Source organism: Phaethon aethereus (assembly GCF_964289735.1).
Source record: "Phaethon aethereus genome assembly, chromosome: W".
Classification (NCBI taxonomy): domain Eukaryota; kingdom Metazoa; phylum Chordata; class Aves; order Phaethontiformes; family Phaethontidae; genus Phaethon; species Phaethon aethereus.
The window spans coordinates 7,526,113-7,598,201 of NC_138581.1; positions in this window are offsets into that span (position 1 = coordinate 7,526,113).

The window sequence follows — 72,089 nt, forward strand, 5'->3', positions numbered from 1 at the left end:
GGGTATTTTGCCCTTCAAGGACTGAAATTGGAACTTTACATTTGTTAAGTATTCTGATTAATTGTGAGGTTTTGCTGGGCTGGCAAACAAAGTTGTATATACAAGTTCCTGTCTCACAAGACCCTCCCAAGGCTAACAGGCTGATACATTAGCCCACATATTATACTGCATAAATTACATGGTTTTATTCAGAGTTGGTAGTGGTGATTGCTCTGTACTAATTACCACTTAAGAAACCTACATTTTACTTAGAATAGGGTTACAAATAGATACCTGCATCTGGAAAGCAAAAAGTAGAACAAAAGGAGGTGAATAAAAGACAAAGAATAGCAGCTACAAATTCCAGCACTACTGGAAATGTAATTGAATATTCTACACATGAGTGAAGAAGTGTAAGCTACCTCTTAGAAAGAACTAAAGAAATTTGAAGACTTTTTTGATCTTGGAAAGAATGTAACTTCTGAAAGATATTGGTTTCAAAGAAGAATTTTAAAACTTTGGAGAGAAACTTTGGATCCCTTGTAACAGAGCTGAGGCAAAAATGCATGAGTGGTTGGAATAATTTCAGAGTTCAATGAATCTCCGATGAGAGATCAGTTACAATAGAAATCAAAGACTGGAAAGTGTGACAGGAGTCCTAGAGCACTCTGACCTAAACTTAGAAAAAGCCATTAAAATTTATTAAGTTAAAGAGAATAGCAAGACAAAAATTTAAGTTTTAGCAACAAGAAAATAACATAAACTGATACCAATATATGAAATACATGAACAGAAAAGAGTGAAAAATCTGCATAAGAGTCTGAAAAAATGTGACGTGACTTTGTAAGGAGCATCATGAAGGACTGCAGAGACCATGGAAACAAAATTATATGAGTTCAGCCTTTTGGAAGTAGATATTTTATTTATAAAGATCAAAAATATTTTGCCTAAGTTCTCAGAGAAAGACTGAAAATACCAGAAAGGAAGGCAGTGTGTCTGTTGTGTGAAGAACTCTTGGGAATGCAGGGCTTTGAACAGAAAATGAACTGTTCTTGTTTATACGAATTGCAGGTTAATAGTGCTAGTGAAGTTGTGGCAAAGGATTTTCTAAGAAAATTGGTCACATTGAGTATGGAAAAGTAGAATTTACATTTACTCTGGAGAACTGTGTCCTCTGGGGTGATGGTAAGTGAACTAGATGTGAAAGTTTTGCAATATTTCAGAAAGAGAAACATTTTTATTGTCTTTGGAAATAAGATAGATGGGAAGCACTGCATAGGCAGGTATGAAGAAGGTATTTGGGAGATGGAAAAGTAGCAAAGGAGGCATTTGGCCTGGGAGTGTAGAGAATGCAACAGCAGTCATACATACTTGTGACTTGAGAATGTCTCCACTGCAGTTCAAAATGTGACTGCGGTTTGAACAGGTATTCTGTAGCAGACTGTAGCCGAAAACAACCTAATGGTCCAAGGGCTTATGCAAATTCCCAGCCATGTTTTGCAACCTGTATAAAAACCTACTGACATAACCAATTAAGGTTATTCACAGCCCCTAAGGGGTGTCCATGTGAGCTCCAGACACACTGCTGGCCATCATGTGCCGATATCTCACACTATCCTCTAAGGCTGTTACCTTATCCGGTTCAAACTCATGCTTTGAGCTTTGGAAGCTTGCTGTAAGAAAGCTTCCTAGTTTTGCCCTTCCAAAAAGAAACTCACAGTTAAATAATTAAGTGCAAAAAGGTAGGTAGATTGGATACTGACTTCCCAGAGACACAGAACAACTTTGGAATACAGATGTGATATTCTACTTTATCTTTACTTATCCAGTTCACTTTTATTAGTGTTGATTAAATTTTGATTAAATGTGAGTGCTGTATGTCTTCTCTATATTGTTGCATTAACACATGGACTGACAATTGTATCTTACTTTGACATGTACCTTAAAAATCAATTAAAGCACAAAAAAGAAAAGGCATTATATACTATTACATGGACTGAAAAGTTGCCAAGATTAAGGAATGATGAATTTTAAAGTCATCCTGAATTTGGTCATTGGCTTCAAACAGAAAAAGAATATGGCTTTTGTGTTTTCATACCACATCTCCTTAGGACTTCTTACATTAATCTTTATGGTACATAGATGCAACTTCTATTACCTATCTCATTATCTAACTGTCTTCTCCAAATATGATTTTTCCAAGATGCTGAGACATCACTCAGTGATTGCTTACATTACAGTGATTTAATTTGGAGAGTGTCTGAGAACTTCCTCATTTCCATAACCCAACCTATTCCCAACACCTGCTGAGCTCAGTGATGTTCCCAGCAGACCTGGTACTCTGATTATGCAGGTCAAGAACTGGGATAAATCATTCTGCAGCTTATTTCCATCTTTCTACCTGGCTTTTCTTTTATGGGGGATTGGAAGAAAGCGAAGGGTGTCAAGGTATGGCTGGGATTTACCCCAAGCTATAGAAGAAAACACTTGTGTTTTTTACTCATCCTGGCTTGTCTTCTATAGGTAACATCTTCTAACCTACTTTAAAAAAAAAAGACATACAATGCCAATGACTGCTGAAAAATTACAAGGGGCAGATTTCAGCATGTCTATTGAGGTTGACATAGTGTTTTATGATACACATTTATACTCCCTGTGGACTAGACCCAAAACAATTATTTATTTTGTGTAAACCACTCTTCTAACATCGCAAGACACCAGAAAATCACTTCTTCCCTATTTTCAGTTTTAACAAGTGAATACTGGCTTTTGTTTTACAGGCAGTCATCAGTTCTAGTAGCTATGATCCTTTTCATTTGCCCATGCATAGTTCAGACATGGTTTTGACATAGCACTAAAACCATGACGCAGGCTCTGCACACAGCTGTAAGGTCACAGGCAGCTCTGCTGTGTATGGAAGGAGCCAAGGTGCCAAAGCCACTGTCGGTAAGCAGACGATGGGGTTTATTATGGGCCATACATCTACATTGTTAAACATGTCCCGTACATCTACATTGTGAATCATGCCCCTGCTTAAAGAATTAAAAGTGAAGTTCTCCGATTTGTTTTAAAGTGAATATCTATTTTTTCTTACTTGGATTCCATGATTAAATATGCTGTTTTACATACAGAAAGGTCCAAAAAGATACACATACACTTACATAAAATGTATAAGTGTATATATTAGTAATATGCTTTATTTTCCTGTTAATCAACGCTGGAGGAACTGGAGAACGCTGGAGAAGAGTTATTTACAAAGTTAGATACTTATTAAACTTCAGCTTGCTGGAAATTATCCTCAAAGCGTGACTAAAATTCTTGTGAGATAAGAGTTATTTGTGATTCTGTGTTCCTGGGTTCTTTCTGGAAGATGAGGAAACAGTTTTGGTTATTTGGGGGGTGCGGGAGGAGGGCTGAGGTGTCCAGACCTGTTTGTTTCTGATTAATGAAGAACTAAAACCTAAAAGAATAATTTTCTCATACCATTTTTGGCACTTCTGTTACCAGAGCTTCCATCTGAATTCTACTTAAATACTTTTACATCACCTTGGTACCATACACAGAGCACTAAAGTATGTGGAAGAAGCAACCAGAGAACATTTCATGATTATGGAGTTTCCATGATCATTGCAAACTACAAAACATTTACAGGCTGCCTTCGGTTAACCTGCATCAGGAGAAGGTAAGGGAACATGCCAGAAGTTGATCAGACAGCAGAGACCTAGGATAATTCTAATTTCTCAGGACTCATGTGGAATGAAAGAGAATAGCCCTAAGATCTAATGTTTGCCTGCAATTGGGAAATCCATACAGATAAACCAATATGAATTCAGTCCCCACAACCCTCATTTGGTTTTGCCCAGTGTTCAGAAATTAAGCGACACAACTAAAAATTAGATCTCTCCTCTTTTTGTAAAGAAAAGTGAAGTCTTGGTCTCTATTCTGTTAAAAATGTAAAAAATGAAATGTTATTTCCTAGTGGTATGACTGCATAAGCAGAGCTACAGGGATGCACATTGTAATGGAAGAGCTTCTTTCCCCTTCCTCTGTGATCATAAGAGTCTGTAAAATAATACATGTGAAAGTGTGCTTGTTTTCTTTCAAGACACAGAGGAAGGAAGTGGGGGAAGGAGTCCTGCAGCAAATCATAGGCCCAAGGGGTAAAGCAGGAAACCAAACACAGAGCAAGATCAAAGGATACCATGGAAGGACCAACACAGCCTGCACTCCGAGGAGTCAAGAAATTCAAGCTGACACAAAGTCAGTTAAAGAAAGTGCGGAGCTCATCTGCTGTCGGCAGCAAAGGGTAGTCACTGTGGTATTTCCACTTGTAAATAAATCTGTGTGTGTAACACAGAAACAGGAAAAAAAAGCCCAGAGAGTATCCTGCCACTATAAATAAAGCTCACTGCTTCACACAAGGGGCTCTGTGTGTATCATGGAAACTCCCAGGTCAGCTTCAGCCGATGCACCAGTGTAGTATTATAAAAAATAGCAGAAAAAGGAGCGTATTAACATGGAAGAGAAGGTACATGTTCTGTTGCTGGCAAAAATATCTCCAACAAATTTAAATAAAACTCTTCTTTATTTCTCCACTTTGTCAATTTTTCCTAAGGAGCCCACTCTAGTGGAGGTTATCAGGAGCTATGGGAAAGGGGATGTTAATCAATGTTTTTATATTTTAGAGCTCTGCCTTGTCTTGATAATACATTGCAGCTCACATCTGTACTTCTCACTATATATGTGCAAGGTGCGAGGAAGGGAAGAATCTCTATCCTATTGAAAACTTGTCTTTTGGGGAGAAAGAATCCAGGTTTAACTAGAAAAGAACGTGAACAACAAATTGCAAGGTGGCTGGGGCCACACATTGGAAGTGTGAAAATGCATAGATTCCAGTCTTTTCTTCAAGCTTTTTTTAGCATTAATTAATTGCTGTTGAAAACACAAAAGTTCTTGGAGTCGTTAATGCTGGAAATCACATCCATCCCACCTAAATTTTCCATCTGCTTTGTATCAAGAAGCCAGCGTTGTGATTCTAAAAATTAAAATACTTTTTTTCAGTTACCCAGTTCTGTAAGGAGAAGATCCATCTCACTTAATGTCGATTCTTTATGCATGACATGGAGATTTAGTAAATGCAGCTGGTAGAGATTACAATACAGGCCAGGTGACAAAATTCCAGTTTCCAGTTTAAGATTGAAATGAAGAACTCCGCAAACTACATATCAAGTGTGTTGGTTAACCCCTTGCTGAATATAAAAAGAACCTACAGGGACTTCATCAGATATAGGCACATATACTTGAGAAACTAATATTTAATGAGGTTAAAGCTCTGCTTTAACCTCACTAGCTGCTTACTCAGAGCTAGCTAGTGAGGCTCCTTCTGTATAGAGGTAGAGTCACCGTCTGGAGGTGATTTGGTCCATTTCTGCTGACTATAAAACAGCCTCAGTGGCATTTAAGGCTTGGCGCCTATGTCTCAGTATCCTAAATTTATGTGAGGTGAAAAACCTCCTTGTTAAACCAGGTTATTTGACTCAAGCCCGAGTGGCAAAGAGCGAAAGAAAAGAATTTCAACAAAGTTTTCCTCTAGCTTCATGCAAGGTTGAGCTCAACTTGGACTTAGTCTTTGAGAGAGAATAGAGTTAGGTCATTTACAGACTATTTAAACCGGACATACTACTCAGGTTATCTGGAATGAAATCATTGATCATGGGCACAGATACAGGTGTGGTGCCTCCAAAGCAATGTGACATGGCTGAACCATCAACATTCATGTCAATCTAACATGGTGGCTATGCCAAGACAAGTTTGTTTTGTGTTTTTGTTTGTTTGCTTTGCTTCTTTTCCTGCTTCCATAAAGAAAGCAAAGAGTTTTGGGGGTAAACAGACTTCTTTGCCTGGCTGCAGACCGAAAGAGAGTATACATAACAGGGCTTACAGGCTATTAAGATGATAATTGCTTATAGAACTGCTAGAGCATGGCATCATTTCAGACTAGTCCACCTGAGAAATTCAACTTCAGTAAGCCCAAAGAGTGACTGAAATAAATTAGGAGATCTGAAAGATTCAGAATTGCATCAAGCCTAGATGAGCAAGAGGAAGTGAATCAGATAAATACATTAATACACACATAGTGATGGATGAGGCAGATGACATTTTATGCTCCTTTAAACTGACTGATGAAGATCAGACAAATTAGAAATAGCTGTGGACAAGTTCAAGAACGTCTTCTAGTGTGCACTGAAAGAGAATCTTAAGGAGAGGATATCAAGCATATGCATGGAAAGGAGAAAAGTGTCTCTGCAAGAAAATACTGTGGTGCCTTTGAAAGGTTTAGTGGGACACATGAGGCTCTGCAAGGTGAAGTGAGACACAGTAATAACATGGAAACTCTAACAAGAATAAAGATAAGGACTTTTCAGCAAAGGGAATTAAATTTACACTTTAACATGAAAATGCTTTGTAAAAAATAGTCTGTGAGAAGTCGTCAGAGAATAGCAAGCTGTGTTAGAAAATGGCAAGACAGTTCAACTAAAGTACCTGGTCCAGTCAGTGCCTCTACAAAAGAAAGCTGGATCATGAAAGGAAGTATGACATTATTTGTCCTAGCATCTAATAGAGGTTTAGAAGTATGACACAGAAAAAATAAAAGACCTTATTGGAAGGACATTTCTATTACCATTGGCTAGCTTTATAGACGGACACAGAGTCACGGAGTGTTCTAGTGACTTTTGTCCATCAGCCTGACTGTAGAATCCAGATGGCATTTCATTCATAATCAAGTTGTGGCATTTTGGCTCTATTCCTGGATTATCTGAAGTTATGACTTTCTGCTGCACATTAGCTAGGAAGAAAAATATACACTCAAGAAGGAGAACAAATATTTAAGGAAGATAACATTTACTTTATTTGAAATGTTTGCCGCACTGGAATTTATTTTTAAAGAATGTACAGGAATTGCGCTTATATCTACCACTGTGTTAAATTAAGTATAGTGGCCGTCAATCCAATAAGCTTTGAATAGTTTCTCTAATATTTTCCACCTGAAGCCGTTGGATTCTTTCTAAGAAAACTCTGATATTATTTTTCTTTGACTTTTCCGTGAACAGCTTAATGGCTTGGTTACTGTACATTTGGAATATAGGCATTCAGGTGAATCAGTACCTTTCTGTGTCTGGAGAAGTGGATTAATAGAATTCAGTGCTGCCCACAGAGATTAAACCAGATCATGTGTAGTGGCAGAAAATAAATACCATATAACAGCAGTTGCAGTAGATGAGACATGGCCTATCTGTCTAGTCAAGCAGCAGAAAAGACGCTGTAGCATCATGTCAAGGAAGTAAACTCAAGGCATCAATTTAGGAAAAAAACCCAGCAACTGGTGGCTACTTTTTGAAGTATTGTGTCATTTTTTATTTCTTTTGCTTCTTGAATTAAGATGCTCTTATTCTAGAGACTCCCCTACTAGGATGAGTTCTAGAAACAACCTGCCCTACAGCCAGAGTTCTCTATTCTGCAGAGCACAAATTGTTTGGTTGTGGTTTTTTTTTTTATATTAATTGTATAGGTTTCCCTGATTAGTATCCAAAGAATGACAGTGAAACAAACCTTCACCTGCATTTTACAAAACCATGACAGCTTGATATTACTGCAGTGGGACATTTCCCGGGGTACTGTGGGGGCACTGTTTTTACCACTGGCACATAATTCTGTAACGGTGCTAGCTAGACAGATCATCAGATTCAGGTAATTATCACTGCCACATGCTTTCCTGAAAATAAAAATATTAAACAGCAGCATTTAAAATGCTGGCATGCTTCCGAATATGTCCTTTTAAAACAGCATCTGATTTTCAGATAAATTGCATGAGAATTATGAGAGTAGGGAAAATTTCAGTTGCTGTGTAAGCTAAAAAAAAATAGAGGAAAATATATATTATGAGTAGAGAAATACATCATATTTTATTGAAAAAAAAAAGAAAGATCACTCATTCCTCCCAACTGTATGGTCTGTAAGAGCATTTGTTATGGTAAAACATAATTTTTACTTGATGTCTTTTTACTTCAACTTAATAGTGGGTCAGTGGTGAATTTCAAAAACCATTTAAAAAGGAAAAAGTGAACTTTGTCAAATGGTTTAACCTTTGTAGTACTTTATTTTCTGCTCTCTCTTTGGGCTGATGTTCTTCCCCAAATTTGTCTTGATTTTGTAAATAACTTCAGACTTCATAAAACTGTATTTTTTGAGAATTTGTTATTAACCAGAAATAAAAACAAACACTACCCTATCCATAAATTTTGCAGAGAAGATTGGGGAAATGGTGTACTCAGAACTCTTGAAAAGCAGACATATTTTACCTATTTAAATACTAATTTAGATGTCCAAATTTATGCATGAATACATGAAAATCTTGAACATAATCTTCTAAAGTTTTAGTTTGCTAATATTTAAATCCAGATTAAGGAAATTCACTGGTCTAAATATAACTGGGGTTGCCATGTGTCATGTAATGTATGTGTATTTCATACTTTGTTTAACCTAGACATTAAATTTTGAAGTTATTCTAGATACAGAGGGGATCTCTGGTTAAAGTGAGGCTGACAATAACACTTACTGTAAAGTTCCCACATGATTTTAATATTAATGTTGACAACTTGTATGATCAAGTTGAATTTTTCTATGCCATGTGGTTGTTCATAGGTGGTTTTGCATGTCTATTTATGTGCATAGGTACGCATGTTGTTATTATGAAATATCTCTGTGACTGATTATGTGTCTTTCCAAAATGAAATTATTTGCTTAACAAAGAAGATATCTTAGAATTTAGCAGTTGCAATAAACAAATATTTCACCTTGATCCAAAACGCTTAAGTAAGCTCTGATCTGGATTCAAAGAAAAAAAGCTCACCAAAAGGCCGAAAAAATGTTTGGTTAACATGAGCAGTCAACTGATCTGGGGCTGGAGGGGTAGGAAGAAAGCAATTTATCCGGGGTTTGGTGTGATAGAGAATTGCAATGTATTGGAACACAAAGCCATCCTGGAGGATATCCTGAGTACGAAGAGGGTGCTGTGACTCGGTGTGACATCTGGGTTTAAACGCAAGAGGCTGAGACGGGTGTCTGGGATAGACACATTGTAAGTGATAGGGAAGGGGAACAGAAGGACCAAGCTGAAATTCATTGCAGAAATGGTGTCTGAAAAGCAGAAAGGGATGGGAAGAATGGTTCACAACTTGGTATTGGGGCCCTGTAGACACTGATAGGCTTTCATGGCCCTGACCAGCCTCAATCAGGATCCCCACCCAACCCCAGCCCATGACCCAGGAGCCCCATTTCAGCTCATCCCTGGTCCCCAGTGACTGTGCTGGTTTACCCTCGGCCCCTGGCTCATCCCCCTTCTTGGGGCAGCCCCTGACCAATCGAGCAGCAGAGGTGGAGGCTGTGTAACAAGGTCTCAGAAATTATTATGACTATGTCAAAAGAACTAAGAGGAAAGACTGGGTCATATTACTCTTAGAGTTCTAGATTAGGTATTAGGAAAAAAATCTTTACAGAGAGAGTGCTCAAGCATTGGCACAGGCTGCCCAGGGAGGTGGTGGAGTCACCATCACTGGAACTGTTCAAAAAACATGTAGACGTGATGCTTCGGGACATGGTTTAGTGGGCATTCTGGTGTTGGGTTGATGGTTGGGCTTGATGATCTTAAAGATCTTTTCCAACCTTAATGATTCTGTGATTCTGTGATTCAGTCATTCTGTGATTCTTATATAAAAACACACCCTCAAAATTAGGTAGCATTTTTCAGTTTATAACTTTGTGCCTCAATATCCCCATCTAGGCAGCACGTTGTTGGTCTTGCTGTGAAGATAAATATATTCATGCCTACAAAGAAGACAGATGGCATATTGATGAGAAGTGCTGAAAAGCTTGGGAAGAAATAAATGATTCTGTCTTCAAAATAAAAGTTGAATAATATGTAGTAAACATATCATGAGACTGTACTTTGCTTTATGAAGAAAAAAGAAAGCATTTAATAAGTGCTCACTAAGCAGGTACTTTCCTCTTGGCAATGACGAATGCACTGGTGAATAATTAATAACATACTAAAATGGACAGAATTAAAGAAATGTCCTGTCTTAATTCTTTTGCTTGTGTGTATGACATATATTTACAAGCAAATTGACATAACAGCTTACGTTTTTATTCATACCTTCATGCCTAAAATATGGGTATGTAGATGTTTGTATATCATCGCCTATTTACAGGAGTGGAGTATGACACTGTGTAATTTGGCAGGTGTGAAATTCTGTGATCTACCGAATGCAGCGGGAACTGTGTCTCTCCCAGGATGAGAACATTACTTCTTAGAGGAACCCCAAACCCCTGTTACTACACAAAAACCTTATTCCTTGTATAAGAAAATAATATTTTAATGAGCAGCACAGTATTTTGTTGAGTTGATTAAAAAGGAAAATGCCTTATCCTTGGTCACAGTTTCATGGTCTCATTAGACCCATTCGAGCAACCCTGTAGCTTTGAAGAAACTTGTTCCTCGGCTTTATGAGTTACATGTTAGTTAGCTCTGGACTTGTATGACAGACCTGCATCAGGATTTGAGCCGGCCAGCAGATCATTTGGGCAGCCCTAAGAATTGCTTATGTAGAAAATTATTCTCACCTTAGTCTGACGCAGAAGGGAACACAATGAATTGCTTGCCTTAACTCGCTTCAGCTCATAGTTAAGAAATCTGTTTTTCCTCAGGAGTCTTCTGACCTTCACCGAAATGTCTGAAATTACTCAGGTATTTTGTGCTTCATACATTAGCTCTTCTAGGTTGTTCAGTACATATTCTGGTCTAAGAAAGTAGCAACTGAGTCACACAAAGACCAAATTATCCCTAGGGCTAATTTTATATACCACAAACACTCAGTCTAATCATTACTTAGATATTTTGAATATGATATATACCTGCTCATATATGGCTAAAATTGACTGTTGTAATTGCTGTGACTGTTCATTTCACTATGAGGAATGGAACTGAGAGTAAAGGCTCTTTGTTTCTCTATGCATGGTTTCAAATTATTGCCAAGTTGCATTAAATCCTAAATTTGATAAACAATTGTGATTTATCTCAAATGAAAGTAAGCGAACAGGGAAAGCAGCAGAACTTTTTATTTCCCACCCCTCTCCTTTGAGGTGCTTGACATCTTGCCTGCTCTTCATTTCTGAACGGCTTCTGTTGACACACAGCCACCGCCTTTTCCTGTTTGTGTCTTTGGGTGTTTGTTTTATTTTTTAGTTTTGTTTTTCCTCCTTGAAATTAAACTGTTTGTCAAATGTGATAATGGGTAGAGTCATGATGTAAATAGTTAATGATGCTGTTGTCTTCAGAGGATTTCTCTGGGTGTAATATCCCCAATCTTTATGCAACCATACACTTGACTTGCACATTTCAAAGCCCTTCACAAAGGGCAATGCTGCTGCTTGTCTAAATAGTACATGATTACCTCGGTTAGTTTTGTGGCTGTGGTAATGTTCATTTTATGAGCTCAATCTGGTTCTGAGCCATCTGAACTTGAAATTCCAGATGCCTTACCCCTAGTAGTACCAGCTCATATACTGTGTACACATGTGAACAATGCAGGCTGCATTGGAAAGGCTCAGGTTTGTTCTCAAAGTCACACTGTGCTTTCCTTCAAACCATATTCGCAAACCTTACAGGAAAAGGTGTATGCACGGGGAGTAAAGGGGGCTGTTGTTAGGAGCCCTACATATTCAATGATACTTCCTTTATTATAACAGGAAACCACGTCGTGTCAACCATTCCTTTGTTCACTACTGAAAAAGAGACTTCTTACATTATTGTCACATTGCCACGTGACACACAGAAAACAACAAAGATAATGGGACGTGGAACTAAAGCTGCCTTGAACTATTGCCTGTTTACCCAGTAGAACAAAGGAGTAGGCGTTAGAGTTCCTTCATTTACCATAAGTGTGTCTTTGAGCTAGTCAGCTCTACCTGCCTGCTAACTTGGGGATAATAAAATACATACCGACCTCACAGGGATGCTGGGATGCTTAATGAACTAATTAGTACTGTTCAGTGGTCTGATGGAGGTGTTACCTGTACTTTTGTTTAGACCACGTGTAGCTAGTACTTTATCTATTGCCTGAGAAAAGAAAGAGAATTTTCTTCTCATTCAGGAGTTTTTCCATTACTTACTTATATCAATATAAATGCTCTCAAGCCAAGCATCGAAGTGATCACAGTAAGAGTCAGTGACTATAAAGGGGAATAGAATTTGCCTGAAGAGCGTGTGAGTAAGCATACATTTCCATGGATGTGTTTTTGTATGCATTTAGCCATATATCAAAGTGTTGTCACCCAGTCTTGAAAAGTTACTGCTTTCTATACAGCACACAAGAACTGCTTTTTCAATGGATATTGCTAGTTCTTAGTTGTGGAGGATGGGAAAAGATACAGGAGGTCTGTACTGGAAGCTGCAAGAGGAATTTAAGTAACTAGATGATAATTCCCCTTGTCATGTGGCAAAGACCCTGAGGTCAACCCTTACTTCTTATAAAATGATAAGAGGTCTGTAATGGCAAGGAAAGGTCTCATATTTATCCCTCATACAAAACACAATGACTCCAGTGGCACGTAATATCCAGGCACAATCTGGAAGATTCATTCAGCATTCAGCTACCTACTGAATCATCAGGACCATTATAAATCTCTTCAACTCCTTTGCATTTCTCTCACAGAGTACTTTATTATTGTTGTTGTGGTTATTATTGTTATTGCTATTGTTATTACTGGGATAACTATTATGCTAGTAGCAAGTTTTTGATAAATTCACTTGACTTTAGGTTTCTAATCTAAGCCATGGGCAGTAAAGAACTAGTCAGTACAGAGAATGGAGTTTAGGGCATTATTCAGTCCTCCAAATGCAAGTGTCTATTTTAAGGTGAAATGAGTGGTGTTCTAGACTTTATTGACTGTTTTGACTAGTATTCTATTGATAATACAGCAAATCCCTATCACTTGCTTAAATGTAGATTTGTAAAATAGATATCTAAAGTCTTGTTCCAAAACTGGCTTTCTTCCAGATGGGAGCATATTGCAATAAGTATTAGATGAACATTTTTTTCAGCGTAGCCTGATGAATTTGAAATCTGAAGATGATAACACCAGAGGTGTTAAATGTAAGATTGATTGTCTTTCTATGGACTTGTGTAGCCCATAGATAAAGAGGCAAAACCCGGTGGTAGAAAATCCCTTCTGAAGAGAAAATGCAGTCTAACAAGTAATGTGTTTAGGTAGATATGGTTCACATCTTCTGTACTCTACATGCTCTGTGGCACATTGAGTTTAGCTTCAAGTCCTTAGAATAATTTATCCACTTAACTTTCATTAAATCCTATGTGAACTGTGGAAATACAATTGAAGACTTGTCCCTTCACTTCCTCTATCGGTCAGACCATAATTAGTAAGATAACAGCTGAAGCGGTGGTATTGTCTCAGTTCTTATGTCATACATTTACATCGATGTTTGAACTCAAATGGTGTTGCAGTGGGGCAGATGAATGCACCTATTCCTCAGGGGGATCTCCTTTTTTAAAGCATAGAAACTAGAAAGCTTGAAACTGGGACAAGACTGGCCTAGAAGTTTAATCTCTAGAGCACAAATCTACTTAATAATCACAAAATCGTTATCCTTTTTGGAAAGATACGTAAGCCCTGACACATCTAGTATAACCGTTGGTATGTAGCTGGGACAGGTCACTCGAGACCCTTCTACAACCCTCGGGGAGAGCAAGGCACTGCCAGCAGAGGTAGAGTTGACCCAATGTTTGCAGCAGCCACTAGAAGGGGGTGGATATTTTTCTCCACTGACTGCAGAGGAAACCAAGGAAACTATGGACCTGACTCACTTCAATGTCCAGAACCAGGTGGGTTGAATACAAAATCAGTGACTCATGTAACTCGTATAACTAATAGCCACACAAGTTTATTCTGTAGCACACGGATCACTTCATATAAGAGCATGGCAGAGGATGACAAGGTATGACTAAGGCCCCCTTAAAGACTCTCTTGCATATTTTGGCCTGGAGAGAGAACTGACAGAAAGCCTTTTGAGTGGGTCTGAGCAGAGTTAATCTCCTGCACCTCTCAGATATTCTGGGGTATGATTGAAAGCACTTTTATAGACATGGGCATGTACAGATAAGGAAATGTATTGATTCCTGTGCCTTCTCCACGGCATGGTAGGCTTCTTACCTGAGACCATTATCCAAAGTACTGTCTGCAATTAATCTTCTCGGCAGTGTGTAATCACCCAAGGTGTAACGGGGCTGAGTTTCCACTAGATAATGATACAGAAGGGGGGCGTGGCGGGTGAAGAGAGAGGAACACCAACTTACCATTTGTTTGCTATGCCTATCAGGAAAGAAGCACGGGCGAAGATTGTTTGGTGTCCAGGAGGTCAGAGTTTCAGACAGGGTAAAGGACAAAATAGAAGACCTCTGGACTAAGTATTAAAAATGAATGTATGTCTTTTCAATGTATTTGTAGAGGAGGGGAAAAAAAAAGGTGAAACATTCCAGATGCTTGCCTGCAGTAAAGCATTTCTGGCTGTTAGTTCCAGTAGGTCATTACTGCATTAATTTGGTGTTTAATTAAATGCCTGTGCAACAGACCATTTATTTGTTATCTAATATTAGCTTTAGTTCTTATCAATTAAATGCTAGCTGAGGGCTTGATTCACTTACGTTTTATGTCCCCTTACACTCTATTTTTTATAAACAAAAAACAAGGACTCTGTGCAGAGGGAAGATTTACATCCCCAAATTTCTTCGTGTGCAAAATGCAATACGCTGAAATGCTTAGGCAGAAGGTGCTGAAACAAAAGGAGATTATTTTTTAAGAAGAAGTAACTTAGGCATTTTCTTTTCAAATAACAAGTGAGAAACTGAGTTACACAAAAAATACTTTTAGGGTGTGTTTCCAATGATTGTCCAAGCTGGATCATGTGCACATCTGATTTTCTTTGTGATTTTTTTATTCTAGAAAGTCTTACTCAGAACAGTGTGACTTTCCACTGGTACTTCTTTCAGGATACCCAGTCTGTCCTCAAAGCAGAGGAGGCTCTGCTCTTTCTTCAGAAGCTGGGCTCCAGCACAGCCTCAACTTCTGCCTTTCATGGGTACTTATTTTCTTGCAGAACTTAAAAAAATTCTTAATGTTGAAAAGTCACTCATGTTGGAGTCTTTTGTGTTACTTATTGTTCGTAATAGTCACACAAACATTGTGTCAAATCGAAGTACTGACCAGATTATAAGAAATGGTTGGCTGTTGACTCTCTCATCTGTGCACATCTTTCTAGCCAACAGTGTATGTACAGTCACACCAGATTGTCTTTGCATACAATGTCTCCAAGCAGCCCTGATCGGTTTGGTAAGGAGGTTTGGTTCATCTCATACTGCATCTGGATTTTAGGGTCAAGAGACTGGGTAGCACAAGTGCCATGATAGTAAATGTACAGAGGACTACTGATGCTACAAAATCAGGCTGACCAGAAAAATTCTTGCACTACATTTCTTACTCAGTCCATTACACTATGCTACATAACCTGTTAAGTCCTGAGTGTTTGACAGTAGTGGCATATTAATTGGGTGAGGAAGAAACTTCAGAAAAGTAATTATTAAATTTTATTATCAGAGTACACCTTCTTGTAGCAGGAACGGTTTTTTACACCCAAATTGGAAGGTATGCTTTGATCGGTAATGCAATCTAAATGAATAGTCAGATCTATCTAGCTATCTTAGAGTCTCAAGAGTGGTGGCCTCTATTTTGGCTGGCTGTCTTCTGCGATAAATGCTGAACACAATTTTAGAATTGAGCCTTTTCTACTTCTCTTTGCTACAAGTAACTATTTGAATATTTTCAAATAGGTGTTAAATTATACATCTAAAAAAAATTTCCTATGGATTTTATGATATTCATTTATTTTATGAATTTGAAAGTAATTTTCCTAACAGACATGGTAAAACCTAGTAAAAGCAGATTGTGTCTTAGCTCCTCAGTGTTATTAAAGGCTATATTCAGAAGCCAATCATTATAAAATTGTTTATTGTAGCTTTTGAAACCGTCACTTAAGAGTTACATTTTTAAAAAACATCACTGAAATTTGGGCTGTATTCTAAACATGATCATGTACTTTACACAATGGCTTACAATGACATAGCTAGGTTCAAAATCATATACTGCAGTTCAAGCACTGGAGAAACATGGATAAGGCAAAGCCTTTTGGATTTCAGATGATAGATTTATCTTCAACATTGTTATCATATTATTATTTTGGTTTCACACAACTGAATTCTTAAACAGTTTGTAAGAAAGCAGTAGATAAAATTAGCCTATTACATGTGCACATTTGTTTTTGGCTACAGTTTGCAGGCATATATGGTTGCACAGAAGATCATAATCCAGCAGAGGATTTGACCAAAACAAAGCATTTAGTTTCTGTTGACATCAGTGAAGCTGAGAAGCGGGATCATCCTTACCGGTAGTTGTTTGTTAGTTGGTCTCTGCAGTATTGGAAGAGGTTAGACACGACAGTACTATGGGAATTCCAGTACCCTACATAGAGTTGAATTGGATCAAATCGAATCGAATCAAATCAACTGGAATAGCAGTCTTGCAGAAAACAGCAGATGTTTACACGATTTGCTCAGCTCAGATCCAAAATCTGAGCCACAACAGTAACTGAGAAATACCAAGCAAGGTCAAATCTTCTGGTTCCTGATAACATTTTTATGAGTACAGCCAACACAATTATCAGACTGATGGGGACCATTCTGCCCACCGAAAGATGGCTTTGCATGGCAGTTAACAAGGGAGCAAAGAAAGCAAACGAACAAAGGGTACAGGGAAAAGAAGTACTCCTCACTGAAAAGGGCTCACAAAGCAAAAGGGATATGGCAAGTGGGACTGAAGTGGAGAGATTTGGGGTAATAAAAAAAGTGGATTTCTGAGTCCAAAAAATGTGAGGAGCAGAGATGAAGGTTCAGGAACAGATGTAGAGAACAGGCAAAAAGAGGAAAGATTAAATGAAAATCTCCCACATTATACAATGCTGATGGAAAATACATTCATAAATGTAGAAAGCCAGAATGAAATGGAAAAGGAAGCCTGAGCCCTCACTCTCCCCTCCAATGCAATCTCATATAGGAGCAGACAGAACCATGCACAAGGATAAGTTAATACAGAGGACAGACTTCACAAAGACTACATTTCAATAGCGGAATGAGTGGGAGACCTCAAAAACAGGGGGAAAAAAAATGATAACACTTTGTAGAAGGAGCTGAATGGTCTGTATTAAAGGGGGCTGAGAGAGTGAAACAGCCCTTTACTTCGTCTGATGAAAGTCCCTAGTGAAACAGATGCAGCGAGGAAGGGAATATATGCTCCAATTAAGGTCTGACATAAAAGGGCCAACACATCTCCCTTGTGAGCACATCCAAAAGGCAAGGTGAAAACATTCTGGGGATAGAAGTTCAAGGGGGTCTACTGTGTTGAATCTCATTAGGTCCAGATGGATATCAAACTGGTGGATGTTTTCAGAATTATCTGTGTCAAAAATGTTGACAATTCTATGAACTAGTGTCCCTTTTTCTTTCATGCATTGAGTATAATGTCACCTTCCTATCTTGTTTTCTATTTTTGCTTTTATCTTTCTAGTAAATTCTTACTATGGGCCGGTTAATATACCATAAAACTCTGACTTAAAATCCTGATGGATTTTAGACACTAGATTTAAACTATGAGGTAAAGTAATGGAATTTAATGCTTTCATAGCTACTTCCCAACAAAACTCCTGCTTGTTCTTCACATAGATAAGCTGAGCTAATTAGTTTGCCTCCAGTGAAATAAATAGATAAACATATGCCCCACTTCTGTGAAAGAAGTCAATGACGATGAGCAAACTGAAACCTTCAGTGTAACTGGAGAACTGGAGTTTTCCAGGCAGAAGTAGAATCTAATTTCCTTCAACTTCCAACAACTTTAGCTTTTTAAGACTGGTGGAAGTTTTGCTGTCAATCAGAAAGAAAATAAGTTTCATTCCTAAAATCAGGGAAATGAGTGGCATATAAATTATTAAAAATAGTAAAAATATTTAAAATATAAAATACTGTTAGTGCAAGGGTCATCATTTACAACCCACGTAAACAGAAGGAATGAAACATGAATGACTTTTACATCACATATTATTTGCACAAACTTCTGTCATGTATAATTTGGAGGGCTCTGCTGGTCTTAATAGATCAGTCTTCAGTAAAATGTCACACAATGTTTGTGCTCTCAGTAAAGGGTAGCATGAGTTGGAGCTTTCATCCCCACTCTGTGCTCCTGGATCCCTAAAAACCCTCATCTGAGAAGCCTGACAGCTCAGGTAGGAAGCCACTGAAAAGCAGATTAACTCTATTTTCCTCCTTTCTTTATGTGTACTGCTTTTCCTTTCCAGAGGCAGGGTGGAGCTGGTAGTGGGAGAGGATCTATGTAGATGAATACATCAAAGACTGAGATATTCAGATATTGATATTCATACCAGACATGATAACATATGTAAAAGAAGGAAGGAACATAGCGTGCCTCCAAACTTTTCCTGGAAATGCATTTCAAAACTTCTCATCTCACTTCTCATCTAACCAGTTTTAAAGAAAGGAAGCACATGTTACTCTGAATTAAGTTAACATCAAAATAAAGGAGTAAATAAATAAAATAATTTGCATGACTCTCTATTTCACAAAGACTCTATTCACTGATGAAGAAATCTCTGTTCCTTGCCAGAAACATTCATAGCACTTTTCTCTCTTGTCCTCACACTCCATGCTCTGTGTGGCTCTGTTGTCCATTTCTCCTTCCTAACTGACTTACCACCAGCGCTTCATCAACCCTCTTATTCCGAGAGCAGCGGCCCATAAAACGAAGATAACAAGTCCCAACTCCCAGCAAGCTTTTCCTTGTCGATGAGAGATTAAAAATAACAGTCAGGGGCTATGCAATGATATTTGCAGCCAACTTTACAAATTTTCATCCAGAGCATCTGAGAATTTTCACCCCTTTCTAATCCTCTGCAATACCTTGAATTTCCCCTCATTAGGTTTCATTGCAGAGAGGACAAAAAGGTGGCATATAGCTTTTCTGCTCAGAACGTGTATCATTAAAATAGGTAGGCAGGTTATCATATTGGTGTAGCTCCCTGCATACGCAGGCTGAAAGGATTTTAGGTAAGCTCTAAAGTCACGAATATGAAATATTCACTCTGCCACTTTAGTGTTTCCTTGCATAAGCCACCATGCAGACTCACAAGGAAAGCGGGGAAAATAAAAGTCCCAGCTATAGGTCAGCCCACATCCCTTTCCCATAGTTTTCTATGCATGCAAACAAATAAATGTATGTTATTGAGAAAACAGTGTTGCATAGTCCCTTCAGTTTTGTCCAGATGTTAAGAAAAAAAGATAGACCATGTCTTTTCTTGCATCCTCCTTCCAAGTAATTCCTCTACTACTTTTAAAACCCCTCACAGATCAGACACACTGTTGGCAAGACTCTCATAATCCTCTACCTGCTAAAAAGTTCTTAAAAACTCTCATGGTTTTTAAGACTAAATTCAGTCCAAATCTTAGGCTGTTATTTGCTCTCCCCTACAACCCAGTGTAGGCATCACATTGACCTCAGAGGTCTCCAGATAAGATTATTCATCGGTAGATTTACCAGGGCATATGCAGGTTGACTCGGCATTTAGCTTTACACCTGCAAAGTATTCATATCTCGGTACAAGCATTGAATTATCTGGATAGAGCTATAAAATACACTGTTTCTAAGCAAGTGTTCTGTTTAAATCCTGGTATCCCAGATTTCCAGAGAGAACTATTCTCTTCAGCTTTTAAAGAAGCAAACATAGCAGGGAGATGGAAGAAAGAAGAAGAAGAAAAAGAAGAAGAAGAAGATGACGACGACGAAGAAGAAGAAGAAGAAAGGTAACAATTGTAGGTTACCCTGCAGCCCTAGAGATGATTAGAAAAAGAAGCTAACAATTACAGTAAACATACAGTATGTTTATATATATTTCAGTATGTTTCAGTAACAAATACCGAAATACAGTAAAGTATTTCTTGATTTTAATAGATGGCCCTTTTACTGTTAGAATTGCAAGCATTTGACTTAGGCGCTGACAGAAGCTCAAAGGTGGCTCCTGACTCTTTCTGATTGCAAGAACTAGCAAAATTTACAGTTACACCTTCCTGCAAGTGCTGTCATGTACTGGTGAACCATGTATAATTATGGTGTTTAAAAACAAAACTCTTACAATGTATCATAAATAATCTTGCTATTTTGGATGCAACATCAGTCATTCACTAATCACAAGTTGTGCTACTTTCTGCTGGTCCAAAAGGGTTTATATGTGGCTCACAATATCTTCATTGAAATCATATAATCCCCAGTCACCCAGCAGACTTCTACCACTGAAAGATAGGGATTAATTCAGTAAGGATTGGCAACCTAGATCAATTGCTACAAAGGGCAACCTGTATTTATGACTGTTCAATAAGGACATTATTTTGAAAAGGTATGATGAAATACAGTAATGTGTTTGGGTTTGTTTTTTTAAGAATCAGAATCATAAAATCTAAATTTTATTTCTGCTCTCTCTGTGCAAAACTGGATTTGTGCAAGGCAGAATGAAGATGAACACCATCTACCTATTTCATTCCAGCATCAATCTTCAAGCTCTAGGTGGCCTAAAAAGAAAGCTCCCTTCTCGATTTTCAGCTCTGTATTTCATACCTGGATACTTTATAGTAGTCTAAGCTTGAACCAGAAATCCATGAGGAGCAACAATTCGAATGAGACATTGGGATTAGACGAGAACCTTTGATCTGGTCAATTGACTGCAAACAATTTCCATAACAACATAAAGATCAAAATACTTTGTGCACTATGATGATGAGATATCACCTCACTCTCCCCAAGTATCGCTTTTCCACATAACCAGTGTGTATAGGTTACTGAAGCACCAACAAAATCAAAAGGTGGCCATATTCAGAACTTCAAGTGACACTGAGTCTACTCAAAATTGTGCTGATAGGACAAGAGTTCCTTTAGTGATTGATTTAAACTGACTCTTTGTCCTATCTTCCCAAGGGGAAAGTAAAGGCAAACTGATATACAAAACAGAAAATCAGAAATGCAGAAGGGTGACAGACATTTAGCTGGCAAACTGGGTCTGTCATAGCATAGGATGCAGCCCTAGGGTTGGGTTAGCTTCACAGTCTACATCAGATAATAGCTCTGCTGTCATGGAGGCACATGTTTTTGACTGTCATGAATCATACACAGACATGATGCTCAGGTGAAGTGACTTGTAAATACTTATCTGTGACTGAGTTTTCTCACTATTGATGGACAGCACAAGCAATAACAATAAAGCCATATTCTGTTTTATCAGGGATTGAGTGGAATTACTGCAAGGCTGTATTTCCAAAATATACTGGGAGAAATTCCACTGAAGATAGAACTAACAAAGGTTGTCCCTTTTTTCTGTAAACTTTCATTACACTTCAATGAACAAAAGTCATGGTTAATTGCAGGAAGGGCAGGAAGAAACAATGTGAGGAGATTGTCTCAAATTGTGGTTGCATTTAAGTATAGAAGTGAGATCAGGTTCATTTGAGAATGGTAATAAGAATTTAAAAAAAAAAGAAAAAAAAGAAAAGACACTGATATCCAACCTGAAATAATCTAATAATCAGGGTAGTTGCTTGAATATAAAAGACTTAGCCTCAGATCCCTGCACATTGTTAGATCCCTCTGCTACTCGTTATGGAATAAACCTTCTGTCATATTTTAAGCAAGCATCTTCATATCACCTGTGATTTTTATATGCAGATTCCTTGGACATCAGCCAGGTTTCCAATGTGGATCTTGAAAATCTCCTCATTCTCTTTCTCTGTCTCTCTTCTCTTCTTTTCTGAATCAACACCTTTTATTGGCATGTTTTTTTGACCTACTCAATGTGAAATATGTAGGGTGGGGAATGTATTTTCTTAGCTTGCCTGTTAAAATCAAACTAAATTATGACCAGGCAACTAGAAACCTTGAAACAGATGATGATAAGGTCAAAGAAATACTCACCACTGTTGTGAAAACATTTATTCATTTGTGGTTGCTAAACAGTAATGTAAAAGAAGAACCTCAACCTATTACTTCAACCTTCATTCATCTTTTGGGTTGAACTCAGATGACCACTGATTTTGGAGTATGACCAGAACATATAAATTAAAGACACTTCTGCCCAAATCCCAGCTGCTTCTTAGAGTGACAGAATTCTGGGGTTTTGCCATGTTGAACACTGGCAGATGAAAACACTCAAAAGAACAAGCCAGGTTTCCAAAATTCTATTACTACTTTTGCTGTGGACTTATATGTGAATTTGGGTCATCCTTTCCAAAATGTGGGGTTTGATATTTAGCAAGACAAATGGTTTCCTAATGAGGTTAATTAATGTTCCAGGCCGGTATTAATTTCTAGATTAAACTTCCTACATTTTGGTGACTAAATCATGCTCTTGTGTCCACAGATGGTTTGAAGGTACAAGTCTTTTATCCAGGTGTCAGCACCTCATGACATTTTAAGCTCATTCACTCCTTCTCCCAGCCTTTTGCTGCCATTCTAGAAGGGCATTAATCTCCTGTAGATCTTCTGTTGTTGGTGAAAGTCCCATGCATGCGTCCCAGAGATTAAGGAAGTTCCTCTAGGTGACTATGCATAGGCAACTAAATCTTCTTCCTAGTGTTTAGCTATCTTGACCTACATTCAATTATACTGAGCAAGATTGTTGCCAGAAATCTCCTGTAAGCTTTAAACAAGGTACTTTTCCCACTATATGACAGATGTAAGGACACAAGAATTATAACCTTGCTTAAAGAATTTAGTTGCCTGTATACTTTTAAGGCCCTAAAACTAGAAGTTTGTGGTGAAACTAAGATTTTCAGGCAGGTCTTCCATGGTGACATCCAACCATGTTCTACCTGAAGTGACATGTGGTCACATACCACTGAAGTCAATGGAGATTTACAACAGGCCACATAGCTGGCCCTTTGTTTCTGTGGTGATTTTGGCATCCAAGTGAAGGATTGTTATCATGGCATTATTTGAGGTCAACAGTTTTTCCCTAAAAAAAAAAAAAGGTAGAACAAAATGTTATCCTTTTATTGCTAAGAGTCTTTGAAAATGAAAAGTATTGATTATTTTATCATTTCTGCTGGCAGGTAAGAAGAATCTGGACACTCAGTAATTCAAAATATGACTGTTTGTGCAGTAATTTATTGTATTTCTGACAACGAGATACTTAGAGATCTACAGGGATTTGGGGAGTTTGTTGAAAAAACCCTTGGGATGCATGTTGGTGTAGAAACTTGTTCTTTTTGCAGGAAATCCCGGGGTAGAAACATTCACAGAGCACAGCACTGTGCTGAAAAATATGTTGGGAAGGAATATCATATGCTCAGAAACTTCCCTCAGTGGGGAAATATGGATTATAGGGAGTGGAAGTAACACAACTGCTAAAATACAGTGCAGGAAATTTCTGAGCTGGGTTTTGAGTTCTGCCATTCACCTCTTGGTGCTTTTGGAAAATCCATTTAGTCTCTCTGTTTAGTGGTTTACTTCCTCAAGAAGAAAGCGTTTTTTTTTATGGCAGCCTTAGGAACAGAGCTATGGTCTATGAGTGGAGCCCTTTACGTACTCCTTTCCCATGGCTAGACTAGTGTTCTTCAAAAGCAAAATGCTGGAAGAAGTGCCATATGTGTGTGTGTAAGAGGAAGATAGAAAGAAGGGAGACAAGCTTAGAAGAGGAGATCACCTTTAGATCAGACACAATTTTAGGCTTAACCTCCTTCACCAGAGATTACACCCTGGTATACAGCACATGGAATAGGTCCAAGCAGATGTGTGAGAGCATCCACCTCAGATATCTGCTAGTTGCTAGATGAGACAGTGTGATGTTTCATCAGAACTTGTCTTCTACCATCCCAAGGTGATGGGATGCTTAGTGATACAAAGCGATCAAGTATCGAGCCCAAAATGTTATAAAACAAATATGAAAATATAGAACCATGCTTTATGACTTGCAGTATTTTGCAGCCAAATATTCCATTGCAGATTTGAGCAACACAACATAATTTAAGTACATGAGCATCTGTCTATCCCTTACATACCAATTCAGTGTCCTGTCTTCTTTCAGATTCCTCTCCCCTTCGAGTTTTTAATATTTAGAATAATTTTTATGTTTGGCAGCAGCAGATGGATCCTAAATACCTGTGAAGTCATTAGTTTAATAACACGATTGGTAAGTACACTCATTCTCAGTGAAGGGCAACTGTTACAATTATCTCACTAATTTGACTGTGTAAATGCATTGTGTCAGGGACAACATCTGAAAATCATTTAATACATTTGAATATCATATTCATTATCAATAATATGGGTGTCCTTACTCCTTGGCCTACATGTAAAAGGAGAGATCACATAACAAAGAAAAAGAAATAAAGCAAGAAAAAACAAAAAAACAACCCCCAAAAAGTCTCGACTTTTAAAAATTAATTATAAAATTAGCTGATGGAGAAAATTAATCCAAACTGACTAGAATTTGAATGCTGTCAGATGGCATAAAAAGTGCCCTAGGTACGTAAACAAGCTTTGGTAATAAATAACAATGTAGGAAGCCAAGAGGAAAGTGTTTATAAAAGGGATTTGTGTTTGGTGCATTCTCATTTGGCAGTCTCATTAATGATTTAGAAGAAGATGTAAACACCACATTCATGATTTTAGGGAATGCTAGTGTGCTACAAATGCCAATAAGGAGAGACAAAAAAAAAGAAAAGAAAACGAGAAAAGTAATTCTGTGAAGAGTCTGCTTTTCTGTGCCCCTGTGTCTTGGGCTAAACAGAAACACTTTCTCTTCTCCCATGTCCTTAGATCCTCTATCTTAATTTCCTCAGGATCTGTACAGTTCCCCAGAGGCACCTTTATGTTTCTTAAATTGTCCTTCTGTAATAATCTAGCTTCCCCCATTTTTATCACTTACTTTTGCTGTTGGAGCTTGTCAGGTAGCTAAAAACCAGTGTAAAATAAGAATTTGGAGACATGTGTGAACTTATCTACCACTGTGGTTTGTGTGCTGGATGGTCAGTGACACTCTGCCTTTTGATGGATAGATGTCTAAACATAAATGAGGGCAAAATTCTCTAACTATGACATCATTGTCATCAATAAATTATTTCCTATAGTAATCAAAGCATCTGGGTAATAGTCAAAAAAAATGGTTGGCAGTCCTGCAGTGGAAATGCAGAAGTCTACAGTGGAACATACATGTTCCACAATCTTGAGATATGATGCAATAAACATACAGGGCCATTTCAACCATTTCAGCCTTATTTGAAAAAAATGATCAATGAGTTCATCCCATGCCTTGCTGACTTCTATGTGACAGTTATTGTTTAATTATGCTTTTTTAGTAATTAAATTATATTGTTTAATAATTAAGGGAAAATTTCACTGTCTATATGCCAAGTCTTTCTCTAAGGTCTAGAGCTATGTGATTTATACAAGTAAGTAAAACTTCTATTAAAAAAAATTAAAAAAAGAGGAAGAAAGAAAAGAAAAAAGAAGTAAAAAAAGAAGAAAGAAAAAAGAAAAAATATAAATTAATCTTAATTGCATTTCTTCCTTTGGATTTCCTCTTTGCCCTTTTCCCTACTTTATACTAACAGTGTGTAGGGTTATTTTAATCTCTGACAGAGTCCTCTAGATCTCACTAGTAAAATTGTTCATTGAATAACTTATAAAGACCAATGTTCCCTGGACCATGTTGCTTTGCCAGATTTACTCTTCCTTAACTGTTAGTGAGATAGTTCAAACTAGTGGTTATCGTTGTCTGTCCTTAGAAGCAAGAATCAAAATTAATCCTTAAAACAAAAGAATTTAGAAAATGATATTGATCAGATTACAGATGAGGGCTGAGATGAAGGACTAGGGTAGGAAAACTTGATGCTTGTGTCAAGTTTTTTTAATGGCACCGTAGATTTGTACTCCTCTGTCAAGGCCTGCTCAAAAACACACTGAAGTCAACGGAAAGAGTCCAATTAATGCTGATAATTGCTTTTAGATGTGACTGAAGCATTGGGGAAGGGTAAAAATGGTCCCTGGTCACTGCTGCAGCCTAACTGCCATTCCTAAATGCTGATGGCTCCTGCTTAATCTAGTTCTGATCTTAAAACAGCAAAATCTCTGCCCATCCAGCAGCTTTCTCTCTTTCAGAATCTGTTTCTACTCAAACTGCATTCCTGTACAAGCACTAAATTCAACTCTTACCTAACTGACTGAAAATTACTTTTCTGTCTGTGCTGATTTATTTTCCGTTTTTAGTTAAAGAACTTATCTTCCTTTCTGCTTCTGTGCTAGCACTTCTTCTTGCCTGCTCCTTTTAATTATTTCCCAGTCTTTCTGCATGAATCTTTATTTCTCTCCTGCAAAATTTTCTCACCATTTTTGCCCAGGCCCCTCAACTGTCTCCCACATACTTACGCTACAGCCTGCAATGTTTTCCATGTTCAGGTGTGAGTCTAATGCTGCTATTTTGCTGGCCCTCCAAACACTATAGAACTACATTTTTTTCAAAATATAAACCTCCTGGGTCTCTGCATTTTATCTTTTTTTTTTTTTTGGTGTGTGTGTATATATGCACATATACGTATGCATATACATTCTCTCTCTCTCACACACACACACAATTTGGAATTCATAGTGGATATTTGAAAGTACTGTAGAATATTATGGTATTTTGATGGACCAGCTTTTTGCTGAAATGTTTCAGGTGAAACTGGAGCCCTCGGCGCAGGAGAGACATGGACCTGCTGGAGCGGGGCCAGAGGAGGCCCCAGCAACGCTTCGAGGGCTGGAACTCCTCTGCTGGGAGGACAGGCTGGGAGAGCTGGGGGGTTCAGCCTGGAGCAGAGAAGGCTCTGAGGAGACCTTCCTGCAGCTGCCAGGGCTGAGAGGGGGTTGGTAAGATGGATGGGGACAGACTTTTTATCAGGGCCTGCTGTGACAGGACAAACAGTAATGGTTTTAAACTAAAAGAGGGCAGATTGAGACTAGATCTAAGGAAGAAATGTTTCACACTGAGGGTGGTGAAACCCTGGCCCAGGTTGCCCAGAGAGGTGGTCGGTGCCCCATCCCTGGGACCATCCCAGGTCAGGTTGGACGGGGCTCTGAGCAACCTGCTCTGGTTGCAGATGTCCCTGCTCATGGCAGGGGCCTTGGACTAGATGACCTTTAAAGGTCCCTTCCAACCCAAACTATTCTATGAATCTATGATTCTATGATTCTATGACTCTATGATTCTATACTATAGGACCCTACTCTAATTTTGAGAAGATGTGTGGGTCTAGAATGGGAATAAAAGACTTCTAGCATCTTTTCGTTTATGCAGGCCTATGGTTATGCTACTAGCTGTGTCCACCCAAATTAAATCCACAGAGAACTAATGCAAAAGGGGCTTTAGGACATACCTTCTTTCTGAACAAGAAACAAGGTCTTTTTTTTTAATCAGCATTCAAGAGTATGTATTTGTCTTGAAACTTTTATGCCCTTTGATTTGGAACTTGAAGGACTTACTAGGTATTGAACATAGAGTTTACTGCTTCAAAATTAAAAACTCATTTTAGTTAAGCTAAGGAACAGTCAAATTCTAAACCTTTCTAGTAAAAGGATTAGAAAGACTACTGAATAACTCTTGTTTAGCTTGTGTAGAATTATGTGTTATCTGATCTTTTTCCGTAGGTTGCTGTGAAGTTCAGAATTTACTCAGGTGTTTATTTTCCCACTGTTTTATGTTTCAGGTTGCATATGAAAAGCCTTAGAGGTTTGTGACAGGACTTGGAAGCTCAGTAGCAATCGTTCCCTGCTATTGGGTTCACATGGTTGACTTATGACGACCATGGTCTTCCTTCAAGCCTGTAAAGTAAGCCGTTCTGTTTTTCAAGGACAGCCCAGTTGAAGCATCACTGGATAGCACTCTCAGGAGTGGGAATTGCTGGTCTGCTTGGTCTTCATCTTGCCCAGCTTTGAGATCACCAAGCTCAGGCGTGTCAGGAATGAACTACAGATGCCAGAGGAAAGCTGTCATCCTACCCAGCTGCCACACTGTTACGGTCTGTGTGAGGCATAACCAGGGATATGGGGCGAGATGTTTGGCTGGAGCATGCCTGAAACTCCAGGTAAGTTTCTCACACAACAGATCAGGTATTTCCCATCTCCTTCACTTAATGATGTGGCTTACTGTCAACAGAAAAACTTGACCAGCTTGTAGACCTTCCCAGGAGGGTCCTCAAGAAGCGCAGCTCCCCTCAGTAGGCTAAGGACAGACACTACCAGCTTGCAGGTCAGAAACCAAGCAATCCTCTTGGGGAGGCAGCTAAAGTTTCCTTTGTCCACTAGCAGTGATACCTGCATCATCAGTGTTTTTCCATGACCAGAGTATCCTCACCTTTTGTTATTCTGGTTAATGGAAAGTTGGCTGTAATAGTGTCTTTATTTTTATTGTTAAACACTTAGACCTCCACAAGCTTTTAGCTGAGGATTTCTGTAGTCATCTGAAACCTCTTCTAGTAAAATAAGGAAGCCTAATTACTGATTGGGAAAATGAATCACTGCAAGTTTAAGTGGCCTATAAAAGAAAATAGGGCAAAACAGTGACAGAGCCAATAACAGAACCTGGGAGTGGCAGTCACCTTTCCTAATGATTTGAAATAGTCCAGCAAAGATGAAATATTGTATTTTATGGAACAAGTTAAGACTGAGCTTTATATATTTATATAGGAAGACCATTTTAGGTTGTGGTGTCTGACACAGCAGGAAATTGCATTCAATGGTTTTGGAGGTCCCTACCAAATTTTCCCAGTTGACAGGTCATTCCATTATTGCCCACTAAAGACTTTTGTACACCTTCCTCTGAAGCATCCGACTCTTAATTCAGAGATAGGATATTGAACTAAATGAATCAGTAGTTTGATCTATTATGTCAATTCTTATGTTCTTAGAGATGCAAACAGTATATAGGGCATAGGTTTTCCTTACTGTATACAAAGTCAAATGTAAGTGTATGTACTGATCGCAGTAAGAGAGAGCTGGCTCAGAGACGGGGGAAGCTGTCAACACTCACACCATTTTGTGGCTGTTCAAGAACTGAAGCAGAAGTTCACTTTGTAGAAGAAAGGCCCATGTACACTGTAAATGCTGTTGGCCATGTGACACTACCCTATTCTTCCGTGGGCAGAAGTCATTTTCTTCCGTGCCTATATTTGATTTCAATTAAAAGAAGACAGCTTGCTTAATCTTTCCTAAAAGTTGATATGGTGTATACCTGAGTGAACTGGCCAATTTCCCTTATAAATTATGTATAAAATCCACAAATGCATTCTCTCTCAGAAACTCAGAGGAAAATTCAATTTCTCTTTTAGCTTATATTTTTTCATGGTTCTTGGGATATGCATTTCATATTTTCTGCTCATTTTTATAAATGTCTTATTTATTCAAGCTCTTCATAGAGGAAAGTAATGCCATGCATTGCTGATTTTATTACTTTGGACAGTTTACAATATCTCTTCAGAACCTAACATGTTAATTGATTTTAAAATTTCTATAAATTTCAGCCATGCTTTAGTATCGTACATACTGATGCCAGGGAGACTTTTTGAAATGTCTTCTACGGCCCCACTGGAGTTTATCTCAATGTGCATAGCTCTGCTTTTCCTTCTCTTTTCCTAGCAGAGGTGTGAGAGGAATAAACTGACTGTCTAGGCTCCTGTCTAGGGAGAGTGTCATGGGGTCAAAATTAGACATGTGCTCCCAGTCCTACAGTCTATCTCTGAAAAGTAGGGATATCGACCTAATATTGTTACCTCCCATGATACCCCATATTGTTGCTCAACAGTGAATTCCCAGTTCCAAATACATGATTCGGCTGCACTTCAAATTATAGATCCTATATATTATAGGTACTGTATATTTTATAATAAAATACGTGACTGCAAACTTTATTGATCATGTCTGCAGTACATAAATGTCAACAAAACACTGAACTCTCAGTGTCCCTTTCCATCGTGCAATGGTCTCAAAGTAAAACCTGGAAAGAATTCAGTGAGAGTAGGTTCATCCCAGGTTACTGCAAACCCTCAATCCTAATTACGGGAAAGATTTCCCTGGGATATTACAAGTATATCAAGTTCTGTTTGCCTGGAAGAACAACTGACTTAATCTGGGACTAAAGGTCTGCAAATGAATAAGGAAAGAATTCAAGAGGATTCTGAGTGATTTCATCAAACAAATATTCCCCATAGAAAATACTTTTTTTTCCCCATAGAAAATATCTTTCCTTTTTTTCCCCTTTGGGAAGCCTATATCTGCACGTAGCATTTCCAGCAATGCTTATGTCAATAATAAAACAAAACAAAGCGTCTGCCTCCTCTATTTCCGATGCCATAAACGCATGCTATTATAACATGGGCAACTTCAATATCAAGTTGCAGTGCAGTATGTTATCTATGACCATGATGAAATATATGTACATATATGCGTGTATATATATATGTAATACGTATGTATACATGGCATAAGTATTGTACAATAATGCTATTTATAAGGAAAATAATTGTTCTAAATATTGTCGTTACTAAAGCACAAAGACGTTGCAGCCAAATTTTGAGCCCTAACACAGCTAAAGCAAAAAGTAATATGAGTTGGTGTTCACCTTACAAGTCTTGCTGTTTTGATTAAAAAGCGGAACAAAACCAAAATCACAAGAAATTCAGGCAAGCACAGCATATACAAATAGTATCTGTGAAGAGTAACAGTTCTTCTGTGGTCTTTTTGTTTATTTTTTGCATAGCTTTAGGACTGGCTTTTATTTATTTGGCATTTGATAACTGGGATCCCAGTAAAATATTTGCTGAAGGAAAAAGTGGATGAAAAGGAAAACAACCAAAATTAAGCAGACAGAGGTGTCATAAAGTGCTAGGGCTCTGCTGGTAGGTAAAGGCCCGGGTGGACACCAGGTCAGGAGCCCAGGTAAGTCCAGGTGGAGATGCCACGTGGATCTCCATAGCCTCTGTACTGTGGTTAGACTTCTGGGTATCTACTGTTCTGTTCTCCTGATTTCCTCACATGCAATGAACCAGTTGTCTTCGCCTGTGGCTCAGACCTGACTCTGTTTGCATCTAAGGGCTCTTCTGCCTTTAATGAAAGGTTTTCTGACCCTGTCCTGTGTAGTATTTCTAAGACCGTATGAACACATTCCTTACATATGTAAATCATTCACCCACTAAAGTTTACCTTTCCAGTAGGTTACCTTTCCATCTAGTAGGACAAAATATCTCTCTAGGCCCTATTGCATGGGCTGCCTACTGCGTGTATCTAGCATTATCGCATCAGGATGTATAAGTGCTTTATTTGCATTATACTACTTAGTATTCCTCTTCCCTCCCTTCCCTTCCCCAGATGAGAGCAGAGGGTTAAGGAAGATTTCATATGTGCTTTCGATACCAAAATGTGTTTTTCAAGTGGCAAGAGAGGAAGGCAATTTCAACATACAGTTCCCACACCTTCTCCTAAGAGTATTTCCAATTTAATTAAGACTCTATTTTATCTCTGCGTACTGTATTGTCTATAACGTCTACCTGCTGATGTTAAGTCACAGGATGGCCTTTGCTTTTCTTATTTCATGGATTTGCTTTCTCCATTTGTTCCTTGTTGACCTGGGAAATTGCTGAATACAGGGCTTCTCACTTCCCATAAATATCATTGGTCATACCATATGATCGTGGAGTCTTACTGGCTCGGTTTCTTGGCTTTGGCTCCCTTTTAGAATTGAAGTGCAGAATTGGAAGGACTTTTTTTTTTTCTTTTAAACTCTGCTCAATTACCACCTGCAGAACAACGTACATGTAACTAATTAGTGGTTTTTTGAGACATCTCAGCTCCGTTGGGCATGGCAGCTCAGAACTTAGTGCTAGCTATCTTCCTGTGCTTTGTACAGTACACTACCTTATTTCGTGGAGTTTATCCTCATCTTGCAAAGGGTGCTAAAAAGTTGTAACATGAGCTGCGTTCACCTCTGCATTTACCCTTCTTTATTCTCAGAAGTTATTTTGGATGTATGCCACCATCCCCCTGTGAAATTTTAGAGTATCTTCCAAGTGAAAATAACGGAAAGAATAAAGTCCCTTGTGGACTTCTGGAAATTTCACTGACTTCTGTTCTTTATGTGACAATACACAGTTTCACTGGATTAGACGTTATTTTTTGGTGGTACGCGAAGAAAAGGACACGGGAACAAACATGGTGGTGTGCATGTTTTTTGATTCCCAGAGGTAAAGCAAACAAACAAAGAAACAAATAAATCCCTGCTGCAAAAGAATAAATCGGAAAGAATTACATCTAAAAGCTAACCCTCTGGAGAAGCATGTGCAAATCCTGTTTAGGTCTCATTTACTTCATTCTCACTCACTGATGCATGTGGGGGGTTGACCCTGGCTGGATGCCAGGCGCCCACCAAAGCCGCCTTATCACTGCCCTGCTCAGCTGGGCAGGGGAGAGAGAATAGAACGAAAAGCTCATGGGTCGAGATAGGGACAGGGAGAGATCACCCAGTAATTACCGTCATGGGCAAAACAGACTCGACTTGGGGAAATTAATTTATTACCAATCAAAATCAGAGTAGGTTAATGAGAAACAAAACCAAATCTTAAAGCACCTTCCCCCCACCCCTCCCTTCTTCCCGGGCTCAACTTCACTCCCGATTTCTCTCCCTGCTCCCCCCAAGTGGCGCAGGGGGTCGGGGAATGGGGGTTGTGGTCAGTTCATCACAGCTGGTCTCTGCCGCTCCTTCCTCCTCAGGGGGAGGACTCCTCACCCTCTGCCCTGCTCCAGCCTGGGGTCCCTCCCACGGGAGACCGTCCTCCACGGACTTCTCCAGCGTGAGTCCTTCCCACGGGCTGCAGTTCTTCACCAGCTGCTCCAGCCTGGGTCCCCCACGGGTGCCGTCCTTCAGGAACAGGCTGCTCCAGCCTGGGCCCCCCCACGGGTGCCGGCCTTCAGGAACGGGCTGCTCCAGCCTGGCCCCCGCGGGGTCCCAGGTCCTGCCAGCAAACCTGCTCCAGCCGGGGCTCCTCTCTCTCCCCACGGGGCCACAGGCCCTGCCAGGAGCCGGCCCCAGCGCGGGCTGCCCACGGGGTCACGGCCTCCTTCGGGCATCCCCCTGCTCCGGCGTGGGGCCCTCCCCGGGTGCGGGTGCAGATCTGCTCCCTTGGGGAGCTCCATGGCTGCAGGGGCACAGCCGGCCTCCCCGTGGGCTTCCCCCGGGGCTGCCAGGGACCCTCTGCTCCGGCGCCTGGAGCCCTCCTGCCCCTCTTGCTCTGGGCTGGGGGCTGCGGGGCTGTTTCACATTCTCACTCCTCTCTTCCAGCTGCAGCTGTCCAGGTTTTTTTTCCCCTTCTTAACTCTGTTCCCCCAGAGGCGCTGCCACCATCACCGATGGGCTCGGCCTTGGCCAGCGGTGGGTCCATCTTGGAGCCGCTGGCACTGGCTCCATCAGACATGGGAGAAGCTTCTGGCATCTTCTCACAGGAGCCACCCCTGCAGCCCCCTGCTACCAAACCCTGGCCATGCAAACCCCCTTCTTGGGGGACAGGATTTCTTATGATAAGGAAAATTTCAGCTATTGCTGAAAATCAGGATCAGCTTTCAATTGACAGGCTAAAACCAGTGGAGAACCTATGAAAAAGGTGAGTTGTGTTGGCAGCTATCTTAAACTAGAGAGTTTTTAATTATGACTGTTAGGTTTCTCTGAGATAACTCAGACTGTTATTATTGACAAAAAGCTGTTCCAGCATGAAAAAGGGTTAGGATTTTTAGTCTTTAATATTTCCACAAAACGTTATAATAGTAATATCGGAATAATAGTACACATGTTTTGATATATAAAACAATAACAAATATTTTAATAAAAGTCATTTTGAAATATTTTCTTGGATTTTATTTAATTTCTTTGGCTTTATTTCTCAAAGAGTAGTGGAAGCAGGAAGGAAAATCTATTTTTTTTGCCTTTGTGGGCCTCAATGCACACGCATGCATGGAAAGCAGATACACTTTTGAACCTTGAGAATGTCACAGTATTTTTATTGCTGCCCTCCAGTACTTAAAGGGGGCTTATAAGAAAGATGGGGACAGACTTTTTATCAGGGCCTGTTGCGATAGGACTAAGGGGTAATGGTTTTAAAATAAAAGAGGGCAGATTCAGGAAGAAATGTTTCACACTGAGGGTGGTGAAACCCTGACCCAGGGTGCCCAGAGAGGTGGTAGATGCCCCATCCCTGGAAACATCCCAGGTCAGGTTGGACAGGGCTCTGAGCAACCTGATCTAGTTGAAGATGTCCCTGCTTATGGCAAGGGGGTTTGGACTAGATGACCTTAAAAGATCCGTTCCGACCCAAAGATTTTATCATTTTATTTTTTTGGAAGACCAACTTGATAAGATTACTGTATTGCTACCATGTTATAGCTTGGGTTATTGCCCAGGAAAGCTGAAAATAAGTCTGAAGTAAATATATGACCACATTGAAATAATTTTTAAAATGGAAACAAACAGTTGAAAATTACCCTGTCTCCTGTCTTCAGCTGGAGAAATTTGACCCTTGTCTTGAAATTCAGCTTTGTTCAGTTAAACATTTCCCATTTCGTTCCTAGAGTGGCTGTCCTTTAGAACTGACTGGAATATAAATAATCCTTATCATTTCATAGGTGTGAAAATAAATTATGTCTTCCCCCTTTTCATAGAAGGATCATTTTCACTAAAGCAAAATATCGTGATCTGCACCCTTCCAGTGCAGCAGAGGGACTCATTCCCAGAGGGACTGTCACAACAGCACGTCTACACAGACCCTTCCTGACATTTAGAGGTGTTTACTTTTCTGGTTGATCCGTTAGAGAGTCTAACCATTCTGCAGGTAATATAATACACACTTCTCTGTAGGACATTCATAATACCATAGCACTTCCACTTGAGCTGGACTGTCTGAAGAATTATGCTGCAGCAGGAGGAATTTACAGCTGCATTGGAAATAATGGCACAGCAATCAGTAACCTCTAATCTTTGTGTGTGGTGACAGGATAACCAAATTAGATCTCTGTTGCTCTGGATCTGATGTACCAACCATTATCTAACACCGATGCCAATGGCTGATAGCTCTTTCCACACTCACTCCCAGTCAACTCAGCGGTACTCAGTTATATGGGTCGGGAAGAAAGTGTTTCTAATGTCATGGGTGCAGCTAACTCAGAGATGCTTTTTGTTCATTAGCATTGGAAAAAACAGGGGCATGGAAACAGAGGATAAGGATACTTCAACTGTTCCAGGTGAGACATATTGGCTGTGTTTATAAGAGTAAATTCAAGTGTGCCTGGGCACTAAAAAGTGATGGTATTCCTAAATGACTGGAATGTTTCCTGGCATGAATGTAGCCTGTTCCAATTTGCAATCTTGCAACTGTTTTGGAAAGTGGTGGAGTTTACCAGCAGAAAGGCAGACTGCTCCCATGCCAATTGGCTTCAGAATCCAGGAACATTTAATTTACCAGCACAGACATACCCTCTGGGTCCATGCACTGTCTGGGACTAAACTCAAGTTAATAAGTCCTTCCACTCAGACCTGTGCTTACAGTCCACCTGGTGCCACACTGTGTTCAGTGAAAACAAACAAGGATTTCACTCTTGTAGTCTTCTGCTTCAATTTGTTTTGTAACACACACAGAGTTATGATACCAGCCACAAAACTTATGCGCACTTTCCCACTGAAACTGATGCAACGTAATGATGACAAGCAAAAGCTTGTGGAGGGCTTCAAGCTTCAACATATTATTTACCACTAACATAAACCTGAACCTTTCCTCCTGTGTAGTGGCCCAGAATGGAAGGTGGGATGGTGTCTGCCTCCAGGCTGGTAGTGTGCTCAGTCCATGCTGATTCCACAGTGCTGTGGGAACTCGCCTCCCATTCTCAGGGCCAGCTCTGCCAATGACCAGAAAAATTTCTCTAAGTATGTCTGCTCTTATTTCACCCCTCAGAATGAAGTCTTCAGGCAAATGCTATTACAAAGCAGTGTGTGCTTCTCTCTTTATGAAAAAAATTAAAGGGAGCAGAATGAATTAAGGGATTGCAAAACAATGATGCAATATGCAGAGGTCTCAGATGAGATGTTATCAGGACTTCTGTACACAAAGCCACCAGAGAAGTATGTGTACCAACTGGTAAATGTCTATCTGGGTGGGCTGCACCATTTGCATTGGGGATGTTTTGCACTGGAAATTCACTATGCTCATTGTAAGCAAATGTGTATTTCTCTCCCATCTGCCTTGGGAAGGTCTGGTCAGATAATTCACATTACGCTGGCTTGGTGAAGCTTTCCCTGACAGGCACATCATGCCTTTGATTTGTACAGACAGGCACCATGCCTTTTGGCAATAGCTTTCGCTGCTGCTAATTCAGTTGAAACCAAGCTTGCACCTTCTATAGGAGGAGAACTGGGGAGGTGCGCTGAATAAATATAGAGCTGCTCATTACAGCAGTACTGAGCTTACTTGCCCAGCATGTGCTGACACTGTGGCAGGCTGCTTCCAGTGTTTTGTGCTCTCTGGAGAAGAGCAGGGACACACAGCAGAAGTGTCGTATCCCCCATGCAGGCCTGCAAAACTAACACTGAAAGTAAATTCTTCAAAGAAGAGTAGACATAAAACTTCTTTTTTAAGGGTGGTAGCTAAAGCAACTATCAGATCTTTTGTTCTACAGATTTCATCTGTATCCCCTTTAATTCAGCAGAGAGCATTAGGCTTGTCAGTCCCCACCCTCATATACCCATAGGACTCAGGAGATGCTGCTGCATGGACGTCATGGCTTTCTTGGGAGCAAGAAAGATTTTGGGAGCAGAATAATGACAAAATAGAGGTGAAACAGATGATGAACTGTATCTTGATGACTAAAAAGCCCCCATTAGGCATCATACTGGGGAGTCATCCTTATTCAAAGTTGATGAGGAGACCAGCAGATACCCAGCAGTACCCTGAATATGCTGCTTTCAAGTGTCAGAGTTTTGATTTCTTAATACTTTTTTTTTTTAATGTCAGTGCTGTGATTTTTATAGCACCTGACTCCTCATATTAAACTCTTAGGGATGCTAATGCTGCTTTCCTGTTGGGAAAGAAAAGCCATGCTTATCTGCCAAGACAGCTAAGGCTGCTGCTGCTGGCACTGCTCTGTGTGAGTAACATTTACTCCTGCAAACAGAACCTTGTGCTAACCTTCTTCAGAGGAGGAAATTTCACACAACACCAGCCTTTACATTGTATGCGCACCTTTCCAGCTAATCTCTACCTGATGTGGGTTTTTCTTCCTCTCCCTCTGCAGTTAATAAATATTGCTAAGTGATGCTGGCCAGAGACTTCTGTGGAATGTCCTGCTTACTGCGAAAGGAAATGCTTCCTCATGATTTATCATCATTTCCACTTATCTCCCTGTACAGGAGATAACAAGTGGCACAAGATTTTGTATGCATTTTCTAACATATGCATACTTAAAGGAGAGACTAAGCGATACAGCCAGGCATTGGCACTGTGAGGGGAACAAAGCACCAGCTTCACCATAACTGTTAATTTGCATCCTCTAAGAGAGACAGGTTAAGTTAACTCACGTCTGCCGAAGGGTGTCTTGGGATAAGAATACGCATGCAGCTATCAGGGACCTTCTGATGCTCTGTAAGTTATTACTCTGCAGTGACTGGTTTGTGTGTCAGAGTCCTTAACAACACTGAGGCAGAATAACTTCCCAAATGGAAGTTACGGAGCGTGTTGGAGGCAAAGGTGCTGATATAAAAGTGTGGGAGATTGCTGTTCAAGTTTTCCATTAAAGAGCAAGTTTGATGAAGCTGGGGTGTGTATTGCTTTTGGGCATCTGTCAGAGAGGGAACTAAAAGCCTTATGGAGCACTGGAGCATGTTATTGGCAGTGTTGTGGGCAATACGGCGGTGGAAAGGATTGCACAAGCTGCTTTTACACTCTTTTAACATGTTCATCTGGATGGGCTGAGTTTTGTCTTTGCTGAAAGAATAGGGAAAGAAAAAGATGGGGAAGGGAAGTAAAACAAAGGGAAGGGAAGGGAAGGGAAGGGAAGGGAAGGGAAGGGAAGGGAAGGGAAGGGAAGGGAAGGGAAGGGAAGGGAAGGGAAGGGAAGGGAAGGGAAGGGAAGGGAAGGGAAGGGAAGGGAAGGGAAGGGAAGGGAAGGGAAGGGAAAGGGGCAACTTCTGTGAAAGAGTAATTCAGAATTTGTTTTGGTTCTTTTGCTTACAGGCTTTCCATTCAAATGGAAGGAGCAGTTAATGGTGTTACAGTAACCACAAAATAGGGTCAGAGAGAGATGGAGGTCAGAAGGAAGTGAGGTGCCACCTTCTACTGGAAGGTGCAGATCTCTTAAGGGTGCAATAATTTGACCCATATCCTGAGTGAAAGAAAGGCACTTCCTTTCTGATGGACTTTCTTAACCTGAAGTAAGATCCCACATCTGCAGTCCTAAACACCAGGACTAAGGAAGTTCACCCCATATTCTGAGGCTGGGCATAATTCTAAGCACCAGTAAACCGAGATGCATTTAACTTGTTTCTCACTGGCTGCTATGTTCCCCCAGGGATTGCTAGATAGTCCTATCAATACACAAATCCACTGAAAGTCAGCGCACCCCCTTTTGAACATTCTATTCTCTCTTTCTGAACTAGTCTCTTCATCATAGTGAAGGGGATAAATCTGTAATTGAAGCCAGCTTGGCAGCATTTAGTATAAGGTGACTGATGATCACCAGTCCAACTTCAAAGGACTTCCGTGAGAAGGACAGGCTGCATGAGAGGCAATGTTAATTTATCTTGGAAATGTTGAGCCGCCTATCAAAATTGTAATAAATATGTATCTGAACTAGTTCCTTTGTGTACTGAAACCAAAATAATGCTACTTTGTAGAAAATAAATGCAAACTCAGGAAGTTCTCTCAAGCAGACAATGATTTATCTGACTGATGTTCATTTCTGTCCCCTTTATCAGGAAATGTGATCCCTACACTTTTAGATAGTGCAATTTTCCTTGCAATTCACAGACATTTTCTTTTCTCAGTAAATAAGTTAAACAATGATCATTTTAATTAAAAAGTTAACTACAGTCAAAACATATAAACTTGTGAATTCAATAGATATTATTATCTCCTAAGTACTATCAAGGCTGTTAAAATTTTGGATAACAGAGTATCAGGGAAAGTTAATTGTTGGAAACAATGCTACTAACGTTGTAATAAACTGCAATATAGTTCTGGTTACACATAGATGCCCAATCACACTGTAAAGAGCAGTTGTGCTCCTGGATGTACTACCATTCAGCTGTGACATAAAATCGTGACATAAATGTGGTCATGGTGGTACTATGGTACTTATGCAGTGGTATGGATATTGGAGTTTTCTTGGACCATCAATTAAATTACATTAATTACCCTACCTCTGAAAATCTTTGTGTAATTACAAAGTGGTAGGATGTTCTTAATTTTTCTCCTAAGCTTTACTTAAAGCATAGATGATGCTGCCACTGAACTTTGAGCAATTATTTCCTAAATAAGGCAGGCTGGAAATAACTGGTAGTTATGAGGATAAATTAAATGGCAGGTCTTAACTTTGGGACATAAATATTAAGAGAGAATGTGATTTTACCATAGATTTTGTGTGTGACTTTCAGAAAGCAACACTTAGAGTCAGTTATACGATGGAGTTTTAGCTTTTATAATAGGCCTTTTCTTTCCTTTCCAAGTTGTAGGAAGGCGAATTACTATTAGATATAAAGAAAAAATTCTTCACCATGAGAATAGCCAAACACTGGAGTAAAAACCCAGAGGTGTTAGGGAATCTCCATCCTTGAAGATATTAAGAAGTCATGCAGACAAGGCTCTGAGCAACCTGATGCATGAGAAATGAAGGGATGCTCTTTGAGCATGGGACAAGACTAGATGTCCTTCAGATGTCTCAGCCAACTGAAATTAGTCTGCAATTCTGTAATTCTGAAGCTGTAGACTGTCCCTTTCCGCAGCCAACCTCGAGCCATCGAGGAGTTCAAACTGGCCAGACATCTCCCTTGCAGGCACCCAGGTTCAAAGTGCAGCTGGTTCACACGGAAAGGACCGATCTCTTCTCTGCAACATCATCCCACACTGTCATTGTCCATTTTTGACAAAATAGATTTCCTTACAAACCTTATTCAGATGCTAAACTCCAGGGAGAAAAGAAATTTTAGGCAACTGTTAGTGGATAACGAAGTTTCTGAATGCCCTTTCTAGTTCACTGTAGCCTTCACAAGCATTATAAAAGGAGACTATGTGCTTAATGTAACTTTTTCACCACGGAGATGATGATCCTACTTCTAGTGCCCTAATTGTCTTGTTGGATCTGGCCGTGAGTGTCATGTCTTTCTCATAGCCAAAAAGGGACTATAACATTTACCTTCCTTAGGAGCATGTAGTGAAGCTTCATGTATTTATTTTTATGTTCGTTTAAATGTTTAAATACAAACTGTGATGCTAAAATATAGCAATAAAATGATGAAAAATGCGAGATACTTTTTGAGATTACGAGAAAAAATTATTACAGTCAGAATATGTAGGAAAGCTGTATCATTTAAGGTTATTTTCTGTATGTGCTTAATATTTTTGCTTTCCTTCCCCACTCCCCCCTGAACGCATCTCCTCCCGCTCTTTTTGTTCCTGCTGCGTATGAGTACTACCTTGCTCTCTACCTTTGTTAGGTCTCTGTAGGAAAAAAGGCAATTAATATTTCAAGAGGCCTCCTTGTAAAATAAAGGTTAAATCAAGAATAAAAATCACAATATAAATAAATTATGAATTCTGATCTTGTTCTGGAAAAGTTAGTGCCATGTAAATTTAAAGCCAGCATTGTTGCATTTTCAGGTTGCATTTGAGAAGTTACAAGGTATATAGCTGACTGCCTTAGTTAATCTATTTTGTCAACAAAAATTTCAAAAAAATTGCTAGTGTTTCTCTATTTTTAATCTCCTTACTATTATGATTATTACTAATAGCAGTTAGCTTTTGTACTTTGAATGTTCTTGCAATACAAAAAAAAGGGATAGAAATTTAAAATGAACTGTAAGCTTGATGCAACAGGGAAAGGGATACAACCAGAAAGATAACAGGGCCAAAGCTGTAAATTAGAAAATTAATTTTGCTCCAGCACCTTACGAACAAATACTAAGAACAGAAATATTCAGTGACATGATGAGAGAAAAGCCCTCTCTAAAAATGAACGAACAAGGCATGAAAAGCTCAGGGAGGACGTTGGGAAGTCAAAGTGACATATCAAAAATTTGTGTTATAACAGGTGTGGGGTATATCCAAGATAAGAAGATGAAGTTTCTTGCTTTCTCTGCAAGCTATTGGATACAGCACACACAACGCGCTCATCCTGTGGTCTGAACAGGGTTTGACCACATAGCGTGTTCATCTTGTGTGTAGCTCAAGAGATGTGTTTAAGGAATACCCAACATTTTGAAATTTGGATTCCCATAAGCAGATATCAAAATAAGTAGTCCAGTTTCCTGAAATGGACCCTAAAGATCTTTGGGTTGAACTTTCAAGTTCTGAAAAGAGACCCAGTTTCATTATAGGTGACATGTAAGAGTGTGCATATCTAGCTTTGGGCAACTATGTTTGAAAATGGTGAGTTCTTTTTAAATAAACTGAAGGAAAAAAGAGTGTATTTCAACTTTTTTTTTTTTTTTAAGTCAAATCCTCACAATACTGTGGAGCAAAACAATGAGGTTTCCAAAGGGTTTCATTCACAGTAACCTTATGCTAATAAATTCCATATAAATATTAATTAACAAAAGTTAAAGAAAAAAACCACAGATGTGTTTACCTTTTGGGAATAGTATTTAATGATTGTCAAGTAAATTCATTTGTCCAAAAAATAATCTTGCACTTATTCCCTGTTTTCAGAGCAAACATGGAGAAAATGTTCAAATATTATTTAATACCTGAAAAATGTTCTCTTAATTTAATTTTAATTTTAATTTAATTTTAATTAAATCTCAGCTGTAATAAGGAAAGGGCAAGGACATTCTAACTGTACAGAAATGCTATAAAGTGCACCATCCATCTAGTTCATTCTTACACTGAAGTCAGTAGGCTTGGTTCCCAGGCTGAATACAGAGTTGATGGTTTTATATTAAACATGACTGTGGTGTAATTGGAAATACACATGCATATATTTGGCCCAATGACTTTATTAACTTTCATCCATAGACAGTTATTGAAAAGAATATTGTCAGCTCTGCTTGTTTAAAATGAAGCTTGCTTTCTGTTTTGGATCCATCTTGGGTGAGAGAAAAAAAAAAAAGAAATAATTTGGTCTGTACCCAGGTTCCAAACACTTTCTCATTCAATTTCAATTAAAAGTAATAGAAAAAAAGATATTTTCATTTGTTGCTTCGCAAAACATGAAATAAACCCTGGGCTTATGTTCTGCATCCTTTCTTTCAGATGTATATTTTCTTGTATTTCCAAATTTGAATCAAGACTTGCTGGGACATTGAACCTTGCTGTCATTTGGAATAATATTCTTTTTATCCTGTTTTACCAGTTTTTTATTATCATGACTATGACAAGAGTTATTCTTGGTGTTTGAATGATGATGAAAGAAAAATAAGCCTGAGAAGACAGCTGAAAGACCGGTACCATCTCATGTAACTTCAGAGCTCTGTGCCATAGGTCTCTGTTTCTCAGTAGTCAGCCACAGCTGTACTTACGTCTCTCTTTCTCTCCGTGATGAAAAGCAGGCACTTGCAAAGTGCAATTCATCTGAGTCATCACAGATGTCTACCTTAAAATGATACAGACCACTGTCTACAAGTGCCTGGTCTTTCCATTGCCTCTGAGGAGAAATGAGGAACATAGATGACATGTAGATTTTGGCTCTCTGAACATCTGCCTTTGAGTTAGATGAATCCCAAGGTGTTTTCCTGATTTTACTCTTATTGTACTACCTCCATACTCTAATTGAGGTCAGGGCTCTGCTTTGTCAGTGCAGTCCCCAAGAATAATGAGAGAACATTTGCGTCAAGAAAATCTGACGTCCTAATAGAGAAGATAAAGACAAACGGAGATGAAGTGGCCTGCCCAAGATTAGCGGCAGAACCTTGGAGAAAGCTCATGTCTTAAATTGGGGAAAGCTAATGTTCAGTACCCAAACTATAGAAGTACGTTGCCATTTGGGACACAAATCACCGAATGCAAAGTTTGTGTTACACTAGTAGGGTGTTGCTGCATGATGTCTTTGTTATCAATAACCCTCACGATTAATGAAAATTTATTACTCCTGAGTGATGCTAACCATAATTAGGGTTCTTCCTTCCAGCCACTGTGCATACACAGTGAGAGACAACCGCTGTCACGCAGTTGTCCCCACCATGAGCCTGGGAAACTATTTGTTCAGGTGGGTGGTCAGCAAGGAATCACTTCTGACCGAAAAAAATTTGTGAATGCTGGGGGAACAGGAAACCATGGACTACACTGATCAAGCCAACTGGTGACCTGACAATAAAAGGGCCTGGAAGGGAATGAGTGCGGGAGAAGATGAAGTTCCCCTACGGTGGGTGGGAGAGGACACCGAGTTTAGAAACTAGGGACATTGTAGGGTGGAGGAAAGAAGGCTGGTGTGTGGAATTGCTGCCTTTGATTGACAGTTTAATAGGCAAGCATAACTGCTGATTATATTGGCAGAGTTGATATATGATAAAGCATTAAGAATAGCCAAATTCCAGTGATTTACTACTCACAACTACTTGCAATAAATAAAGAAAAACTGCATAGAAGATGCAAAGGGTATAAAAAAATCACTTGAGGATATTTCTCACCAATTTTCTACTCAGTTTTCAAGTTAAAAATAACATTTGTGCCCAGAATGATAATTGCAGAGTTGCATTCAGGAACCTCTAGAACTATTGATAAATGATGATACAAAACACCGGGAGAAAAAAAAAAAAAACAAGAAAATAAAAATCCCATGTCAGTTACTTGATACTTACAAGTGTACAAAAAGGATGGGAGGGGAGTGGAAAAAAAATCCCAGGCTTGTATCTTTATTAGAAGCTCAAAATGTCACATATAAGCAAGGAATACTACATAAAATATTAAGCGAGTCTAATGCTGACTGGGAAAATTTATAGAGTTGGAGCTGTCTGTCTTAAATCATGCCCTCTAGTTATCTGTGCTTCATCTCACCTAACTTGCATTGTCTAGGGCAGTGCAAGTTTTTAATTCCGTGTATTTATAAAAAATTTACAAAGGACTAATTTAAGCACTACATTAAGATAATAGTAATAATGATGATAATAATCTGAGATGCAAGCAGAGGGAGGGAGAGAGATGTTGCAGGAAGGAAGGTTTACCAAACAGTAGTTACAAAGATGCAGGGTTTTTTCCTTATTTGTTTGCTTGCTTTTAATGAAAACTGATGTTTTCACATCTAGAAAAGTAATTATTTGGTGGTTTGTTGCTCTCCCTGTTATGAATAAATGCTGCTCTGTATCGTTATGGCTGAAACTTGCCTCTTATTACAACTTTAATAACGATTCTCCACCTGACACTGCCAGCAAAATCAAGTTCACTGAAGTATCTTACTAGCTTACACCTGTCTAAAGGCTATTTTTGGTTCTTTTTTTTCTTCATTTTTCGTTTTGTGTCTTGGACAAAGCTGATGCAAAGCAGGTAAGGTGCCCGAGATAGGTGAGTGCAGGGAGGTAAACTCGCTTTCTGTGTGTATTCTCAGCACTCACTTATGTCACCCAGCATCCAAAGACCTCGAAGTCTCCATATAGACCCAAGATTTGGTGCTATTTGGCACTCTTGCCTTAGGTAATCAGAGCAGTAAGTGGCTGCCTGTGGGTTTACTGTCACCCAGAACAGCGTAAGCCCCCAGCTGGGATCCTCATCTCCATCACTGCAGTACGGTGAGCGCCATGGGCAGAGCAGGGGACATCGCACCATTGGTTGGACATCTTGGGAGGACATAGCAGAGGGAACATGGATTTACACGCGACAGGGAATTAGCTTCAGAGTTAGGGCATGAGCAGAAAGAAGACAGACGCCCTTCTGTGCTTATAGCAATTGCTTTCTGGGGGAAAAAAAACCAAACCCCGAACCCTCAAACCTTTCTGTGTTCCGTCCTGCAAGGGCATGTGTTAAGGAACAGCAGGATGGGAGCCAAATGGGAGACACCAACGTGTTGGCAGTGATGGGAACAGTGGATAAGAGTGCATAAATTTTAACTTCAGTGAAATCTGTGTGAGGGTCTTGAAACAAGCAACAATTCTTTTTAACTAGCGATCTTTTGAGGGAGATATATTGTTAAATTGGGAGCTGTAACTTCAGGTGCCTAAATCAGCTAAAATTAAAATTCCATACAAATGGGTTTGATTTGCAAAGTTACCACCGTCCCTCATGTTTGGGGAAGGAAAAGTGAGACTGGGAGGCAGGAGGCAGGCAGGGAGGATGTGAGCCAGCCCTTCTCCAACGGGAACACTGCAGTGAACTGCAGCATCTCCTCACCGTACGCTGTTTTGGAAGCTGCATTCCTTTTGTAATCCTCCACGTGGTATCTCCAGACTATAACTCTCATGAAATGTTCAGAATAGACAGTTCAGTCTCTATCACAGGCACAGCGAAAACGTTTTAAAATCGATATTCATTTGCTTTGATGAAACTTCAGTTTGGCAAAGAAATTCTGATCTTTCAACTCTTTGTTTCATGAAAATGAACATGAAAATGTTGGACTAAAAATTCTGATTTTTGACCAGCTCATTTTATTTATTGCTCTTTTATACTCATTCTTACTTAACTGTGTTATAGAAAGATGAAGTTTCTTGGTGGTTGCATTGTGAAAGCAGACAAGAAGACAGTCCCTGCAAGAATTTCTTCAACCCTAGTGATTAAAAAAAAAAGGAAATATTATTTTCACCTGGACTACTGATAAGGAAATTAGATTAAACAATTTAATTTAGATAAAACAATCTAAAAGCAAAGCTGTGGCAGAGGCAGGAACCGGTTGTCACAAATTCTCCTCAGCGTTCAAATGATGTTCAAATAATCCCTTTTTATTTTTTAAAACCTAGTTAGAGTTTGTGGCACATGGCCAAGCCTGAGAAGATCCCTTCGTGGCCAGTGGGGCCTCAGCATACCGCCTGTTCAGGTCCCCTCAGCTCCAAGAGCCTTCTGCTGTAAATCACATAGGGATGGGAAGAGACCTTTCCCATGGACCCTATAATGCATGGAGTTACCTGTCTTGAGTATTTCCCTGTCTCCCTTAAATACAAGATGGTGTTCCTAGTAGCAGGGATTCATGGAAGACAGGGAGGAAAGAGAAAAAAACAAAGAGACAAGGTACCACCCCATTTTGTAAACTGGAAGGACTTCAGCTAATGCTCCATAAAAACTGGCTTAATATACAGTTATTACAAAGCTTCAGTTTTTTGACAGATTAAGTGCTATTAAATCACTTTGCTCTGAAGGCACTAAAAGGTCACAAGATGAATTAGTTCAGGCCGTCTTAGCCTACTCCTCAGCACGTTGCTCCACTCAGAAGGGGAGGGGTGAAAAAAAAGAAAAGTGAACTGGAAATTATGACCCTCTAAATGTCTTTAGGATGCGAAGCTGTGAAGAATGACAGTGCCTTGTCAAAAGCAGGCAGATGGGCTTTTATCAGCTTGCAGGGCAATTTTCTTCCCTTTTTTCTCTCTCTTTTATCTTTTTGTTGTTGTTGTTGTTGTGGTTGTGGTTTTTTTTTTTTCCAGACTCTGCTCCATAATGTTACATTCTGCCCTTTAGGAAGAATTTTCCAGTTGAAAAGATCAGCAGGCATAACCTAGCCTACTGCTTAGGACATGTACTTAGGTTGGATGCAATAATATTTTTAACAACACATTTGGAGCGTATTTTCTTTTTTACGTGGCTGCTTTAATAGGAAGAACTTCCCTTCTGAAGGGTATTTCATATGTGTTTTGGTAAGGATGGCATCTCGCCCCCAATGATGTTTTATTTTTCTGTTTTTCTGAAGGCATTTACACACTGAAAGCAGACAAAGACTGTAGGCATGTCTTGTCTCCAGTACTGTGTTCTCTATACCGATTGATCACTCTGCCCTCAGTGAAGTTATTCCAGCTTTACAAAGTCAGTGTAAATGGGTTCAAAACTGAATCCCTGATGAAGCTTTCATTAAATCATTGATGCATTTTTGGCTTCAGCCACAGCAGGAATGGCCCCTGACTTTGGGAATTGTATACTGACTCTGTTAGGGGTTTAATTTCACCCCAGAAAGCAGAAAAATTCAGTACTCAAGAACACTTTGTCCTTAATTCACCCTACTGGGGCCTAAAAGTTGTCGATCACACATTATATTTCTCTACCCAGCATTTGAGAACAGCGGGGGTTCTTTACATTCAATAGGCCATGAGCTGCATTACTTCAGCACAACTGATGAAGAAAAGATGGATCAGTGACCTTCGCTTTTTGGATTTCTTTACATTTTTATGGATGAATGTCATGGCTGTCACGTCTTTTCAAGGCTGTTTTTTTCCATTAGCATCCTCAGTTTTTTCTTTTCTTTCCATTTTGTGGATCTAGGTCTTACTTCCTACTCCTCAGTAACAACTTGTTCTCGGCAGCTCAGACAGCATAGATGCTCTTTGTGCTAACTACCCTTTTTTATAGTATAGAACAATCATGACTCAGCAAAGTACTTCAATATGTCCCCAACTTTAAGTGTACGAACAGTGAGAGTAAAGTCAACGGAAGTAATCGTGGCTTAAATTTTGACATGTGCTTAAGTACTTTGTTGTATTGGGTCTTCCTGTGTATTAAAAACCTGTTGGTATGACAGCACCTCTCCCTCAAAGCCTTTATTGATTGTCTGAATCAATCTTTATCACAGGTAGAGGAGTAATCATGTAGACAAAGAACCACTGAATACTCGCTCTGAAAAATGAAAAACACAAGGGTTGTTTAAATGAAGTAGTCCACGCAGCATCAGCTCCCTCTTCAAAAACAGTCCAAGTACTCAAGTAAGTAAGAGTACATCGATTTATGGTAAGCACATTTGTAATAACAGTGTATCAGTTCTGTAAGGACTAAGATGAGATCAAGGACAATCCAAGACAACTGAAAACACTGGCAGATGAAGACTTAACTTCTAAATCCGGCTGTCCCAGTAAAGCTACTTTCTTATCCCAGTTTCCAATAACAGGAATTCAGACTGACAGACATTCTTTCCCTTATGGAAACAAGTCCAACATTAAACCTGAGCAGAGCTTTGTCCATGTACAAAAAAAACGCAAGAGTTATAAGGAATATGCTGAATGAGAAATAATTTCTATTAAAACTTCTAATTTCAGTTACTTATTAAAAGGGGGATTCATGAACAGTAACAACTTGGGGAATAGAATATTATTTCCAACTGGATTATAACTTCTGGTGATAATAACATTCAACCCCTATTTATTTTCTACTCACAAAAGACTAACACTATTGAGCTCTGTTTCTTTGAAAATGATCCCTTAAATGTTGAGTCCTCTCTCCTAGCAGACAAGTAAGGATTCACTCCGCTGTAAACCAGAATCAGACTTTCCTAACCACCAATTGGATGCTAAAAAGTAAAGTCTGACCTTCTCTGGACAGTCATCACCACAGACAAGAAAATGAAATTATAGTTTTTGAATAACAATTCAAAAGGGACAGATACTTTTGCCTAATCATGAGACTCAGTTTATTGTTCACTTTTCTAAAGACTTCTCTTTCCCCATTAGTTTCAATGTTATTCAGCTTTTGGCCTGAGTAGCAATATATAATTTCCTGCATCTTTTAAAAAATTAATAGGTTGCAAGTTAATGTACTGTCAAAAAATACATGCACTAAGCTTTCCTTCATTAAAAAAAAGAAAAAGGCACTTTGCTAGTAGAACTAAAGATGCTTTGGGAGGGGGCGTGTTGATCCCTTTTTTCAAGAGCGCTGTTGATCCTTATGTAAAACTAAGGATTTTCCACTGTGAAATTTTAAATGAAATTCATGGATTTGGTTCCAGCTATCACTTAAAACAAAACAAAAGCTGTGTTTAGATTTGAAGCATGAGGACTCTCAGCGTATAAGCCGCACGGAGGCCATATTTTGAATCACAGTGCTGATTCAAATAAGTTGAACCTTTAATACAAGGTCAGCCAAAGCATCTGCATTGAATGAAAGATACCAAGACATTATCATAAAAATCTGATAAGTCTTATGTAAAGAAAATCTGGGAATGAACAAGACAAATTAGTAAGAATTGGGCAGTAGTACTTCAGTAGTACTGGAGCACCCTGCCTGCATTGATATAACCTGCCTCTCCATGGGGTTAATTTGTACAGTTGATGTGCTAATATGGTCGTAGTGGCCCTTGGTCCTGCTTTGAGCCATCACAGATAGCGAGGCTGGCTAGGTCTGAGTTCTGTATACAATTTCTGAGGTGAAGATGCTCTCACGGCTGTATTGAAAACTCTGTTAATGTCAATATTAGCTATTTCGCTGCTCATCTCTTCAGTTGATGAAAGGTGAGATGGGGTAAGAAATGGAAATTGCTGAAAACTAATGGAATGCCAGGAAGAAAATAAAAAACTATAGCAAGACAAAGAGATGGGTAAGAGGCAAAGGAAAAGAAGGCAGGGAAAGAAAAGGAATGAACATTTAAAGTGGCAATAAAGTGGTTAACAAATGCCTGGAATCAAAGAGGACTCTCTGACCATATTCTAGCCTTGACCTTTCTGCACAGCCATCAGCAGATATTTTCTTACAGTTGCGAGTGATATTACTGTCTCCAGTTTTTAATCCTATTCACAGACTTGTATAAAAGTAGTTTGACTCCTCTGTCCAGAAAGTTTGATAGCTATGGCCTAGGAGAGTCAAGAAGGAAAAGCTGGAGTAGGCAGTAGGTGTCATTTATGGAGAGCCCAGTTTAATTACACAAGGTGAGTGAAGTGTGAAAGAGCAAAGAAACTCAAAATCCCAAAATTAAAAACAAAACCAAGCCCCCCTAAAAGTTTTGTATGACATTTTTTCCATAACTTTTTCATCACTGGGGATGACAACAGGACTTAAAATCCATACAAAAGCACAATTTCCTCTAGCTTTTATAAAAAAAAATAAATTCAAGTAGAGGGTGTGCCTTGCAAAAGGACTCAACAGTACTTAGACTGCTAAGTCTTTCCTGTGATCTTATTATTGTATAGTAATGTCAAAAAATTTATTTAATTAAAGGTGCAATTTTTAGCTTGCTATTACACATTTTAAAGTCTGCATGTATTCTATTTCATTTTGTATTTCTCTTCATAATCACAGGTACAGAAATTCTGAATTTTGACAAATATTCAGTTGCTGTTTTAATCCACCTTAGGGGAAATGAAAAAGATTTTAGCAAGTAAAATTAAGCTTATTTAAACATTTTTGCTCTTTAAACTTATTGCGCTTCTTAAGAATGGGCAAAAGTTCACTGACTACAAGAGAGATGGATTTTCTCATTAACACTGTGAATATTTGACATAGTATTTTTGATGACAGACCTCTTAGCTGGGTAAATGTTAGTCAATAAAGAAGCTTTCTGAAAGATTACATGCAAGGTTCATATGCAAACTGCCCACTGCCTTTAAAAAAAGATCTACATGATATCCTAACCATAACTAAAATGCTGCAAAGTAACATACACAAGGTTATGATAATCATGTCAAATCATCGAACTAGGAGCACAGAAAGCAGAAAAAAAAGAAGAAAAAAGGTTTTTTAGAGCTTGTAGTGACTATTTTCTTCAGGTGAAAGCTGTAGAGAAAACTGGTGACAAAACCACTTAGGATAACAACATCATTTTTTAATATATACTGAACAAGGAATCGTGGTGGCATTCTCTTAACTGGGATGCATTGGAATAATGTGCAGTCAAGGCTGAATTTTATTTAATTTATTCATTTAATTTTTAGCAATACATTTCACCCCTTTCCCCACTACATAACAAAAAGAAGAAAAAAATAACTAACCAGATTATTTTTTAATGCTAAGGTCATTTGCTATGCAAATATCATTCCTAATTAGATGGTAAGTTCTCTGAAGACTCATGCATTTGAAGAGTACATGATTTGACTCCAGTCCTGATTTAGCTCTCTAAGCCTAACTGTAAACAGCAATTCCTAGGTGCTCATCCTATCATAGGTCTATAGCTACGGACTGATATTTCTGCTATCAAGAAGGAATGATACACATGCAAAAAGAGAGCGTTTGGCAAAATCTCTTTATAGTCTGCCTCTTAAGCTACATGTAATACCAAGCAAATAGATTGCTTAACACTGTTATCAAAAAAGCTTGCACTCATGAGGCAGTAAATACATTCTCACTTCAGTGGCGTGTCAAAATCAAGTTTTCTTTGTTTCTTTATAAGAAAAATAAGCATGAAAAAATCTTTGCTTTCTGCATGATCGTAGGCACTACTGAAGTCAGTGGGAATTGAGAGAGCCCAGCACCTGATGGCTATTACAGTTTTTCTTGTTATTTTGTCTTGCCTTCCTGGCCTGGTCTTTTGGTTGTCTCTATATTTTGTAGCTGTCAGTAGGATGTTAATGTGTTATGACATGCTCATCATATCACAAAGGAAGAAATTATTCATCTTCAAGATCAGACCTGTCATATAATTATACACTGACAGTGACAAATCAAAATAAATTATTCCTTAGAATATACATGCACATTATACGTTGACTGCACATGAGCACATATGGGCACGTGTGTGTGCTGGGAACAATAAAATAAAATTAAATTAGAATGGCAACGAACTGGTAGTTGACATATTTCAAAGAAAAACTATTTGAAACAGCTTATTTTTTGACAAGGCAGCTCAGAGGTCCTACATCTTCCCCCAACCCTGCATGTCAAGTTTGCCTGTGTCTAAAATTTCTGAGTCTACCACAGCTCACACATACACATACATGCACACACACATATTTCTCCTGAGAAAAGACTTCAGCTTTGTGGCAAAACTGAAGAAAGCATATCAGGAGGCCGTTAAAAAAAAAGCAGCTTCTTTCCTACAATTGTTTTTGGACTCTGTCCAAAATTCACCCTCACTGCCTTTTACTTTTGACACATTTTCCCTATGGAGTCAAACTTTTTTTTTATTATTTTTTAAACAACTGGCAGATTTTAGGTTGTGCACCTCCATTGCTAGTCTGGCAGTCTGAGATTCAAAGAGCACTGACTCTATATTCATGTCGATATTAAATAAGCATGGCATTTAAAGACAACTGTGGGCAACTTTTTCTTTTCATGTTATCTTGGGATTTTTTTTAAAAGGATTTTATATAAGACATCAAATAGTTATGAGGAATGTGGCTGTGCTTTTTATAACACAAGAAAGGTTAAGAGCAGAAATCTTTATAGACATTGTAAGAAGTTCCAGGGGAACAGAAAGCTCTGTGGACTCAGAAGATGGATTTCACCTTCAAGACTAGGATTCAAGTTCACCAGAGGAATCTCAAAGTAACAAGTGTTTTGATCTCAGCTCAGTTCTTCAGGGCTTTGTGTGTGTGTGTGTTGGTTTCTCAGAAAGAACTATATTTTGCATCTAATCTAAAGAGGTTAGTTCCCTATAGATTAAAATTCAAATGGCAGGGAAAATACTTAAAACTTCTCTGTAGTTTGAACCCATTCAAAGTTTCTGGGAGAACTCACCGGCTTCCAGATATCTCAGCTTCAGGAACTATTTTTAATTGGCTTTGGTGATGCTTCTCTTTCCTGGGTGTTTAGCTGTTCAGGCTTGCTCACACCTCTCCTATGTTACGTGGTTAAGCGTCCAGTGAGAATACACACGTAGCTTGAGGTGGGTTTGAGTTTTGATATAAGAGAAGAATGAAAGGGAACCTTTAGGCGTATGGGCATGCAAAGGCAGGTCACAATCTTGGACAAAAGAGGGGACCTGTGGGGAAGGAAATTACAGCAGAGTGAATTGGCTCCATTAAAAGTGACAGGTAGAGCAGGGCAGTTCATGCAAGCAGAACGGAGTCTTGAAAGTCGGCTGTGGACATAGCGGCAGATGCGATAGTAAGGACAGGCACTGCATGTTGTGTCTATAGGCAGTATATTAAAAAAGGAGACTCTGAAGGAGAGCAGTTCTGGAGGAGAATGTAGAGTGCTTGAGTCAACTTATGAAGCAGGCGTGGAGCAAATATATTCTTAAGAAAATAAACACGATTAAAAAATGTCCTTAATAAGTAAATTGCCACTAAAAAGACTGCAGCCAACAGAAGGAAAAGGTAGGGATGGTACAAAGGGGAGGTCACTATTTAGCCATTTTCAGCCTAGAAGATTTTTAACTATATACACAAACAGAGCAAACAAATGCAAAAAAAAAGAAATTACCCTACATCTTGGCCCTCTCAGTCTCACATAGGATTCCCATATTTATATTTGATATTCTGATTTACATATTTGCTAAGCTTTTCCTTTCATGTGAAAAAAACATAGGAAGGGACAGATTAATAGAATGGATTAATACTTCTGAGCCTTCCCCTTGGTTTTCCTCTGATGTTCTCCTACTCAAACTGTTTCTGGTGATATGAGCATCACCATACCAGATGTGATTTTTCTCCTTTCCTTATTTCTAACTTCCACTAGTTAGTGGTTCAGAGGCATGATAAACATTGAGGAAATGGAGAAAATAGAAACCAAGTGTCTGCAGACCAACGTTGGCTCTCACAAATCAAAACTTGGAACACTTAGCCTTAGATGAGCACCTAAAGATCAATGCACTAGAAATCAACTATATATGCTGATGCAACCATGTTCAAATATGAGAAGGCTGACATTTAGAGTATGACATGCAATATGAACAAGTACACCATGTGGAGATGAAGGACTCAATTCAATTGCCCACATTTAGGCATCTGATGCCAATTGATGTGCCCCTGATTATCCTGCCCAGTGTCCAACAACCACTCTATAAGCTACAGATATCCCATGAAAGCTGTGTCATACATACTAGTGATATTTACGTATTTTGGTTATTTTAAGCTATCACTAATAGATATATATGTTTTGGCTACTGAATGAAGGACTGAGAATAAACTCTTGGACTGGTTTAACATGCCAATGTCTATCTGTAGCCTCAATTTTAACTGCAGTTATGGACATCTAAAGAAGCATCTAGATGACAAAATGTGCATGTCTGTTAGGGGATAAACTGGATTACTGTCTAGACACTGCTGACTGCATTGACTAGATCTTCAACTATAAAAGGGCCTTGGAGAAACAAAGTTCATGTAAGTAGACCCCTACACTGACAACACCTAAATTTAGTGGCTCTACAGATTAACCCCACCTCTTTAGAGTCTAACCTGAGACCCGTGGCTAAATTAATTTGCCTAAGCGTAGGCGTCTAGTCCCATTTGAGAAGCCCTGGGCTCTTTGAAACATCCTCCTAGGTCTATGTGACAGACATGATAAAAGACTATGAGAAGACCATGACTTTCTGAAGAGGTGGCTGATGGTCAGGTGAGATTTCCTAGGGCAGCTCACATGGTGCTAGACATCTGTATAAACAACTGAATCAAGATTCAAATTGCTCAAATCAAGCTCATTGCAGGGGAGAGGTGGACTAGGTGGCCTTTAAATGTCCCTTCCAATCCAAACTATTCTATGATTCTATGATTCTATGATAAATGATTGACTGGTAGTCAACCAAATGTTGACTACAAGTATACAAATAGAAGGGAGTAACCACCACAAAACAAAGCAAATTGTCGAGGAATGATGCTTGGTTGTTGTTTTGGAAAACTACGTTTGTTCTTATTAACAAAATAATCATTAGTCCCTGATTATGGATACAAGCTGCACTTATTAATGAAAATATGATCTTTTCAACATGTGCTGTGTCAGAGGCAATATTAAGTTGAAAAGAAAGATGGTCTGGGGGGTACCGTTCTCACCCTGGAACTTAGGAAACACAGGTTTAATTGCCAGCTCTGCCACAGATTCCTCTTACTGGTCTTTTATAATTTATATTACTGTACACTCAAGTATACCTATTCATGTTGTGGTTTAAATTCTTTGTCCTTTAATTTTACAACCCCAGAAGTTAGAACAACAATTTTTCTTCTAATTGTTCCTTATTTATCATGTCTATTTAGCCTGCAACAGCCTGTGCATGGGCTCTGTCTCAAGGCCTAGATACACAGAGAGGTTTGTTGCCTTTTAATGTCACCAGTCACCCTGCCTTGTACACCATAGGGCCGTATAGTTACGTTTACACTGGAATAATTGGTCATATCTGACAGCGGTGATTTTCTGATTTGAGAACTTGCTTCCAGTGCAAGATGTAAGTCCCTCGATATAGCCCCTCTGGTATCACATTACTGGATCCATTTGAAGTTCTATTTTGCAATTGGCATCATGTTTTCTGCACATGCGTAGAATAACCTCACTGTGCAATACCCTTGTTCCAAAAAGTCCCCAGGCCTTCCCAGATGCAGCAGGCTTACTTCACAATATAGTGTTGTATACACTCTTGCCATTATGTTCCTAACTGTTCTGAGGCAAGAACCCACCTTACTGCAAGATATAATAATGAGCATCCTCAAGAGAGTACGTGTGGTCCTGTCCTAGAAATTTTCTCCTGGAGGGGCATACTGCTGAGGAATGTGTAGTCTGTCTTCAACCCACGTGAAGACGGCGATGGTTCTGGCATGGTGAGATGCATTGCTTGTACCTCTGTGGGAGAAGCTGTTGTGTTTCAAAGATGTGCATTTTAAATTCCTCAGAAAAAACTTACGGAAGATTTTTAGGTTTTTTTACCTTATGGGACAACTGCGGATGGGTTTGCAAAAGAAAAATGACGGGATAACACTAAGCTACTAGAAATAGTTACACTGTCGTGTAATCTGACACAAGAACATTTAAACGGATGGATTCGGGAGATAAAAAGAAAGCGGCAACTCTGAAATATTGTATTTGTTGACAGAATATAATGCAGATGTTGGCAAAATACTGTGTTCCTGGAGAGAAGTGAGTCAGTCCACACACCATCTGACCATTCGTTACACCGTGGTAACCTTTGGAGTGCATTCAGTACAGCAAGCACAGCACTGTTCTAGCTGATTAACTTGCACCCTGTATTTCAGGCTCTCAAGGCCACAAGGCAGAGTTGCCAATTTTAACAAAAAGGTTTTTCTGCAGGAAGGAAGCAGGGTATTATTATATATTACATTTCTTGACAAGGCAACTGGAAAAAGTGCCTGCATTCTCTCTGATGCAGTGCCAGCTTGTTGGCTGGGTGTGAAATAAAAGGATGCGGAGGATTTTCTCTGTCTTCAGAATATCTAGGAACAATAGGGCACTTTCTCCTAGGTAATGAAGCCCCTTTGTATCACGCTCCAGAATAACCTTTAGGTGATACCGTGAAATGAATAGAAAATAAAGGAACTCAGAGGATGCCACTCCAGTTAGTCCATCAGAGACCTTTGGGTAGGTGGGGTTTGAACAAAGTCTGTCCGTGTTACAGACTGAGATAATGTCTTAATCTACGGGTTAGGTGCAGATGGAGGGATGAGACACAAATTTCAGTTATTAGAGTTCTGTTTGCAGATGACACCAAGTTGAGTGGGAGTGTTGATCTGTTGGAGGGTAGGAGGGCTCTGCAGACGGATCTGGACAGGCTGGATCGATGGGCCGAGGTCAACTGTATGAGGTTTAACAAGGCCAAGTGCCGGGTCCTGCACTTGGGTCACAACAACCCTGTGTAACGCTACAGGCTTGGGGAAGAGTGGCTGGAGAGCTGCCCGGCGGAAAGGGACCTGGGGGTGCTGGTTGACAGCTGGCTGAGCATGAGCCAGCAGTGTGCCCAGGTGGCCAAGAAGGCCAACAGCGTCCTGGCCTGTATCAGAAATAGTGTGGCCAGCAGGAGCAGGGAAGTGATCGTGCTCCTGTACTCGGCACTGGTAAGGCCACACCTCGAATCCTGTGTTCAGTGTTGGGCCCCTCACTACAAGAAGGATGTTGAGGTGCTGGAGTGTGTCCAGAGAAGGTCAACAAAGCTGGTGAGGGGTCTGGAGCACAAGTCTGATGAGGAGGGGCTGAGGGAACTGGGGTTGTTCAGTCTGGAGAAGAGGAGGCTGAGGGGAGACCTTATCGCTCTCTACAACTACCTGAAAGGGGGTTGTGGTGAGGTGGGGGTTGGTCTCTTCTCCCAAGTAACCAGTGATAGGATGAGAAGAAATGGCCTCAAGTTGTGCCAGGGAAGGTTTAGTTTGGATATTAGGAAAAATTTCTTCACTGAGAGAGTGGTCAGGCGTTGGAACAGGCTGCCCAGGGAGGTGGTGGAGTCACCATCTCTGGAAGTGTTCCAAAAACGTGTGGATGTGGCACTTCAGGACATGGTTTAGGGGACATGGTGTCATTGGGTTAACGGTTGGACTTGATGACCTTGAAGGTTCTTTCCAACCTTAGTGATTTTGTGTGATTCTTTAGAAAAATTTGTATTCTTTAATGTGGATGGAGACTGATAATTTTGGCACTATTGCAGGAGACAGGACAACTCCTTCTGTGAATGATTATTTACATGGGTGGAAGTATAATAGGAAGAATGACCGAGGATTTCCTTTGACCCTTCAGAAACCTCTATAACCTAAAGGACAAGGAACTCTCCCACAGAAAATCAATTTTGACTCTTGTCCTTTCTGTGATGGGTGAGGACTTCAGGTGCTCTGCTATTGTCAGAAGCAGGACAGCAATTCATGCTAATCTTCCAGTGTGGTGAAAATCTTGCCTTCTGATTTCTAAATCTTAAAGATGTACTTCAGTCATATTTTCAAGTGATTATTCTCAACACTGAGGGCTGAGAACATTACTGGAAAAGTGATATAGAGATTTTTACTAACTCATATGATTCCAAGAGATAAAATCTGCCCCTGCCAAAAAAATCTGCCCAGTAACAAGAGTTACAGTGAACACTGAGCTATCCCTGCATACACACTTTTAAAGTTTTTTCATGGGTCTAAGTAAAAGTTGTCTTAAATTTATCAGAAGATGAAGAAGGGAATTCTAATTATAATTTTAAAGTATATGTTTTCTTTTAAATTTGTACTTGAAATCTTAATTTTGAAAATTGAGTGTTTCAGCTATGCAATGCATTTTATGAATGACCTTACTGATGTATTAGGAATCATGCACTGTAAAAAATTTCTTCAAAATAACTCATAAAGTTCTCTTTTTTAATATAGATTTGTACAGAGTACACTCTGTGGTAACCATACAATAAATAAAAAATCCTCCCAACAAATAAATAATAATAAACATCACTCATGGTGTTCTCTGAACCTCTAAAGCACTCTGGCCTATAACAATCCTTTTTCCTCTGGCAACTCTTGCTCTAGTGATGCATTTCAACACACTGAAGGAACAGCTTACTCTTTTGATACGTTTTTTGTAATATCCAGGATTGTTACTGCTTCAGTGGTGTATTATTGTAATACTTTATCAAAACAATGCCTGCCAGGAATTTTTGTCCCAAGACAAATTTTATATAGTTCTTTTAAATGACAAGAAATAAAGCCCAGTTTATAGAATTTCTCGGCTATTCTTACATAATCATGGACGCCACGGAGTCACTGTGGCTAGCAGCCTTTCGCTAGGTTATTTTATCACTTCATAATAAAGAGGCAACCCAATTTTACAGAAGAGTCACTGAGGAAAAGAGGCTAAATCCTTAAAGTCTGGGAATCGTTCTGAGATCTCAGATTCCCCAGGCTTTTTAAGAAGGTGAAAATGAGAATAACCACATTGGTTTTCTTTTTCTTATCAAAAAGATTCTTCAGGAAGAATAAGGTTTTGCCCTAGGACTCTTCCAAATCCATCTGCTTTTGGCATAGGGAATTGCTTACCTGGATGTGGTTTCTGTGCTTTTAGGGACCATCAGCAGGTTTTTCTTCCACACAATTGAACATTGTCCCTTTGAACGTGTTGAAACTTTTATTATCCATAACCTCCTTTGGAAAGGTGTTACACAGGTCTTCTCTCAACTAGTCTTCTAATTGTGTGAAAAGCAAACTCCTACTGTATGTTTTGAACAACCAATCCTTATTTATCATCATCAAAACCTTCAAAATTTTGTAGGGCTCTGTCATAGCTCCCTACACCATCCCTTTTCCAAAGTGAAAAGTGTTAGCTCAATTCATCATAACACCAGTAGAAAACACACTGTAGTTTCACTGTATCATTCTGTGAATCCTTTAACCGGCTCTCACTGCTATTGTGATGAGGGCAGGAGAGATATACACCATACTCAAGGCATGGTTGAACCACCTCTGTTTCAAAATGTCTAAATAAATTTTCTGTTTCATCCTCTATTATTTCTTAATGATTTCTAGCATTAGATTTGCTTTTTTTGACCGCTACTGAGCACTGAGCTGACATTTCCATAAAACTTTCTGTCATAACCCCTACGTCTCATACAGGAATGGTAACGATCATCTTGAAATAGTGGCATTTAAGAACCAACATTTAACCTGCATTCAAATGATAAAATACATAACCTATATGAAAATCTAAGTGGGGAAAGTTTTCACTGGTAAAAACTCTAAAGGCAGCACTGGCACCTGAAGTTGTTCCACTGCACATGCCAAGAGGTATCAGCATTTTGGCTGGCCCAAGCATCTTAGGGGCCTCAATTCATTTGGATTCTGGATGTTAGGCTAATCTACCACTATCTTAGCTGAGGGATTTACTCGTATACTAACAGGAAGATATTGAATTCAGCACAAGGTAGAGAGTCCAATTTTACCAAAAAAAAAAAAACCCAGCAAAACTCTAAGAAGTAATACTTTTCCTAAAATAAGTATAAGCAATGATTAGCCAGGAATAGGAGAGCAGGGTATTAATATCTCCTCACTTTCAGGTGTCCAACTCTACATTTTCCTCAGGAAAATGATCTAACACTTAAGAAGAGGCTGAGCTACTGTGAGTGACCAATTGTGTATGCATTTCTCTCCCTCTTTACTGTTGGTTATGATCTATTATGCATATGCAAGATAAATTAAAAAAAAATAATTAATGAAAATATACACATATGTATGTATATACCCACCCGTGCATATATACAGGCATATCTATCTCTATATTCATCAGATGAGAAATGGATTCTACAGACCAGTGGCAATCTCTCCAATCTGAAATAAAAAGAAACTCTCTTGCTTCCCCAAAAGAGTAGTCCAGTGATGTGCACAACTGTGTGTAACACATTTAAATCTAACCTCAGCAGGTGGCTTTTCATGGCTACTCTAGGTGTATTCCAGAGGCTTAGAAATTCTGCAGGCACATAAGGGACTGAAATACACTGCAGCAGATATAGCTAGGGCCTGAGATCAAAGGAGCTGCTGTATTAAAAATCCAGAAGCAAAGTTCGAAGTAGTCCTCAGTTCCCATAGCATAGCCACTACGATCTGTCCATTTTATGCAACATATGGAAACATATAGGTATAGATCATAGAATCATAGAATCTTTGGGTTGGAAAAGGTCATCTAGTCCAAACCCCACCCAACTAACAGGGACATCTTCAACTAGATCATGTTGCTCAGAGTCCCGTCCAACCTGACCTGAGATGTTTCCCGAAATGGGCAATCTCCATCTACCACCTCTCTCGGCAACCTGGGCCAGTGTTTCAGCAACCTCGTTGTGAAAAATTGCTTCCTTATATCTAGTCAGAATCTGCCTTCTTTTAGTCTAAAACCATTACCCCTTGTCCTGTAACAACAGGCCCTGATAAAATGTCTGTCCCCATCTTTCTCCTAAGCCCCTTTCAGTCCTGGCAGCTGCAATAAGGTCTCCCCAGAGCCTTCTCTGCTCCAGGCTGAACAATGCCAACTCTCTCAGCCTCACAGGGGAGGTGTTCCAGCCCTCTGATCATCTTCATGGACCTCCTCCAGACTCCCTCCAACAGGTCCATGTTCTTATGCTGGAGGCCCCAGAGCTGGATGCAGCCCTGCAGGGGGGTCTCCCCAGAGCAGAGCAGAGGGGCAGAATCCCCCCCCTCGCCCTGCTGGCCACGCGGCTTTGGGGGCAGCCCAGGACACGGTTGGCTTCTGGGCTGGGAGCGCACATTGCTGGCTCATGTCCAGCTTTTCATCCCCCAGGACCCCCAAGTCCCTCTCGGCAGGGCTGCTCTCCATCCCTTCACCCCCAGCCTGTGCTGATACCGGGGGTTGCCCTGACTCAGGTGCAGAACCCAGCACTTGGCCTTGTTGAACCTCATGAGGTTCACATGGGCCCATTCCTCGAGCTTGTCCAGGTCTCTCTGGATGGCATCCCGTCCCTCAGGCATGTCAACCGCACCACTCAGCTTGGTGTCACCTGCAAACCTGCTGAGGATGCACTTGATCCCACTGTCTCGTTGATGAATATATTAAAGAGTACTGGTCCCAGTACAGACCCCTGAAGGACACTGTTCATCACTGATCTCCATCTGGACATTGAGCCATTAACCACTACCCTCTGGGTGTGACAATCTAACCAATTCCTCATCCATCAAATAGTCCACCCGTCAAATGCATGTCTCTCCAATTGAGAAAGAAGGATGTTGTGGGGGACCATGTCAAAGGCCTTACAGAATCCAGACAACTGTAGCTCTTCCCATCTCCACTGATGTGGTCACTCTGTCATAGAAGGTCACTAGGTTGTTCAGGCAGGACTTGCCCTTGGAAAAGCCATGCTGACTGTCTCGAATCACCTCCCTGCCCTCCATGTGCCTCAGCATAGTTTCTAGGAGGATCTGTTCCATGATCTTCTCGGGCATAGAAGTGAGGCTGAGGGGTAGGTAGCTCCCAGGGTCCTCCTTGCTACCTTTTTTAAAGATGGGTGCAATGTTTCCCTTTTTCCAGTCTCCAGGATCTTCACCTGACTGCCAGGACTTTTCAAATATCATGGAGATGGCTTGGCAACTACATCAGCCAATTCCCTCAGGACTCTGGGATGCATCTCATCAGGTCACATAGCCTTGTGCATGTTCAGGTTCCTCAGGTGGTCTCGAGCCTCATCTTCTGTTACAGTGGGAGGGACTTTGCTCCTCCAGTCCCCATCTTACAGGCCATCCCCTTGAGAGGTGTGGGAAGAGACACTGCCAGTGAAGACTGAGGCAACATATAAGTATAGGGACGTATGGCTGTAGCTATAGCTGGGTACAAATACAGATATAAACATATGCTGAGTTTTGTTGCAAGTATTCTTGGAGAATAAACATGGACCAAATTACCCTGTCAGACTGCTTAAAAGGGCTTTTGAAAATATCCAAGAGCTATGAATTATGTCTGTTTGTCCTCAAGGTGTTATTGGTACACCCTGATATTGCAACCTATAGGTCAGAGGCTGGTGATTAGATTCACCCATCTTAATGTTATACTTCTTCTAACATAGTGGAAAGGAGGTTCCTCCACAGGGTGAGTCATGCCGTAGATGGAAGAATTTAACCTTGAAGGAAACAATTTCTTTCCTTTGATGGAACCAGGCATGAATGTGTTTCTCAGTGAGCAGTTTCCTGCAGTTAGACTCCACTCCACACTGACTAGCTTCCAGTAGCAACTGGTACCAGGGCTGATGATAAAAATGGGTAAAATAGCATGAATATTGATTTTAGGACAACATCATCAAAGCAAACACAATTTTTAAAAAACTGAGGACCCTAAAATCAATAGTAAAGAAGTCATGGGTAAGACTGTGGGAGTGCGTGGATACAGCGTCTGTAAATCTTCACATTGCTTTTGAATACCTGTCTAAAATGTGTTTTAGTTACAAACAATGAATGGATTCAATACAAATATAATGGGATAAAATGTTATGGCCTATGGTGTACAGGAGGTCAGACTAGCTGCTTTAATGCCTTTATGGCATTAATCTATGTATATATGAATCTATGAAAAATAAATCAATATTAGTGTGAAATGCTACATAACTACTACCATTGATCAGCCAATTTCTGTTGTAAATGTCTTTTCAGTTTTGCATTTTCTTTGTGGAGCGATTTCTCCTGATGCATTGTAACTAAGTCACTTTTCTACTTCTAGCAAGTACATTCATAATTGCCTCCTAGTACTTTTCTGAGGATCTGGTAGTCTTACCATTGAGTTTAATGGGGGCTAAGAAAGGCTGATGATGAGACCTTTTAGAAATCATACCCTTAGTCAACTAATGTTTCTGAAGTCATTTAAGTGTGCGTGTACATGTGGTTATGAATGAGATTCTTTAAGACAGTAGGACACCTGCTTGGCTCTCTTTCCTCATTTTTTTTTTCTTTTCTTTCTTCATTTTTTCTTTAAAAGTTTTGAAAAGTGAAATTCAGGCAGGGCTGCTGAGTTTTAACTTGCTCCTGACATACATGATAGCTCAGACTGTCAAGTGACAACACTTGAAAAATATTACCTGAACAAACCATGGTCAAATATTTAAAGTTTCGCTGCATGTGACCATATCTCGATAGTGGGTTAATATTATCAGGATATACTTTGCTACTTCCTAATACATATGTGCATATATGTGTATACATATATATATTTCTATGTATTTTCAGGTATTTTCAGCTGATGTATACAAGTGTACCTTATAGCTACTTAGGCCCAAACCCACTAGTTTTATAACTTTTAAGATCAGTTAATGTTTCAAATCACCAAAATGATTACAAAGATCCTAACCTGAGCTATTTAGAACCTGCCTTAAAATAAGTGCAGCTATATAACTACTAGCAACATGACTCTTTACTTTGCTTCTACTTATAAGATGCAGCAATCTCCTGCAGGATGATGTAGTGGTAATCTGTATTTTTCCACATTCCAGCACAGCTACTTTTCATTCTTTTGAATGGCATCCTCCCAATATTTTGGACCTCCTTGGTACAAAAGTTTATATCTAATTAAGGCCACTGAACTGCAAAATAATGTCGACACAGGTTCATTCACACCTGGAAACTGCATAAACTGAGATTCTCAAAAGTCTTATGGACTACACAAGCTTCCAATCCTGGTACAATATCAGCACCAACACTTAAGCCAGCTGCTTCAGAAAGATCTGTGAGAAGGATGCATCTCATGGAGTGCTCAACTTGATTTTCTGTTCATAGCAATTGACACAATGACAGAAGGAACTTCAGAAACACGGTCAGACATTGTGATTATTCCTCCAAAAGAAATCTGCAAAACTCCTGAGGATGCTCACCTGACAATGTACTTGAACCCAATCTTCTGTGGTTGCCTTGATTACTGTGGGAGTACAGGTAAGGAAAACACAGAGTCATAAACGTCAGACTGAGTCAGTTGTCTCGTTCATGGTTAAAAGAGGCAGATAAAACTTGGTAAAACAACCTTGCATTAGACCAAATCGCAAAAGCCGCCAAAGCAAACTAAGAGAGACAAAACAAAGGGCACATCAACATAATGTACATACTGTGAGGATTCTTGAAGGTCAGAGCATGCTCTTTTACTTCTTACTGACATATAATGCCAATATTTGTCAAACCTTGATGAAGACCAAAGCTCAGTCAGAAAAAAATGCACTGCGTGACATTTGTTCTCAGACCTCTACCTTTGAACAGTCTTTATTGTAGGCACCTGGCTATGAACAGAGTTTATAGCTAAAAAGAAAAATAAAGTCTGGGTTTGGCACTAGGAGGCAGGGAGAGGGCTCCCACTGTTACATGGTCGTGCGACTGTGAGTTGAAGTTGCTGGTGAATGAAGTTGCTGGTGCAAAGAGTAGAGGTGCTTCCTTTACAGAAGCATCCAAACAAATGGCAGGCTTTATCCCTATATCTTTTATTCTGAAAATCAGCTAGAGATTTAATGTAAAAATTATATGAACTTCCTTGAATTTCCTGTTGATGGAATGTAATGAAAAAATTGAAGAATAACATTTTAACAGGTTATCTAAAAGTAATAGAGTTTCCAAGTCTTTGTCTACAAATCTTCAGGATGCAGATCCTCATATAGACAATATATTCAAAGATGCATTCTTTTAAATTACATGGAGGATTGTTGCTTTTCTTCTTTGTGGGTTTTTTTTTTTTAAATTGAACTAAGAATAGCCTAAATCACTCTTACCTACTAACTGAATCTCTGACCCTATCTAGAACCAAATATTTCTGTAAATTGTGTTTGCGTATACTTGCACCTTGTGAACCTTTTACTTGCAAAAGATTGTATTTCAGAAAGCATTATTTGTTACCACTTTGGGTTTTTTTGAAGTCTTTATGTCTATGGAAACTGGTCACAATATGGCACTGCTTCTAATCTGATGGTGTCCTAGATGTACTGCCAGCACAATCAGGATGTTATAGTACTAGCAAAGCAGTAAAAAATTTGAGGTTAAGAACTTTAGTTATTATTTACAGGAGTAACACTGATGAAATAGGTACTCTGAATTTATAGATTTTATTTTTTTTTTATTTCTTGTTACCTTTGTCAGCTCCAGTGAGGAAAGAAAATAATGTAAGATGACATAAAATCGGATGAGATAAGGTGAGCTAAAAATAAAATAAAATAAAATAAAATAAAATAAAATAAAATAAAATAAAATAAAATAAAATAAAATAAAATAATCTCTCTTCTATCCAGAAGTGGGACAATGAGGAGGCTTAATTCCATTGGAGAAAAACTGTAAAATTTCTAGAAGATTAAAGAAACTTTTGATTTGAACCATGTTCTCAGATTCTAGTGATGTCAACACAAAGATGAATCTCCAAGTTGTTTAACCAACATCAAAGCAAACATCCTCTCAACCAGCGTAAGCAGAACACATTATTGTTTGGAAAGAGTATATATATAGAGCTCACTGCAAATTGATAAAGATGTTCTTTATTTGCTTTTTACTGAAGAAGCATTGTAGCAGGAAGGCCACTTAGCTCAAAGAAGCTGGATATGTGAGAACTGAATGTCAACCCACTGTTCAGATCTGTCAGAAAGTTTTGTGAATGGTTCATTTCACAGGCTGATGCCTAAATCTACTTTTTTAGCTCCTCCATGACAATAAATAAAGAATATCTTTCTTGCCTGTAAAAACAATTACTAAAAATAGTACATCCTTCACAAACATATCTAGTCTAAATTTATTTCCCTTTTTAAGCCTACCCATAAAAAAGTTCTGCCTATATGGCCACAATATTTCTACTTGTTTGCCCATAGCTGTCAGGCTCCCGTCTCCTAATTTTGGAGCTTATTACCCAGTTTTCTCCAAATCTGATTGGGTAGAAGAGTTTGAAAACTTTAATGAAAATAATTGGTCTAAAAAGGAGCAAGAAAGTATTAATTTCATCAACAAAGGAAAGAACACCGACTATCTTCTGCCTTTCCCAAATTAGAGAGCCCACAGAGAAAAAAATAATACAGCTGTCTCAAACAAATGTGGTTACAACCAGAATATGCATTCACCCTTCAAGCCAAAAGCAACCGAACAAGTTCAGCACATGTCAGAGACACCCTGATATCAAAAGGAATTTGAAGATGAGGTCTTGATGTTTTGATGCTGCAAGTTCTGTGGCATTTACGAGTGCTCAGCATTTCATGATATTTGGGTGCTTTGCTAAAATTTTGCTGTGAAAATGAAGAACAAGACACTTAAAAATGTTATATAATCCATGTCTATTGTGATGTGTATAACAGATACATTTTATTGCTACTCATTAATTAAAAACAAGTCTACGTCTTATCTCCAGACCCAGTTTTGGTAAGGGTCTTAAAATGGCTATGACAGACGAGCAAGCATGTATGATGGTGATGGTTAATTTTCCAGGTTAATCTCATTTCATCATGAGCCAGGATCAGCATTTTATCATTTCAGTTCAAAATCGACTCACAAGCATGATAACATGTAACTGACTGATGTCACTCACAGATTTATTGTTTGCACCCTGCTTCCTCTGCCTAGCATTAAAATTTTCCTTTCAACCTTTGAAGCTAAGCAGAGTCGTTCATTACCTTTCGGATGCCACACCAGTTTAATCACATTGATAGAGGGCTATGCAATCAAAGTGACAGTTCAATGATGATTTGCATCATGCCTGACTCATTACTTTGTGAAGGATTTGGCATGCCAATCAATGGAAAATGATGTGCAGTCCCTTGAAAAATGACAGTAATCCATTTTCCACCAATTGGCAAGAGAAGTCCTTGACAGACTTACAAGTTAGGGCCAAAGCCAAATATTATTTGGCACATATCTCACTTTGCTGCCATTTTACAAATCCTGAGGGTATTTATCAAAGCAGTAACTTTTTTTCTTTAACGTTAAAATCCTTATACCCTTCAGGATATCCTTTTGTTTTCCAGGAAAGCCCTTGAATGTACAGATGCTCCCTGTGTTTGTGTTGAATTCTCTTATGACATCAAATACTTCTAAATTAACATCATCAGTTGATAACATCCTAATAATGCTAATAACATCCTGTGACAGTATTGGTAACATCCTTCAATAGCACCCTTGTCTAGTACCCAGACAGATTACATTCACCCTTCTGCAGAAAGCTTTGCACAGCTCCTTAACAATTCCTTAGGAAGATGTTGGATGGTGCTTTCATGGTGTATTTGCGCTCAGGACCCACCTACATCAGTCCAACATAACGATCATCTCCCCACTCGACATTGGTCTTTATCACACAATCCTGAATTACGGAGTAACGTTCAGCTGGGATCCAAGAGAAAACACAGCATTGCTATAACTTTGAGCACATGGAAAGTGATGGACATTTCGCTGAACATCTCAACAGCTGTGAAGACAGGGCTGAGCGCTCTGGAGGTCCCCCTCAGAGATCCTGGTTCACCTCTGAGTGTCGGCATGAGGGCTGATTTGGACTTTGCTCTGTGTTGCTCTGAGCCTGGATGATTTTGAAGACTCAGCGAGCCTCCAAACCTGAAACTAGGAGACTGTGTGAGCTGCAAAGGGTGGTATGTGTCTGTTATTAGGATGGGTTAAATGTCTTCTCGAATATCAGCCTTTGTCCGTTGACTTCAGAGAGATCCAAGGCGACCAGGTTAACCTGTGATTCCATCTTTATTCTTTTAAGCTGGCCCTACGAGTACAAGTGCTTCCTCTGCTTCTTTTACAGTGGTCCTAACTTTGCTTCTCTTTCTGTATTGGCTCTTCAGTCCTGGTCATGCAAATATTTCTGAAGCTGTGCTTATCGGAGAGCTAATCTAAACAAATTTGAAAAAATGAATAAAGAAAAAACATTATTTTTTCTGATGTTGCAACTTGTTTTTCAGATGGATCAGTGTTCTGCCTGAGGCGCTTTTTAACTCAACAAATAGGTAGTGTAATTAATATGGCGATTCATTGTGATGCTGGGTCAGGAAAAATAGATAATAGTATGGTGTATCTGAAAGCAATATTAATGTTGAAGAGAAATTTATACTTAGATGAGATACCTAAGTATATACGGTGAGATTAATTTTGCTGCGAATTCCTTTCTTTCATGTTTTATAATGAATATTCTTTTAGTATGAGTATACATAGTGTTTATTTATGCATATGTTAAGTCTAAAATGGAAAACTATATTCTGTCATTTATATGGCAAAATGATCTGGTAAAGTCTATTACTGGGAAAACTCTTCATTTATATGTATATACAGTCAGCAAAAGGAGGTATATGCACTCTAAATATGATATTTATTAGCATCTCTGATTGATTGTTAAAGCAGTGAGATATTATTCCCTACTTATATTCACTTGCTGTCATTGGTTCACAAGTCTTTTTCTGAGATATAGTGTTTTTAGGATGTTGCTCTGCAGTGATGATTTTTAAAAAAATACTATCAGGCAGCTTTACAAAACAAGTGAGTAAGGGAAAAACATACTTTTCTCAATTGTAGACAGTTATTGCCACATTACTTTCCAACATAAATAATAGAAAACAGTCTGAGTTTTACATTTTAGGTTTGGTACATATATCAATAAATATCGTGAAGGAGAACATCTGCAACAAATATTTTAAAAGAAACTGGAAAATATACAAAAAACATTTTAAAAATCTAAGCATTTAAACAAAACAAAAGGGGCAAAAAGAACAGAACATTTACAAGCTTAATAATATTTTTATACAAAACATGCATAGTTGATTTAAAAACTTGAAACTGAACCTTTTTGTAAGAAGGAATACAGAGTTTCAAAAAATAAAGCTTTCCAAGCCCAAAGTGAGCTTCTCTCCTATTTTTTTTCCCAATTAGATCGAGAGTCCTATTCTCAGAGGTAATGCAGAACCAACCATGTGTAACACAGTTATAAAAATGCACATACAACTCTAATGTTGACAGTTCTGGTTCAAGTACCCACTTTGCCCAGTTCAAGTCCTGAATTTCCATTTCCCACATTCCAGCTAACTGCAGGGTTAGTGGGAATTTAAGATACTTAAGCTTCTCACATGCTGTGGTTTGTGTTTTTCTTCACAAAAAAATCTTCAAGACAGCTTGTATTTTCCTGTTAAAAGTCTTGAAAATGTCTTTAGGGCAGAAAGCTGTTTCTTGCCTAGCTCTTCATATTGATTTATTCAAATATATAGGTCCATTCTGCAAGGGTTCAACTTATACGTCATTGGAGATAAATAATACTGCAAAGAGCTTATGGTATAAACAAGCCAGATGAATGGAAAAAGAAAATATTTTCCCTACATAATAAATGGGAGATTGAAAACAAGCAGCTTGCCTAAGGAAGTCTGGCTGAGTGCTGAACTTGAATCTTTTTATCCAGAATCCTGATTCAATGTCTCCAACGCAAAACTGTCATCCCTTGTGCAAAGCCTGTAACCCTAGTTTTGATATACAGCTCGAGCTGCAATTTTCTCAAGAAAAAAAAAAATCAATCTATTCTACTCAGTCTGTCGCTATGGCATTATACAGCTGAATTCTGGTTTTGCATATTGGATACATCACATTGTCACTGATCCAACCTGAGCACTTTTGTTATCTATTCTCTTTACCAGATGATCATAACTTAGTACGGAAATCAGAGGCAATATTTATTGCATGAATTATAACTTTCATTAAATCTGACCAACTTCCACAAATTTGGCAAGGTTCTGTATTTCACGTGCATGACAGGTAGCCATAATGCTAACTTAGTGTGATGATGTGTATTTATTGCTCAAGCATCACAGAGGACCTATACATACATCCATCGGAAAGCATAGAGCAATATGTATTCAGAGATTTATCACCTGCCTTCATATTTTTGGATACGTTTGCCAGTACTTTTTCGTCTTCAAGGTCTGAAATGCAAAGGTATAGGCAGCAATGGAGTACTCAAGGACAGAATGTGAACCATCCTATTCCCCTATTCGAAAGTACGGAGCATTATTATGAACTGTGTCATACGCTTAGCCAGAATATTTTTGTATTGTCTTGCATAAGCTCCCTTTATTTCTCCTCTGTAAAAGGGCATCGACAAGCCAGAATCCTCTTAATCCAGTGCTTTAGAATTCCAGCGTTCACGCAGTTATGCCTCGTTTTATACAAAGGAAAATAAATGGCGACAAATGAATTACAAGGTTGTAAATCAATTGAGTACTTCTGCTGATATTCATCTTAAGGACACTGTGGAACAGCAATGTTAACAGAATGCAGATGAAAATACAGAATATTTGCTACTGATAATTCATACTTTTTGTCATAAGTTTGAGAAATTTTTGGAGTGTGGTTCTGTGTCAGCATAATTATTTGAATTTTGTGTTTGAGAGTCATTATCACAAGGGTGGTGCTATTCATGTCGAGATTGAATGAACTTTGAATGCTCCTGGAGTCCTAAAACAAACCCAAGGAGTTTTCCTTTTCATTCTGACACAGGGAAGTCTTGTAACCTCCCTGGGCAGGTGGAATTTTAATGTTTCTAAGTCTGTGAATCAAGCCCAACCTTTACTGCTTATCATTAGACCTGTATGTGGGGTAATCTGTACTCCTCTAACAGTGAATCACTACAGCCACTTCTGAGCCAGGTGTTTCCCAACTCACCAAAGCAGATCCAGAGTTTAAGCTATTCAAAAGATATATTACAACCATCAACAATGAATGAACATCACTGCAAACTCTCTCTTCAGAGAAGAAATCTCTTTCTACTGGTCTCGCAGGGCGTCGATATGGAACGTGGAAGAAACTTGGGGTCCCAGTTTCTTTTTGGTGCCTTTGAACTATTGACTTCATGGCTCTTCATGAGGTGTCCCAGCCCTTAGGCTGTGCAATCGTTCAGTCCCATCTCCCACCTGATCAACATTTCAGCTGTATTTACAAAGTGGACAGCTTCAGCATGATACTTGGCGCTACCGAAACCCCTACCTTAACCAGGGCGCAATTTTCTTGGCATCACACTGCAGTTATTGTGGCCACTGAAGTAGTGGAACCAGTTTCATGTTCTCTGGCAGCATCTGTTTTGTGTCTCGGGTTGGGAAGGTTGGAAAGGCACAGCCAGAAAGGGAGGTGGCAACATGGGTATTAGATAGCTCAGCACGGTCAAGCACATGCAGAGACATTGACCACACACATGCAGAGAGGCAGGAGTCGAAATGTTGGAATATAACAACTGTAGTGACAGTGTAAACGAGTGCCTTTGTTACACAGAAGCTAAGAAGTGTTTTGTTGATCTGTGGTCTTGTGATTGATTTTATTAAACACCAAAGTCCTTTCTACAGATGTGGCCTCTTGACGCAAGAGTTGCGCTTCCCAAGAGTGTGATGCTTGTTTGAAATTAACACTATACTCTAGCAGGGTTTCCTACCTAGTTATGATAACTACTTCCAGTCTGAAATTCTTTTTACAATTTCTTTGTTCTTTTGCC